The following is a 72,089-nucleotide window of genomic DNA, read 5'->3' as shown; positions in this document are numbered from 1 at the left end:
TATGCCAGGTATTCCGCGTGTTGAGTGGAGTGGTACCTTAGATCATACTCCCAGTAGAGTTATCTCTTTTCTTAAAGCTCAGCGCATGGTTGAGAAGGGGTGTGCCGCGTATTTAGCTTATGTGAGAGATGTTAGTGTTGATACCCCTTCTGTTGATTCAGTCCCAGTGGTACGGGATTATCCCGATATGTTTCCAGCTGATCTCCCGGGCATGCCGCCCGATAGAGACATTGATTTTGGCATTGATCTGTTGCCGGGCACGCAACCCATCTCCATCCCTCCGTATCGCATGGCTCCTCCTGAGTTGAAGGAGTTGAAGGATCAATTACAGGAATTGCTTGGTAAGGGTTTCATCCGACCCAGTGTTTTACCGTGGGGTGCTCCTGTTTTGTTCGTAAAGAAGAAGGATGGCTCCATGCGCATGTGTATTGATTACCGCCAGCTGAACATGGCTACGGTGAAGAACCGTTATCCTTTGCCTCGTATTGAGGATCTGTTTGACCAACTTCAGGGCGCACATGTGTTTTCTAAGATTGACTTGCTCTCAGGTTACCATCAGTTGAAGATTCGGGAGCCAGATATCCCGAAGACTGCCTTCAGAACTCGGTATGGTCATTACGAGTTCCTTGTCATGTCATTTGGGCTGACCAATGCCCCAACAGCTTCTATGCATTTGATGCGCAGTGTTTTCGGACCATATCTCGACTCGTTTGTTATTGTTTTTATTGATGATATTCTGGTGTATTCCCGGAGTCAGGAAGATCATGAGCAGCACCTGAGGACCGTGCTTCATACCCTGAGAGAGAAGAAGTTATATGCAAAGTTCTCAAAATGCGAGTTTTGGTTGAGTTCCGTGGCATTCCTAGGCCACGTGGTATCGAGTGAGGGCATTCGGGTGGATCCGAAGAAGGTAGAGGCAGTACAGAGTTGGCCTAGACCCTCCTCAGCTACAAAGATTCGCAGTTTCTTTGGCTTGGCGGGCTACTACCATCGATTTGTGGAGGGATTTTCATCGATTGCGGCCCCTATGACTAGATTGACCCAGAAGGGTGCCCCATTTCAGTGGTCAGAGGAGTGTGAGGCGAGCTTTCAGAAGCTCAAGACAGCTTTGACTACAGCCCCAATTTTGATGTTGCCTACCGGTTCGGGGTCTTATACTGTCTATTGTGATGCCTCGAGAGTTGGCCTTGGAGCGGTGTTGATGCAGGACAGTAGGGTGATTGCCTACGCGTCCAGACAGTTGAAGATACATGAGAAGAACTGCCTTGTCCACGACCTTGAGTTAGCTGCTATTGTTCATGCCTTGAAGATCCGGCGTCATTATTTGTACGGTGTGCCTTGTGAGATCTATACTGACCATCGGAGTTTGCAACACTTGTTCAAGCAAAAGGATCTAAATATGCATCAGAGAAGGTGGTTAGAGTTGCTGAAGGATTATGATATTACTATTCTGTACCACCCAGGCAAGGCCAATATGGTGGCGGACGCCTTGAGTCGCCGGGCGGAGAGTTTGGGTAGTTTGGCATATTTACCAGCTTCAGAGAGGCCTATGGCGATGGATGTTCAGGCCTTAGCCAGCCAGTTTATGAGACTGGATCTTTCGGAGCCCAGTCGGGTTCTAGACTGTGTGGTTTTCCGGTCTTCCCTATTTGATCGTATCAGGGAGCGGCAATATGATGACCCTCATTTGCTTGTCCTTAAGGACAAGGTCCAGCATGGTGATGACAGAGATGTGACCATCGGAGATGACGGGGTATTGAGGATGCAGGGTCGGATTTGTGTGCCCAATGTTGATGAGTTCGAGAGTTGATTTTAGCAGAGGCCCATAGTTCGCGGTATTCCATCCATCCGGGTGCCGCGAAGATGTATCAGGACTTGAGGCAGCACTATTGGTAGAGGCGGATAGAGAAGGATATAGTTGGATATGTAGCTAGATGCCTCAACTGTCAACAGCTGAAGTATGAGCACCAGAAACCGGGTGGGTTGCTTCAGTAGATCGAGATTCCGGAGTGGAAGTGGGAGCGCATCACCATGGACTTTGTATCTGGACTCCCACAGACCTTGAAAAAGTTTGATGCCATTTGGGTCATTGTGGATCAGCTGACCAAGTCCGCTCATTTCATTCCTGTGTGTACCACTTATTCATCGGAGCGGTTGGCGGAGATTTATATCCGGGAGATCGTCCGTCTACATGGTATTCCAGTTTCTATTATTTCGGACAGAGGTACTCAGTTTACATCGCGTTTCTGGAGAGCCGTGCAGCAGGAGTTAGGTACTCGGGTGGAGTTGAGCACAACATTTCACCCCCAGACGGACAGACAGTCCGAGCGCACTATTCAGATTCTTGAGGATATGCTCGGTGCGTGTGTGATTGAGTTTGGAGGGTCTTGGGATCAGTTCTTGCCTTTAGCGGAGTTTGCCTACAACAACAGCTACCAGTCAAGCATCCAGATGGCTCCTTATGAGGCTTTATATGGTAGGCGGTGTCGATCCCCGGTTGGATGGTTTGAGCCGGGGGAGGCTCGGTTGTTAGGTACGGATTTGGTTCAGGAGGCCTTGGACAAGGTCAAGATCATTCAGGATAGGCTTCGTTCAGCTCACTCCAGACAGAAGAGTTATGCAGATCGCAAGGTTCGAGATGTAGCATTTATGGTTGGTGAGCGGGTATTGCTCCGAGTATCGCCTATGAAGGGCGTGATGAGATTTGGGAAGAAGGGCAAGCTTAGCCCTAGGTACATTGGTCCGTTTGAGATTCTTGATCGAGTGGGAGAGGTGGCTTATAGACTCGCAATGCCGCCTAGCTTATCAGCCGTGCATCCAGTTTTTCATGTATCCATGCTTCGGAGGTATCACGACGATCCAGCCCACGTGCTAGATTTCAGCACTGTCCAGTTGGACAAGGACTTGTCCTATAAGGAGGAGCCGATAGCTATTCTAGACCGGCAGGTTCGTCTGTTGAGATCCAAGAGTTTTCCTTCTGTTTGTGTCCAATGGAGAGGTCAGCCTCCTGAGGCATCAGCCTGAGAGTTCGAGCCTGATATGCGGAGTCGTTATTCTCACCTTTTTCCCGACTCAGGTACTTTTTTCTTTTGTCCTTTCGAGGACGAACGATTGTTTTAGTGGTGGAGGATGTGACGACCCAAAGGGGTCATCACTTGTTTTCTTACCATCCTGTACTTCCCAGGCCTTGAAAACCTCACCTAGGGTTGCCTCAATTTGCGTGCACAGTCCGGGCGCGTAGCCGGAAAGCATAAATATGAATTCTGTGAGAAAAATGCTAATTTTTTATATTAAATTGGATAAATTTGACTTCGGTTAACATTTTGGGTAAACGGATCCCGGACCCGTAATTTGACGGTCCCGGAGGGTCCGTAGGAAAATATGGGACTTGGGCGTATGCCCGGAATCGAATTCCGAGGTCCCAAGTCCGAGAAATGAATTTTTGTGTGAAATTATTTTCTGGAAATAACTAAGGAAATTGGAAATGAAATGTGATTAGAAGACTATGGTATCGGGCCCGTATTTTGGTTCCGGCGCCCGGTGCTAGTCTTATATATGATTTAAGCACTTTCTTTAAAGTTTGGTTGAAAACGGACGTCGTTTGACGTGTTTCGGACTTAAAATGGGAATTTGATGTTTTATGAAAATTTTGAAGAAATCATGAGTTTTGAGGCTTGATTCAATGTATATGATGTTATTTTGGCAATTTGATCGCACGGATAAGTCCGTATGATGTTTTTGAGGTTGTGTGCATATTTGGTTTGGAGCCCCGAGGGCTCGGGTGAGTTTTGGATAGGTGTCGGATTGCATTTTTGAACTTGAAAAAAATCTGGTATGATGTCTTCTATGATCTTCGCATTTGCGAAGATGAGCCTCGCAATTGCGAGCTCGCAAATGCGAGCTATGCACCGCAATTGCGAAGCCTTGGGCCTGGGCATATGATCGCAAATGCGATCCAAGTTCTCGCAAGTGCGAACGAGGGATTTTTGGGCACTGATCGCAAATGCGATCCTTGTGCTCGCAAATGCGAAATTAGGCTGATCGCAAATGCGATCTTTATGTTCGCAAATCTGGCAAAATAGTAAGGGTTCGCAAATGCGAACCCAGCTTCGCATTTCCCACATTTGGTCGGGGTTCGCAATTGCGAACCCCAGTTCGCAATTGCGATATCTGAGACCCAGCAATTTCATACTTAGTCGAATTTCCACCATTTTTCACCATTCTTTCAAGACCCAAACCCCATAGGCGATTTTTCAAGGACAAAACTTCTTCCAAATCATTTTAAGTCGATTTTTACTTAATTCCTTCAATCATTTACATCATTTAACATGTTTTCCACTTAAAAGCATTGAAATTCATGGGTGAAATTGGGGGTTTGGGGTAGAACCTAGGTTTTTCTAAAATTGGGGATTTGGGCCTCAATTTGAGGTCCGATTTCAAAAAAAATCATATATTTGGGTTCGTGGGGGAACGGGTAACCGGATTTTGGTTCGAACCTCAGGTTTGACCACGTTGGCCTGAGGGGCGTTTTGGTCATTTTACCTAAATTTGCGTCTTAGCTGTAAATTAAATAGTAGAATTAGTTGCTTGAGATATTATTTACGAGATGTAATTGAAATGAATAGATTTGGGCCATTTGGAGTCGGATACTCGTGGCAAAAGAGTGATTTCAAGTTGATTTTTGGAGCCGGTTGAGGTAAGTGGCTTGTCTAACCTTGTGTGGGGGACTTCTTCCCCTTAGGACATGATATTTGATATTTGAATGCCTCGTACGTGAGGTGACGAGCGCGTACTTGAGCTAATTGTTGGAAATTAATTTTTACTTGAAGTATTTAAATTGAGTTTTCTTGCTTACCTGTTTATTTTGAATTGCAAGTTTATCCTATGCTAGTTTAGAGAAGCATGTTTATTTGACTTATTTGTCTAAGTGCTTAACTGTCTTGTTTGTACTCATGTGCAGTACGTTAGGCTAGGATTTTCTATTACTTGTTCTGAGTTTAGCATTATCCTTATGTTTTGGGCTGTTATTGTGTGTTTTTTTAAATTGGGACTACGGGAAGGCATCCCGGGAGATCCCCCTGCACTTGATATGTTCTGGACTGAAGGTGTGGGTTACCAAGAGATCCCTGGCACATGTTATTACAAGTTTTTTTGAGGATACCAAGAGATCCTCGGGATACCAAGAGATCCCTCGTGTATATGATGAGGATACTAAGAGATCCTCGGGATACCAAGAGATCCCCGGTTGTTGTTCCTGTTGTGAATAGTATTTACTGGTATTGTGTTTCTTCTTTCTATTACGGTTTTTCTTATTTTTCCTATTTAGATTCTTGTTGTAGACTTTATTTATTCTGTTTTTCCTCATCTTATTATATATTATGTTATATCTTAGTAGGGCCCTGACCTTTCCTCATCACTACCCACCGAGGTTAGGCTTGGCACTTACTGAGTACCGCTGTGGTGTACTCATGCCCTTCCTGTGCATGTTTTTCATGTGCAGATTCAGGTACCCTCACTCAGGCGCACTATCCTTGAGGCAGGGAGAGCTACGGAGACTTTGAGGTACATCTGCAACGTCCGCAGACCGAAGAGTCTCCTTCTTATTCTATCTTGTAGCGTTTAGACTTCTTTCGTACTTTGATGTAGACTTTTCTGGAGTTTAGAGCTGTGTATTACATTTCTATTAGCCTGTGTTTCCCGTGAGTTTCCAGGTTTTAGGGTGATATTGTAGACTTCCGCATTTGAGTTGTATATGCCAAGTGGCACCTATATACAGTTTTCCTTCTATTTTTGCTTTGCTTAATTAATTGTTCCGCAAGTTATATTTTTCCGCATTTTAGGCTTACCTAGTCGTAGGGACTAGGTGCCATCACGACATGTTCCCGGAGGGCGAACTGGGGTCGTGACAGTTTCCTCACAACATAGGCCCTCGTCCTTACTCAGTCAAAAATCTTCACAAGCCCCTCGGGCAATAGTATTATAGTATTTCTCAGCCCAAACATCATTTTTAAATATCATTTCAAGTCTTAAAACTGAGTAAACATGGCTGAGTATGAAAATAGTGGATAATAACAGGACTGAGTTTAAGTATAAAGTCAAAACAATGAGGAAATATCGATGAAAAGCCCCGAAGGGTTCAAATAGTTGGCACTAGGTCCAAATATGGCATTCAGTCCAAATAATGATGATAGCAAATAGTTTTCAGTCAAATACGCGGTAAAATCATCAATCGGGACGGACCAAGTCACAATCCCCAATAGTGTACGACCCCACGCTCGTCATCAAGCGTGTGCCTCACCTCAACATAGCACTACGATATGCAATTCGGGGTTTCAAACCCTCAGAACATCGTTTACAATCATTACTCACCTCGAACCGGCTAAATCTCTAGCTCGCGACGCCTTTGCCCCTCGAATCGGCCTCCACGCGTGTCGAATCTAACCAAAATCAGAACGAGGACGTCAAAATATGCCAAGGGAACAAAGCCCAAGTGAAAACAATCAATAAAGGGCACAAATCCCGAAATTACCAAAACCCGACCCCCAGGTCCACGCCTCAAAATTCAGAAATTCTTTACACTAACGGATTCCTTACCTCCCCACGAGTTCATACATATCAAAAGTTCTCAAATCCGACCCCAAATGGTCCTTCAAATCCCCAATCGAAAGTCTAAATTTCCAAGCCCTAGTTCTTCAATTTTTAGCTTAAGTTCCATGATTTTCTATGTGGAATTCTCATAATAACCGAGTTTTGGGTCCAAGAATCTTACCTCAACGTGATTCCCCTTGAATCCCTCTTCAAACCCCTTCAGAAATCTCTAAAAATGACCAGCTATGGAGGAAATAAGCCTCAAAATCGCGGACAAGACGAGTTAAAAACATTCTGCCCAGGCCTTAATTTCCTTCTTCGCGAACGCGGCCAAACCCTCGCGTTCGCGAAGCACAATTATACTTTGACCAATTTTCCTTCTACGCGATCGCGACCAAGCCCCCGCGAACGTGATGCTTTACCCAGGCGAACCTTCGCGAACGCGCTTCGTCCCTCGCAAACGCAATGAGCAACCTTGACCTCAGACCAGCTGACCAAAAAACCCTATGCGAACGTGATTGCCATCTCGCGAACGCGATTCACCAATTCCTTAGCCCTTCGCGAACGCGAAGCTCCACTTGCGAACGCGAAGGGTAAAATCCCTGCAACAGCTGAACAGATTTTTCTGCAATTTTCTTAACTCTAAAATGGTCCGATTGACCACCGGAAACCATCCCGAGGCCTCCGGGACCTCAACCAAAAGCACAAACATAACCTAATACCTTATTCAAACTTGTTCCAATCATCAGAACACTTCAAACAACATCAAATCAACCAAAACACCTCGGATTCAAGCCTAAGTTTCTAAAAACTTCCGAATTCTGCTTTTGATCAAAAACCCAACCAAACCACGTCCGAATAACCTGAAATTTTGCACACACATCCCAAAAGACACAACGAAGCTACTGCAACTCTCGGAATTCCATTCCGACCACTATATCAAAATCTCGCCTACCAACCGGAAATCGCCAAAATATCAACTTCGCCAATTCAAGCCTAAATCTTCTCCAAACCTCCAAAACCCATTCCGATCACACTCCTAAGTCCCAAATCACCTCCCGAAGCTAACCGAACCATCGGAACTCACATCCGATCCCTCTAACACATAAGTCAACATCCGGTTGACTTTTCCAACATAAGCCCTCTTCAAAGAGACTAAGTGTCTCAAACTTCACTAAAACCAATCCAAATTCAATCCGACCAACCCGATACCTCAAAACACGGAGAGACAAAACATAAAGAAATAGAAATAGGGGAAACAGAGCGGTAACTCATGAGACGACTGGTCGGGTCGTCACACGAATAGTCTGCGAATACTACAAGTAGTGGTTTGAAGGAAAAATACATTTGTTTCGGAGAAAAGTAAAACAAAAATGAAGTAAAGATAGAAAGGGACGCCAAGGCCTGCAGACGCCTACAAAACTACCTCGGGTCTCCTGAGTGCAGTAACAGCAACCAACTTCTCGATCATCCACTAGTTGCGAAATTTGTACAGGAAGTGCAGAGTGCAGTATCAGTACAACCGACCACATGTACTGGTAAGTGCCGAGCCTAACCTCGACGTAGTAGTGACGAGGCTACGGCGGGGCATAACAATATATATAACCTGCAATAGTTTATACTAAAGCAGAAAGGAAGTACAGAATGAAATATAACCGGAACTTGCATTAAATAAATACGGAACCCAGGTGTTCTACCAATACTCAGCTATAACCAACTCTTAAGGGAGTTTCAACATCACAGTAATGAACCTCAGTAGAAATGAATGCATAAAAAACAACTTATGCGGCGCGCATCCCGATCCCACCATATCATCATTAACAGTAAAAATATTCACCCTTATTACTGCTTGTTCCAGTGTGCAACCTGATCCCACCAGTCCACCTTTATTACTCCTCAATATATCACCCTTATTCCTCATGTTGCGGCGCTCAACCCGATCCCACCTGTCCACCCTTATTACTCCTTGTTGTGGCGTGCAACCCTATCCCACCAGACAATGACATTCACCCTTGTTCTTCCTGTTACGGTGTGCAACCCGATCCCATATATATATATATATATATATATATATATATATATATATATATATATATATATATATATAAGCACCAATCACAAGATAAAGACAAGTGTATCACAAATCATCTCAAATCCCCCACAACACTTATTCCTCAAACCAACACAATGGAATATGACTACAACTATAAACTTCACCAGTTCAAAACTACACAGCGAGAACAACTTAAGTTTACCCTAAAGCTCCAATAACCAACATAATTCAACAAGGCAATAGAATGAAACTACGATACAAATAATACCTCAATAGAGAAAACAACAGTTAATATGAAGCAATTAGACATGGAAGAAACGATAAGCAAGTAGCAGTTAAGGCAAGAAAGCAATATATGGGAAACGGGGAAAGGAAACAGGCTAAACAAGTAATTCGGCGCCGCATAGGTGCTCGTCACCACACCTATACACCACACACATGGTATTTCACATAGCAAGCAAGTCGGGGATCCCTAATCCCTCAAGTCAAGGTTAGACCAAACACTTACCTCAAGCCAATGGGTATTTCAAAGCTCAATCACCGCTTTACCTCTTAATTCCACCACCAATTCACTCGTATCTAGCCATAATTAACTTAGTAACATCAATAAACGCTAAAAAAACTAATTCCAATGCATAATCATAGATTTCCCAACATTTTTCCAAAAAAGTCAAAAATCGACCCCAGGCCCGCTTGGTCAAAACTCAATGTTTGGACCAAAACCCGATTACCCATTCACCCCCCAGCCCGGATATACAATTAGTTTTGGAATCCGACCTCAAATTGAGTTCCAAATCCCCAAATTTCGAAATTCCTGATTTGGGGAAATGAGCTAGAAATCGTTTACCTATGATTTGGGGAAGAACTTCCCTTTAGAAAATGGCCTCTTGAAGCTTAGGGTTTGAAAATTTGAGAAATGAGTTGAAAATCCCGTCTAAGTTATGTTTTGCACAGTTACAGGTATCGCATTTGCAATCACAGGTTCGCAAATGCGACCAATGCTTCGCAAATACGAAGCTTGGCCTGGCCTGCTGTCTTCGCAAATAAGAACAATAGTTCGCAAATACGGCCACCGTTCAAGTTGATTTTGCGACAATGAATTTCTCAAATGCGAAGGTCCCCTTCCCATCCCTCCGATCGCAAATGCGATGCTCGCATTTGCGAGCCAGAATTCGCAAGTGCAAAGTCTGCAGATCTGCAGCAAATCAGAAAATTTTTGTAAGGCTCATAACACTCCGTAACCTATCCAAAACTCACCCGGATCCTCGGGGCTCCAAACCAAACATGCACACAAGTCTTATAACATCATATGAACTTGCTCGCACGATCAAATCGCCAAAATAACACCTAGAACGATGAATTCAACTCAAAAACACATGAAATTTTCAAGATAGTTCAAACTTTCTATTTTCTCAACCAAAGGTCCGAATCACGTCTAATTACTTCCGTTTTCACCAAATTTCACAGATAATGTTTAAATATTATAACGGACCTCTACCGGGATCCAGAACCAAAATACGGGCTTGATACCAATGATATCAACCATTATTCAATTTCTAAAAACCATTATATTTTCAGTTAACAATTTTCTTCAAAAATTCATTTCTCGGGCTAGGGACCTTTGAATTCAATTCCGAGCATACGCCCAAGTCCCATATTTTACTACGGACCCTCCGGGACCGCCGGAATACAGGTCCAGATCTGTTTACCTAAAACGTTGACCAAAGTCAACAAAAATCATCTTTTAAAGCCAAAAATCACCTTTTCTTAAATTTTTCACATAAAAGCTTTCCGGATACGCGCCCGGACTGTGCACACAAATCGAGGAGAAAGAAAATTAGGTTTTCAAGGCCTCGGAACACGGATTCGAGTTCTAAAACAAAAGATGACCCTTTGGGTCATCACATTCTCCACCTCTAAAACAACGGTTCGTCCTCGAATGGACATAGAAAAGTACCTGAGTTGGTGAAAAGATGGGGATATCTGCTCCGCATATCGGACTCGGACTCCCAGGTAGCTGCCTCAACAGGCTGACCTATACACTACACACGAACTGAAGGGTAACTCTTCGATCTCAACTGACAAACCTGCCGGTCTAGAATAGCTACCGCCTCCTCCTCATAGGTCAAATCCTTGTCCAACTGGACAGTGCTGAAGTCTAACACGTGGGATGGATCGCCGTGATACTTCCGAAGCATGGACATATGAAACACTGGATGCACAGCTGATACACCTGGCGGTAACGCAAGTCTGTAAGCCACCTCTCCCACTCGATCAAGGATCTCAAAAGGCCCGATGAACCTAGGGCTTAGCTTGCCCTTCTTCCCAAATCTCATCATGCCCTTCATGGGCGACACTCGAAGCAACACTCGCTCTCCGACCATGAATGATACATCACGAACCTTATGGTTGGCATAACTCTTTTACCTGGACTGAGCTATACGAAATCTACCCTGAATGATCTTAACCTTATCCAAGGCATCCTGCACTAGATCCGTACCCAACAACCGAGCCTCCCCCGGCTCAAACCACCCAACTGGTGATCGACACCGTCTACTATATAATGCTTCATAAGGAGCCATCTAGATGCTCGACTGATAGCTGTTGTTGTAGGAAAACTCCTCTAACGGCAAGAACTGATCCCAAGAACCTCCAAAGTCAATAACACAGGCGCGAAGCACATCCTCCAAAATCTGAATAGTACGCTCGGACTGTCCCTCCATTTGAGGATGAAATGCGGTGCTCAGCTCGACCCCCGTACCCAACTCACGCTGTATGCCCTCCAAAAACACGAGGTATACTGTGTACCTCGGTCACAAATGTAGACACGGGCACACCATGAAGACGAACAATCTCCCGGATATAGTTCGAAAATACCTTGGAACCCTGAAGCTGATCAAACAAATCATCAATCCTTGGCAATGGATACTTGTTCTTGATGGTGACTTTGTTCAACTGCCGATAATCTATACACATCCTCTTCGATCCATCCTTCTTCTTAACAAACAACACCGGCGCACCCCAGGGCGAGATACTAGGTCTAGTAAAGCCCTTATCAAGCAAATCTTGCAACTGCTCCTTCAATTCTTTCAACTCTGGTGGGGCCATGTGATATGGAGGAATTGAAATGGGCTGAGTGCCCGGATCCAAATCAATGCAAAAGTCAATTTCCCTGTCAGGTAGCTTCCCCAGCAGGTCTGCAGGAAATACCTCTGGAAACTCCCGAACAACTGGTACAAAATCCATAGAAGGAACCTTGGCACTAGAATCACGAACATAAGCCAAATAAGCCAAACACCCCTTTTCAACCATACGCCGAGCCTTCATATAAGAAGTAACCCTACTGATAGAATGACCAAGAGTCCGTCTCCACTCCAATCGAGGTAACCCCGGCAAAGCTAAGGTCACGATCTTGGCGTGATAATCCAATATAGCATGATAAGGTGACAGCCAATCCATCCCAAAAATGACATCGAAATCCACCATATTGAGAAGTAGGAGATCTACACTAGTCTCAAGACCCCCAATAACAACCACACACGAACGATAGACACGATCTACAACAGTAGAATCCCCTACTGGCATGGACACATACACAGGAGCACTCAAGGCATCACAAGGCATAACCAAATATGGAGCAAAATAAAATGACACATAGGAGTATGTAGACCCTGGATCAAATAGAACTGAAGCATCTCTACTAAAAATTGAAATCGTACCTGTGATAACTTCATGGGAGGACTCAGCCTCAAGCCTAGCTGGAATAGCATAACATCGGGGCTGGGCCCCACCACCCTGAACCATATCCCTGGATGACCTCTTGCTGGCTGGCCTCCACCTCTAGCGGCCTGGCCTCCACCTCTAATGACCTGACATCCACCTCTAGCGAGCTGGCCCCTACCTCTGGCTCCCTGACCCCTATATCTAGCTGGCTGGGCAGGCGGCGCTGGAATCATGGCACGAGAACTCTGCTGCTGCGACTGAACACCCACTAATCTCGGACAAGTCCTCCAGATATGCCCATACTCACCACACTCAAAACATCCATCTGAATACTGCAGCTGAGGAAACTGAGACTGACGCTGACGGGCCTGCTGACCGCGATAATAACTCTGGAGAGGAGCTGCTCTGATGGGAGATGGCGGGGCACTATAAGCTGGCTGCCCTTAAGGAGGTACATAATGACCACGACCCCCTGAAGCTCCATGGGTTGCCTGAAGCGCTGAATGAAACGGCCTGGGATGATGGCCTCTACCAAAAGTACCTCGACCTCCAGATGAGGTCCCACTGAATCCACGTGAGTGACGAGGCCTCTTGTCAGATCCCTGACCACTCCCTTGAGCTAAAACCATCTCAACTCGTCTGGCCACATTGGCTGCATCCTGGAAAGAAATCTCACTCCCTGTCTCCTTAGCCATCTACATCTGATAGGCTGAGCAAGTCCCTCAATAAACCTCCTCACCCTCTCTCTCTCTCTGTGGGGAGTATAAGAACAGCATGACGGGCCAAGTCCACAAATCTGGTCTCGTACTGAGTGACGGTCATAGAACCCTGCTGAAGGCGCTCAAACTGCCTCTGATAGTCCTCTCTCTGAGTGATAGGAAGATACTTCTCCAAGAATAGCTGCGATAACTGGTCCCAAGTGAGAGGTGGTGACCCAACTGGTCTGGCAAAACAATAGTCTCTCCACCATTTCTTGGCGGAACCTGATAGACGGAAAGCAGCAAAGTCGACCCCAGTGGTCTCCACTATCCCCATGTTCCGTAGAACCTCATGGCAACTATCCAAATAGTCTTGGGGATCCTCTGAAGATGTACCACTATAGGTAGTAGTGAAGAGCTTGGTGAACCTGTCCAACCTCCACAAAGCATCTGAAGACATAGCTGATCCATCACCGGTTTGTGCTACAACACCCCGGCGGAACTACCCCAACTGGCTGAGCTGCTGGAGTCTGAAACTGGGGAGCCATCTGCTCTGGAGTATGAGTAGCGGGAGTTTGTGCTCCTCCCCCAGCCCGAGAGACTGCTGGTGCTACAGTAAGTATGCCTGCCTGGTAACACTCTCCGTAAGGCCCACTAGACGGACCAAAGCATCCTGAAGTACCGAGGTAGCTATGAACCCCTCCGGAACCTGAGGTGGGCCCCTGGAGCGGTCTGGGCCGGATCCTCATCGTTTAACTCTACTTGAGGCTCCGCCGCTGGTGCTGCTGCTCGAGCTCTAGGCTGAGCCCTGCCCCTGCCTCGGCCTCTAGCACGGCCTCAGCCTCATCCTCTGCCCCTCGTAGGAGCTGCCACTGGGGGCTTGGGATGCTGATCAGCTAATGAAGCGGTACATGTTCTCGCCATCTACGAAAGAATAGAGTAGAGAATTCAATTAGCATTGAGAGATCAAACCGCACGGTAGAGATGAATAGAAGTGAAATTGTTCCTAACTCTGTAGCCTTTGGGGGATAAGCACAGACGTCTCTGTACCGATCCATCAGACTCTACCAAGCTTGTTCGTGAATTGTGAGACCTAGGCAACCTAGTGCTCTGATACTAACTTGTCACGACCCGAATTTTCCACCGTCAGGATCGTGATGGCGCCTAACATTGTACTTGCTAGGCATGCCAACGTTATAGAATATTTCACCTTTTTCCCTTATCATTTAACAATTAAAGACTGGACAAATTAAATCAGTGGAAATAAAAACAAAAGTACACAGTCTAAAAGATTATCTTTATACTAATAATGAAAGCCGAAATAGATACCACCCAGAAACTGGTGTCACAACTCACGAACAGTCTACAAATACTGCAAGTAGTGGTTTGAAGGAAAAATACATCTAATTCGGAGAAAAGTAAAACAGAAATGAAGTAAAGATAGAAGGGGACGCCAGGGCCTGCGGACGCCTACAGGACTACCTCGGGTCTCTTGAGTGCAGTAACACCAACCAACCTCTCGATCAGCCACTAGCTCCGAAATCTTCTCAAGAAGTACAGAGTGCAGTTCAGTACAACCGACCCCATGTACTGGTAAGTGCCGAGCCTAACCTCGATGAAGTAGTGACAAGGCTACGGCAGGGCATAACAACATATATAACCTGCAACAGTTTATACTAAAGCATAAAGGAAGTACAAAATGAAATATATCCAGAACTTGCGTTAAATAAATACGGAACCCAGTCGTTCTACCAATACTCAGCAATAACCAATCCTTAAGGGAGTTTCAACATCACAGTAATGAACCTCAACAGAAATGAATGCATAAACAAAAACTGATGCGGCGCATCCCGATCCTACTATATCATCAATAACAGTATAAATATTCACACTTATTACTCCTTGTTGCGGCGTGCAACTCGATCCCACGAGTCCACCCTTATTATTCCTCAATATGTCACCCTTATTCCTCCTGTTGCAGCGCACAACCCGATCTCACCTGTCCACCCTTGTTACTCCTTGTTGACAGCACCAATCACAAGATAAAGACAAGTGTATCACAAATCATCTCAAATCCTCCACAACACTTATTCCTCAAACCAACACAATGGAACATGACTACAACTATAAACTGCACCAGTTCAAAACTACATAGCGAGACCAACCTAAGTGTACCCTGAAGCTCCAATAACCAACATAATTCAACAAGGTAATTCAATGAAACTACGATACAAATAATGCCTCAATAGAGAAAACAACAGTTAACATGAAGCAATTAGACATGGAAGCAACGATAAGCAAGTAGCAATTAAGGCAAGAAAGCAATATATGGGAAACGGGGAAAGGAAACAAGCTAAACAGGTAATTCGACGACGCATAAGTGCTCGTCACCACACCTATACGCCACACACATGGTATTTCACATAGCAAGCACGTCGGGGATCTCTAATCCCTCAAGTCAAGGTTAGACCAAACACTTACCTCAAGCCAACGGGTATTTCAAAGCTCAATCGCCGCTTTACCTCTCTATTCCACCACCAATTCACTCGTATCTAGAGATAATTAACTTAATAACATCAATAAACGCTAAAGAAACCAATTCCAATGCATAATCATAGATTTCGCAACATTTTTCCCAAAAGTCAAAAATTGACCCCGGGCCCGCTTGGTCAAAACTCGAAGTTCGGACCAAAACCCGATTACCCATTCACCCCCGAGCTCGGATATACAATTGATTTTGGAATCTGACCTCAAATTGAGGTCCAAGTCCCCTAATTTTGAAATTTCTAAATCCTACCCAAAACACCTAATTTTCCCATCAAAATCCCTAGATTTTGTGATGAAATCTTGCAAAAAGATGAAATAGATTTAAAGAAATGAGTTAGAAATCGTTTACCTATGATTTGGGGAAGAACTTCTCTATAGAAAATCGCCTCTTGAAGCTTAGAGTTTGAAAATTTGAGAAATGAGTTGAAAATCCCGTCTAAATTATGTTTTGAACAGTTGCAGGTATCACATTTGCGATCACAGGTTCGCAAATGCAAACTCGCAAATGCGACTAGTGCTTCGCAAATGCGAAGCTTGGCCTGGCCTGCTGTCTTCGCAAATGCGAACAATTGCTCGCAAATGCGGCCACTGTTCAAGTCGCAATTACGACAATGAACATCGCAAATGCGAAGGTCCCCTTCCAAGCCCTATGATCGCAAATGCAAAGAAACTTCGCAAATGCGATGCTCGTATTTGCGAGCCAGACTTCGCAAATGCGAAGTCTGTAGATTTGCAACATACCAGAAAATTTCCTTAAGGCTCAAAACACTCCGTAGCCTATCCAAAACTCACCCGAGCCCTCGGGGCTCCAAACCAAACATGCACACAATTCTTAAAACATCGTACGAACTTGCTCGCGCGATCAAATCGCCAAAATAACACCTAGAACGATGAATTCAACTCCAAAATACATGAAATTTTAAAGATAGTTCAAACTTTCTATTTTCTCAACCAAAGGTCCGAATCATGTCTAATTACTTTCGTTTTTCACCAAATTTCATAGATAATGTTTAAATATTATAACGGACCTGTACCGGGCTCCGAGCCCAATACCAACGATATCAACCATTATACAATTTCTAAAACCATTATATTTTCAGTTAACAATTTTCTTCAAATATTTATTTCTCGGGCTAGGGACCTCGGAATTCAATTCCGGGCATACGCCCAAGTCTCATATTTCACTGCGGACCCTTCGGAACCGTCGGAACACAGGTCCGGGTCCGTTTACCAAAACGTTCACCAAAGTCAACAAAAATCATCTTTTAAAGCCAAAAATCACCTTTTCTTAAATTTTTCACATAAAAGCTTTCCGGATACGCGCCGGACTGCGCACGCAAATCGAGGAGAAAGAAAATGAGGTTTTCAAGGCTTGAGAACACTGATTCGGGTACTAATCATCACAGATAGTATCATCAAAGAGGCACAAGAACTCATACAAACTCACAATAGTGTTATTAGGCATTGCGACAGAGAATCTAATAATGTGGCAGACATACTCGCTAAATGGAGCCATGACATACATGAGATTATGATCTTCAATGACATTAATCTCCCTAAGCAGGCTTTCGGATATTATAAACTTGACAGGATACAATTACCTAATCTATGATATAAAGTTGTCAAGAACCATTTTGTTGCGAGATGATAGTCTGCTTTTTTATGTAAGGTAGCTAACTTTATTTTATGCCTTTCAAGTACTTTTATGTCCACAATGAGGCGAAAAGAGTTTTATTTTCTTTTTGGACATATAAGCACATATAACTGATCTTTGATCATATGGCTCCATTGCTGGATCTGCTATATGTATTAGATATGTCTTATTTGTAGATTTCCAACTATGTAATTTATCGGGAGGTTTTGGTATTACGTCTCTCGCCTATTGTATCTTTTCTTGGTTTTATAATAAACAAGGTAGGGGTCAATGCCAAACAAAGCCTGGGTTGTTGGAATTAATTTAAAAAAAAAAAACATTTCCCAGTTGCCTTGCTTGACTTTATACAAGCTATTCCTCACTCACCAGGCAGCAGCCCTTTTTGTCCATAAATTATTTGACTGCAGTAGCCTTTTGATTCATTGTTGGCGTCTATATATGAGGGGTCTGCTCATCCAGTTACGATAAGCTGGTAAACATGAAAAACAAATATATATTCGTATTATGTATTTGCACCAAATAAAAAATGAATGCAAGATATGTTTTGTATATAAATTTTTAGCACATAATCAATGATTATGAGGGTGTTTGGCTAAAGAACCTTTTAGCTTATCTACGTGATTATGAGGGTATTTGGCTAAAGTACCTTTTAGTTTATCTACGTGTTTGGTAAACTTCCAAAGTGCTTATAAGCTAAAACCAGACGTACGTCATAAGTTAGTCACCCTCTACTTGTGACTTTTTAGCTTATAAAGGCTTTTACTAGTTTATCTTTAATAATATTTGTTTCATTTAAAAAATACTTTTCTTAAAACAAAAATCCTATCTTTCTCTTTATTCCATATTCGTTGTTCATCATTTTCTTTATGAAGACACTTTTTAATTTATAATTTTTTATAAAAAAAGAATTAAAGGTATTTTAGATATTTTAACAAAAGAGCGGCTTATTATCATCTTCTATATGTAAACACATAAATGCTTATTTAACATATCAGTTTTAGTTTAAAAATGCTTTTTAGCACTGCAATATTATCAGTTCTTTACAATCAGCTATTGCAAACGGGCTCTATGTGTTATTTATTTCTCGCTTTAATATGAGAGTTTCAAGATTAAATTGCTCGATTTTGAGTAAACACTAAGGGTGTGTTTGGTATGAAGGAAAATATTTTCCGGAAAATATTTTCCAATTTTTCCATGTTTGGTTGGCTTAAATATTTTGAAAAATATTTTCCTTAACAACTCATTTTCTTCCAACTGGAGGAAATGTTTTCCTTATCAAGAGAAGGGAAAACATTTTCCAAAACTCCTTCTCAACATTCTCCACCCTCACCAACCCACCCCCACTCTCCAAAAAAGGTTTTTTTTTTTTAGAAATTTCAGTTTTTTTGTTACCACCCACCCTACTACCCCTCCACTCCACCCCCACCCTACGCCCACCCCCAACCCCGCTCCCCCTCCCGGAAAAAAAAATTTTACCTTATTTTTTTCTTTTGCAATTTCAAATTTCTGTTTTTTCGTTTTTCTGCACCACCCACCCCACCCCCCCCCCGGGACAAAAAAATAATTTTTTTTTACCTTTTTTTTTGTAATTTCAAGTTTCTGCTTTTTTCATTTTTCTGCCCCATCCCCCCCCACCCCCCAAAATTTTTTTTAATATATTTTTCAGTTTTAGTTTTTTGTAATTGGTTTAAAGGTTCAAAATTTTACAAGTACCAAAATTATGAGTTCGGAGGTTTATGTGTTTGGAAGTTTACGAGTTTAGAAATTATAAAGTTTACGGGTTCGAATTCCGCAGTATCGAAAGGTTAGCGGTTCGAAAGTTTATGGAATTTGTCTATTCGGAAGGTTGTTGGTTTGAAAGTTTGTGGCTTCATGTTTATTATATCTAACTTATTTATTAATACTCTTGAGAAGTCATTTTCCTTAATTTGCGTACCAAACACCGGAAAATGAATAAGATTACTACTTGTTTTCCAAGAAAACATTTTCTTGGAAAATATTTTCCACGGAAAACATTTTCCGTTATACCAAACACACCCTAAGTACCAATGAGTATTTTTTGTTATTCATTGTCATATAAGTCTGTCTAGGATGCGGGCTGTGACGACCCTAAAGGGTCATCACCGAATTTCTCGCTTTTTCCGCGCTTCCGAGGCCTTGAAAACCGCACCTTTAGTTGCCTCGATTTGCGTGCGCAGTCCGGGCGCGTAGCCGGAAAGATTATATGTTAAATTCTGTGGAAAAAAAATTCAAAATGTGGCTTTAAAATGATTAAAGTTGACTTCGGTCAACATTTTTGGTAAACAGACCCGGACCCGTGATTTGACGGTCCCGGAGGGTCCGTAGAAAAATATGGGACTCGGGCATGTGCCCGGAGTCGAAATCCGAGGTCTAGAACCCGAGGAAAAGAGTTTTTCGGTGAATTTTTTTTCTGGAATAATTAAGGAAAATGGAAATAAAAAATGATTAAAAGACTATGGTATCGGGCTCGTATTTTGGTTCCGACGCCCGGAACAAGTCTTAAATATGTGTTAAGAATTTTCTGTAAAGTTTGGTCGAAATCGGGCGTCATTTGACGTGTTCTGAACTAAAAACTCTAAACTTGATGTTTTATGGAAATTTAGGAGAAAATCATGGGTCTTGAGGCCTAATTTGATGATTAATGATGTTGTTTGGGCGATTTGATCACACGAATGAGTCCGTAGTATGTTTTTGAGTTTATATGTATGTTCGGTTTGGAGCCCCGAGGGCTCGGGTGAGTTTTGAGTAGGTCCCGGGAGGTCTTAGGCTTAGAAATAGCAGATGGTTGCAGGTTCAGGGGTTGCAGGCCCCAGCGCACCCACGGTCGACTCCACGCGGTCCGCGCTGGAAGCCACGCGGCCGCAGTGCATTTCTGCGCGGTCCGCGTGGCTAGGTTCAGAGGGTCAGTAGTCCTAGGTCACCCAGCGCGGCCGCGTGCCATATCAGCACGGTCCGCGCTGGGAGATTCAGAGAGTGGGAATTTTGGTCCATTCCTCCAGCGTGGCCGCGCACCAAATCAGTGCGGTCCGCGCTGGGTGGGTTCAGAGAGGGTCATTTCCAGTCCCTCAGCGCGGTCGCGGTGCACTTTTGCGCGGTCCGCGTTGAGTCTCCAGTAGGGTATAAAAGGTCGGGATTTTTTTAGTTATCTTTCACTTTTTCAAAACCCAAAACATAAGAGGCGATTTTCCAAACGATTCTTCTTCTTCAAAACGATTGGTAAGTGATTTCTAACTTATTTTCTTTACTCCTTAACATCTTTAAACATAATTTCAAACTTCAAAACAAAGATTTTAATGGAGAAATTGGGAATTTAGGGTAGAACCTAGGTTTTCTAAAATTGGGGGTTTTGGACCTCAATTCGATGTCCGATTCCAAAATAACTTACATATTTGAGTTCATGGGGGAATGGGTAATCGGGTTTTGGTTCGAATCTCAGGTTTTGACCATGTGGGCCCGGGGGCATTTTTGACCTTTTGGGGTAAACTGATGAAAAGGCTATAATTAGATATTGGGTTTGATTTATTTAGCATATATTGATATTATGAAGTCAGTATTGTATAGATTTGATTGAGTTGGGGCCGAATTCGAGAGGGAAAGCAGTTGTTGTGGATTGATTTGGCCGTGGAAGTCGAGGTAAGTGTTTGGTCTAACTTTGGCTTGAGGGAATAGGAGTAGAGTCTTATTTGCTACTTGCTAATTGTCGAGTACGATGTATAGGCATGGTGACGAGTATCTATACATTGGTGTCTAGCATGACCGTGGATCCTACATTGTGATTTCCATGACTTCCTTGTATTATTCATGCCTTGGTGATTATTTCTATTTGTTGTGCAATGATGTGGAAAGAATCGTGACTTATGGATATTGAGGAGCGTTGGCTCCAATTGTATAGCGAATTGCGAAAGTATATGTGATAATTGAACCTCTAGAGCATTGGCTTGAGTTGTGAAGTGAATTGTGAAGTAAAAGTGAGGAGAGAAAAGATCATTATGTTGTCCCTTGGTGGGCCATTGTCGAATTGTGGTTCCCTTGTACTGTGTTCTTAATTGATATTACGGACGCTTAGGTTAATGCTTCCTTGTGTTGAGTGATGACTATAGTTATAGCTGAGGTAGTTAAGTGTTGTCATAGGCTGGTTATAGCTGAGGTAGTTAAGTGTTGTGATAGGTTGGTTATAGCTGACGTAGTTAGGTGTAGCAACAAGTTTGATTATAGTTGTGGTAGTTAGATGTTGTAATAGGATTGATCATAGTTGTGGTAGATAGGTGTCGTAACTGGATTGATTATAGTTGTGGCAGTTAGATGTTGCAACAGGATCGGTTGTAGCTGCGGTAGTTAGATGTTGGGACCAGTGCGGTTATAGATGTTTCTCCCTTGCCAGGACATTTGATTTGACATTTTGTTCCCTTGCCGGGAAGTTATTATGTTGTTGTTCCCTTGCCGGGAAGTTATACATTGTTGTCCCCCAGCCGGGATTATTTTGTTATATTGTGATTGATGAAATGGGATCGTGTGGTACGCCTACCACGTGATATTTGAGGATCGGGTTGCACGCCGCAAAGGTGATATTTGAGGATCGGGTTGCATGCCGCAACAATGATATTTATGGATCGGGTTGCACGCCGCAACAATGATATTTGAGGATCGGGTTGCATGCCGCAACAATGATATTTGAGGATCGGGTTGCACGCCGCAACGATGATATTTGAGGATCGGGTTGTACGCCGCAACAATGATATACGTGGGTCGGGTTGTACGCCGCAACAGTGTCGTTATATATTAGGATCGGGTTGCGCGCCGCAACAGTTGTTGATTCAAGCCTAACCAATCAGGTTACGTCCAAACTTTGCACACAAGTCNCGTTTCTTGGTTCGCTGTAAATTCTTGGGCTGCTTCTATCTTTATATTGAGGTTTCTATTTGTAACTGTTGCCTCCCCACAGCATGTCCCTCCCTTCCTTGTTGACTGTTTATTTCCTGTATTTCTTTCCGTTGTATATATATATATATATATATATATATATAGTTGAACTGCACAGGTTTATCTGGTAGTCTGTTCCTAGCCTCATCACTACTTCGCCGAGGTTAGGCTAGGCACTTACCAGCACATGGGGTCGGTTGTGCTGATACTACACTCTGTGCTCTTTTGCACAGATCCAGGTATTGGACAGCATCAGTAATTGGAGGGCTTCCTTCAGTCCACCCGGAGACCCAAGGTAGACCTGTAGGCGTTCGCGGGCCCTGGCGTCTTCCCCTATCTTCTTTCATTGTTTCATTGTCTTTTGTTCAGAGACAGTTTATTGTATTTTTCTTCAGACCTTGTATGTAGTAGATCTTAGATAGTCTGTGACACTGTGACACCAGTTCTTGGATAGAGACTTATGTTGTACTTTTGAATTTTTATTCAGTTTCTTTAATTTAAGACTTCGCTTAGTTATTAAATTCTATCGTTTGCATGTGACTGCTGATATTTGTTAAAAAGGGTAATTAAGGTTTGGCTTGTCTAGCTCCCACTAGTAGGCGCCATCACGACTCCCGAGGGTGGGAATTCTGGGTCGTGACAAGTTGGTATCAGAGCTCTAGGTTACATGGGTCTCACAGTTCACAGACAAGCTCGGTGGAGTCACAGACAAGCTCGGTGGAGTCTGAGGGATCGGTACGGAGACGTTTGTATTTATCCCCCAGAGGCTATAGAGTTAGGAAAAGTTTCACATTTGTTCCTTCATGTCGTGCGGTTTTGTTTCTCAAATTCTAAACTGAAACCTCTACTCTTGTCCCTTCGCGAATGGCGAGGTCATGTACCTCTTCTTCAGCTGAGCAATAGCATAGACCAGTTAGGTCACCAGCTTTGACTCGAGATCAGATTCATCGACTTGGCTCGTCATGCTCTTATCATAGTTCTCCCCCCGTGAGGGAGAGTGAGGAGGTTCATTGAGGGACTCGTCCAGCCCGCTCAGAGATGCTAGAGGTGGAGGTAGAGGCATTAGAGGTGGAGGTAGAGATGCTAGAGGTGGAGGTGCAGGTATTATTCTGGTTTGTGGTAGAGAAGCTTCGGTTTTATTTTGCGCCGTATCTGGTCATGCCTAGTGGTTCTTTGAGTGCCCCTGTTTATGTGCCTACGCTGGTGGGTGATTCTATTGTGGTGGATCGCATCCGTTGTTCATGTATAGTGGTTATTGGAGGTTTTGAGACTCGTGTAGATTTGCTTCTTCTGGACATGGATGATTTCGGTGTTATATTACTGATGGACGGGTTATTACCTTACCATGCTATCTTGGGCTGTCATGCCAAGACTGTGACCTTAGCTTTACCGGGCATGCCTCGTTTAGAGTAGAGAGGGACTCCAGGTCATTCTACCCGCAGTGTCATGTCGTATGTGAATCGGCGTATGGTTGAGAAGGGGTGTCTGGCTTATTTAGTTTATGTTCCGGATTCCAGTGCTGAGGTTCCCTCTCTCGATTCTGTGCCCGTTGTTCATGATTTCCCTGATGTTGTTCCTTCAGACCTGCCGGGTATGCCACCGACAGGGATATAGATTTTTGCATTGATCTGGCACCAGGCACGCAGCCCATTTCTATTCCGCCGTATCGCATGGCCCCGCCAGGGTTGAAGGAGTTAAAGGACCAGTTGCAAGGTTTGCTAGAGAAGGGTTTTATCAGGCCTAGTGTTTTTCCTTGGGGTGCGCCAGTGTTATTTGTGAAGAAAAAGGATGGATCGATGAGGATGTGCATTGATTACCGACAATTGAACAAGGTGACGATAAAGAACAAGTATCCACTGCCGAGGATTGATGATTTGTTTGACCAGCTTCAGGGTGCAAGGGTGTTTTCAAAGATAGACTTGAGATCTGGTTACCATCAGCTGAGGATTAGGGCATCCGATGTCCTTAAGACAGCTTTCCGTACTCGGTACGGGCATTACGAGTTCTTGGTCATGTCGTTTGGGTTGACCAATGCCCCAGCAGCATTCATGGAGTTGATGAACCGAGTGTTCAGGCCATATTTGGACATGTTCGTGATAGTCTTTATTGATGATATTTTGGTGTACTCCCGCAGCCAGGAGGAGCACGAGCAGCACCTTAGAGTGGTTCTTCAGACTCTGAGGGATAGTCAGTTATATGCCAAGTTCTCCAAGTGTGAGTTCTGGCCGCGTTCAGTAGCAATTCTGGGTCACGTTTTATCAGCTGAGGGTATTCAGGTGGACCCGAAGAAGATAGAGGCAGTCAAGAACTGGCCTAGACCAGCATCAGCGACGGAGATTCGGAGTTTCTTGGGGTTAGCAGGCTACTACCGTCGGTTTGTGGAGGGGTTTTCATCTATTGCAGCCCCGATGACCAGGTTGACCCAGAAGGGTGCCCAGTTCAGATGGTCGGAGGAGTGTGAGGCGAGCTTTCAGAAGCTCAAGACGGCCCTGACCAAGGCACCGGTGTTAGTCTTGCCCACGGGATCTGAGCCTTATACCGTCTATTGTGATGCTTCCCGAATTGGACTTGGTGCAGTATTGATGCAGTATGGCAAGGTTATAGCCTATGCTTTGAGGCAGTTGAGGATTCATGAGAAAAACTATCCAGTGCATGATTTAGAGTTGGCAGCTATTGTCCACGCCTTGAAGATTTGGAGGCACTATCTGTATAGCGTGGCATGTGAGGTGTTCACTGACCACAAGAGCCTTCAGTACTTGTTCAAGCAGAAGGAGTTGAATTTGAGGCAGAGGAGGTGGTTGGAGTTGTTGAAGGATTATGATGTCACTATTTTATATCATCCGGGGAAGGCCAATGTGGTGGCCGACGCCTTGAGTAGAAAGTCAGCCAGTATGGGCAGTCTTGCTTATATTCCAGTCAGTCAGAGGCTGCTTGCTTTGGATGTTCAGGCTTTAGCCAATCAGTTCGTGAGACTGGATATTTCTGAGCCCAGTCGTGTGTTAGCTTGCATGGTTGCTCGTTCTTCGTTATCGGAGCATATCCGTGATCGGCAGTTTAATGATTCCCATTTATGTGTCCTTAGAGACACGGTGCAGCGAGGAGGTGCCAAGCAGGTTACCTTAGATGCGGATGGAGTTTTGAGATTGCAGGGGCGAGTTTGTGTGCCCAATGTGGATGGGCTTCGAGAGTTGATTTTAGAGGAGGCCCATAGCTCCAGGTACTCTATTCACCCAGGCGCCGCGAAGATGTATCAGGACTTGCGGCAGCATTATTGGTGGCGTAGGATGAAGAAGGATATCGTAGCATATGTGGCTCGTTGTTTGAATTGTCAGCAGGTTAAGTACGAGCATTAGAGGCCTGATGGTTTACATCAGAGGATTGAGCTTCCCGAGTGGAAATGGGTGCGGATTACTATGGACTTTGTTACTGGACTTCTGTTGACCTGGAAGAAGTTTGATGCGATATGGGTTATTGTTGATAGGCTGACCAAGTCAGCGCATTTCATTCCTGTGGCAATCTCCTATTCTTCTGAGAGGTTCGTTGAGATCTATATTCGGGAGATTGTTCGCCTTCATGGTGTGCCCGTGTCTATCATTTCGGATCGGGGTACGCAGTTTACCTCACGCTTCTGGAGAGCAGTTCAGCGAGAGTTGGGCACACGGGTAGATTTGAGCACCGCATTTCATCCCCAGACGGACGGTCAGTCCGAGCAGACTATTCAGATTTTGGAGGATATGCTCCGAGCTTGTGTTATTGATTTTGGAGGTTCATGGGATCAGTCCTTGCCTTTGGCGGAGTTTGCTTACAACAACAGTTACCAGTCCAGCATTCAGATGGCTCCATGTGAGGCGTTGTATGGTAGGCGATGTCGGTCTCCAGTGGGATGGTTTGAGCTGGGAGAGGCTCGGTTATTGGGTACCGATCTAGTTCAGGAGGCCTTGGATAAGGTCAAGATCATTCAGGACAAGCTTCGTTCGGCTCAGTCGCGGCAAAAGAGTTATGCAGATCGTAAAGTTCAGGATGTAGCTTTCATGGTTGGTGAGCGGGTCTTGCTCGGAATGTCGCCTATGAAGGGCGTGATGAGATTTGGGAAGAAGGGCAAGCTTAGCCCTAGGTTCATCGGTCCATTTGAGATTCTTGATCGTGTGGGAGATGTGGCTTATAGACTTGCATTGCCGCCTAGCTTATCAGCCGTGCATCCAGTTTTTCATGTATCCATGCTTCGGAGGTATATCAGCGATCCAGCCCACGTGTTAGATTTCAGCTCTGTCTAGTTGGACAAGTATCTGTCTTATGAGGAGGAGCCGGTGGCTATTCTAGATCGGCAGGTTCGACCGTTGAGGTCGAAGAGTTTTCCTTCAGTGCGTATCCAGTGAAGAGGTCAGCCTCCTGAGGCATCGACCTGGGAGTCCGAGTCTGATATGCGGAGCCGCTATCCTCATCTATTTCCCGACTTAGGTACTTCTTTCGTTTGTCCGTTCGAGGACGAATGGTTGTTTTAGAGGTGGAGAATGTGACGACCCTAAAGGGTCATCACCGGATTTCTCTCTTTTTCCTCGCTTCTGAGGCCTTGAAAACCTCACCTTTAGTTGCCTCGATTTGCGTGCGCAGTCCGGGCGCGTAGCCGGAAAGATTATATGTTAAATTCTGTGAAAAAAAAAATTCAAAATGTGGCTTTAAAATGATTAAAGTTGACTTCGGTCAACATTTTTGGTAAACGGACCAGGACCCGTGATTTGACGGTCCCGGAGGGTCCGTAGAAAAATATGGGACTTGGGCATGTGCCCGGAGTCGAAATCCGAGGTCTAGAACCCGAGGAAAAGAGTTTTCCTGTGAAATTTTTTTTGTGGAATTATTAAGGAAAATGGAAATGAAAATTGATAAATAGACTATGGTATCAGGCTCGTATTTTGGTTCCGACGCCCGGAACAAGTCTTAAATATGTGTTAAGCGTTTTCTGTAAAGTTTGGTCGAAATCGGGCGTCATTGACATGTTCTGAACTAAAAACACTAAACTTGATGTTTTATGGAAATTTGGAAGAAAATCATGGGTCTTGAGGCCTAATTTGATGATTTATGATGTTGTTTGGGCGATTTGATCGCACGGATGAGTCCGTAGTATGTTTTTGAGTTCATATGTATGTTCGGTTTGGAGCCCCGAGGGCTCGGGTGAGTTTTGAGTAGGTCCCGGGAGGTCTTAGGCTTAGAAATAGCAGATGATTGCAGGTTCAGGGGTTGCAGGCCCCAGCGCGCCCGCGGTCGACTCCGCGCGGTCCGCGCTGGAAGCCGCGCGGCCGCGGTGCATTTCTGCGCGGTCCGCGTGGCTAGGTTCAGAGGGCCAGTAGTCCTAGGTCGCCCAGCGCGGCCGCGTGCCATATCAGCGCGGTCCGCGCTGGGAGATTCAGAGAGTGGTAATTTTTGTCCATTCCTCCAGCGCGGCCGCGCACTAAATCAGTGCGGTCCGCGCTGGGTGGGTTCAGAGAGGGTCATTTCAAGTCCCTCAGCGTGGTCGCGATGCACTTTTGCACGGTCTGCGCTGAGTCTCCAGTAGGGTATAAAAGGTCGGGATTTTTTTAGTTATCTTTCACTTTTTCAAAACCCAAAATATAAGAGGCGATTTTCCAAACGATTCTTCTTCTTCAAAATGATTGGTAAGTGATTTCTAACTTATTTTCTTTACTCCTTAACATCTTTAAACATAATTTCAAACTTCAAAACAAAGATTTTAATGGGGAAATTGGGAATTTAGGGTAGAACCTAGGTTTTCTAAAATTGGGGGTTTTGGACCTCAATTCGAGGTCCGATTCCAAAATAACTTACATATTTGAGTTCATGGGGGAATGGGTAATCGGGTTTTGGTTCGAACCTCGGGTTTTGACCATGTGGGCCCGGGGGCATTTTTGACCTTTTGGGGTAAACTGATGAAAAGGCTATAATTAGACATTGGGTTTGATTTGTTTAGCATATATTGATATTATGAAGTCATTATTGTATTGATTTGATTGAGTTGGGGCCGAATTCGAGAGGGAAAGCAGTTGTTGTGGATTGATTTGGCCGTGGAAGTCGAGGTAAGTGTTTGGTCTAACTTTGGCTTGAGGGAATAGGAGTAGAGTCTTATTTGCTACTTGCTAATTGTCGAGTACGATGTATAGGCATGGTGACGAGTATCTATACATTGGTGTCTAGCATGACCGTGGGTCCTATATTGTGATTTCCATGACTTCCTTGTATTATTCATGCCTTGGTGATTATTTCTATTTGTTGTGCAATGATGTGGAAAGAATCGTGACTTATGGATATTGAGGAGCGTTGGCTCCAGTTGTATAGCGAATTGCGAAAGTATAAGTGACAATTGAACCTCTAGAGCATTGGCTTGAGTTGTGAAGTGAATTGTGAAGTAAAAGTGAGGAGAGAAAAGATCATTATGTTGTCCCTTGGTGGGCCATTGTCGAATTGTGGTTCCCTTGTACTGTGTTCTTAATTGATATTACGGACGCTTAGCTTAATGCTTCCTTGTGTTAAGTGATGACTATAGTTATAGCTGAGGTAGTTAAGTGTTGTCATAGGTTGGTTATAGCTGAGGTAGTTAAGTGTTGTGATAGGTTGGTTATAGCCGAGGTAGTTAGGTGTAGCAACAAGTTTGATTATAGTTGTGATGGTTAGATGTTGTAATAGGATTGATCATAGTTGTGGTAGATAGGTGTCGTAACTGGATTGATTATAGTTGTGGCAGTTAGACGTTGCAACAGGATCGGTTGTAGCTGTGGTAGTTAGATGTTGGGACCAGTGCGGTTATTGATGTTTCTCCCTTGCCGGGACATTTGATTTGACATTTCGTTCCCTTGCCGGGAAGTTATTATGTTGTTGTTCCCTTGCCGGGAAGTTATACATTGTTGTCCCCCAGCCGGGATTATTTTGTTATATTGTGATTGATGAAATGGGATCGTGTGGTACGCCTACCACGTGATATTTGAGGATCGGGTTGCACGCCGCAACGGTGATATTTGAGGATCGGGTTGCATGCCGTAACGATGATATTTGAGGATCGGGTTGCACGCCGCAACAATGATATTTATGGATCGGGTTGCACGCCGCAACAATGATATTTGAGGATCAGGTTGCACGCCGCAACAATGATATTTGAGGATCGGGTTACACGCTACAACAATGATATTTGAGGATCGGGTTGCACGCCGCAACAATGATATACGTGGGTCGGCTTGTACGCCGCAACAGTGTCGTTATATATTAGGATCGGGTTGCGCGCCGCAACAGTTGTTGATTCAAGTGTGTTTATTTTGGATATTCGTTTCTTGGTTCGCTGTAAATTCTTGGGCCGTTTCTATTTTTATATTGAGGTTTCCTATTTGTAACTGTTGCCTCCCCACAGCATGTCCCTCCCTTCCTTATTGACTGTTTATTTCCTGTATTTCTTTCCGTTGTGTATATATATATATATATATATATATATATATATATATATATATATATATATATATATATATATATATATATATATATAGAGTTGAACTGCACAGGTTTATCTGGTAGTCTGGTCCTAGCCTCGTCACTACTTCGCCGAGGTTAGGCTAGGCACTTACCAGCACATGGGGTCGGTTGTGCTGATACTACACTCTGTGCTTTTTTGCACAGATCTAGGTATTGGACAGCATCAGTAATTGGAGGGCTTCCTTCAGTCCACCCGGAGACCCAAGGTAGACCTACAGGCGTTCGCAGGCCCTGGCGTCTTCCCCTATCTTCATTCACTATTTCATTATCATTTGTTCAGAGACAGTTTATTGTATTTTTCTTCAGACCTCGTATGTAGTAGATCTTAGATAGTCTGTGACACTGTGACACCAGTTCTTTGGTAGAGACTTATGTTGTACTTCTGATTTTTTATTCAGTTTCTTTAATTTAAGACTTCCGCTTAGTTATTAAATTCTATCGTTTGCATGTGACTGCTGATATTTGTTAGAAAGGGTAATTAAGGTTTGGCTTTTCTAGCTCCCACTAGTAGGCGCCATCACGACTCCCGAGGGTGGGAATTCTGGGTCGTGACACGGGCATTATTGAATGAAGCTTTTAGTTGCCGCATAAATTTCAGCTGTTAGTCAGCATGAAAAAGTTTAACTCTAAATCAGTTATGAATTTAATAGAGTACTACTCTATATATTCAAATTAAATGTCTTGTTTCGCTTTTTAAGAATCATTTTTAAAACACTTATTTGAGAACAATATTAGAAAATTGTGATACTTTTGGTTAGAGTTCTGTAACTACCGGACTTGTCGTTTTGAACATTTACATCCCGTTCAACAATTTGAAGTCTTGAGCAGCTTCGTAATGTGTATTATGACTTGTGTGAATTGTCGGCTTTGGTTTTCGGATGATTCGGGATTAAGTTGAAAGAACAATCCTTGTTTAGAAGTTTAAATAAAAAGAGTTGACCGAAGTTTGACTTATGTGCAAATGACTCCGGAATGAAGTTTTGATTGTTCCAATAGCTCTGTATGGTGGTTTTTGAATTAGGAGTATCTCCGTATATTTATTTGGAAGTCCGTAGTTGATTTTCGCTTGAAATGTCGAAAGTTGAAAATGAAAGGTTTGGAAGTTTGACCGGGAGTTGACTTTATTGATATCGGGGTCGGAATCCAGTTCTGGAAATTTTGATAGGTCTGTTATGTCATTTACGACTTGTGTGCCAAATTTGAGGTCAATCGGACTTGATTTGATAGATTTCGACATCGAATGTAGAATTTGAAATTTGTTAGTTTTTAATAAGCTTGAATAGAGGTGCGATTCATATTTTAGTGTTGTTTAATGTAATCTGAGGCATCGACTAAGTTCGTGTCATATTATGGACTTGTTAGTATACTTCGTTGAGGTCCCATGGGGCTCGGATGAGTTTTGGGAGAGTTTTTGAAAGAGTTTGGTGTCTTGAGCATAAGCATGTAATGATCCAAAGGTCCATTTTTTGTTATAGAGATCGAATTAGATTTCGAGACTTCCGGGAGTTTGATAATGAATTATAGGATTGATCTGGAATGTTTGGTCTAATTTCATCAAGTCTCTATTGGGTTTATAGCGCAAAACATGAGTTAATTGTTTAACGAGCGAAATTGGTATCACATTAAGCAAATAAGCTCCGAGTTGAGTTTCGATTGAACAACTTGGTTTGTATTATTATTTTTGACTCATAGGAACAAGAATCGTCGAATACCGAGTTCATATGATGGAGTTAGAGCCTTTTTAGTGAAAAATAAATTGTTGGTGCAAGCAGGTTCTGGTGCGGACCTTTAGTGACGGGAAACGTGTTTTTATTGAGCAGTTTTATTTTTTAGCTCATTTCAACTTTTTTGGGCGAAAGAATACAACCTGGGCGATTTTTCAGAGAATTTTCACGGGAAATCTTGCGGTAAGTCACTTGTGATCATTGTTAGTCAATAATATTGAATTATCATCGTATATTCCGACTAGATTACGTGCTTTTGAGGTATAATTCGAGAATTTAGGCCTAGGAATCTGAAAATAAGATTTGAGGATTTGAAGGTTGAGTTGGTGTCGGAATTTTGTAATTTTGGTATGGTTCGACTCGTGGTTGAATGAGCGTTCATATTTTGTAACTTTTGTCGCGTTTCGAGACGTGGGCCCACTATGGCTTTTTGTTGACTTTTTCGAATTTATTGTGAAATTATCCCGACCCGAAATTCCAACCGTAGGGACCGTGATGGCGCCTAACATCACACATGCAAGGAAAGCCAATGTTAGAGTACTACTAACCAATTTCCTTTAGGATTCAGCGAATAAAAGTAAACAAGGTAAAACAAGTAATCATAATTGCGGAAGTAAGTAAACGACTTCTTTTTTTATAAACTATTGCCAGAACTATTATTACTACCACACAGAATCTGGTGTCACAATCCACGAACTTACTATGATTATCTACAAACATCAGTCAGAAAGAAATTACAACTATTTTGGAAATAAAGAAAATAGTAATGTAGGGAGGTAGAAGGGGACATCAGGGCCTGCGGACGCCAGCAAGACTACATTGGGTCTCCACACCGTGCAATCTGAAGCCACTGCCTGCTCCGAAATCTGCACAGAAAGTGCAGAGTGCAGTAATATTATAACCAACCCCCTGTACTGGTAAGTGCCGAGCCTAACCTCGACGAGGTATTGACGAGGCTACGGCGGGGCATTTACAATATATCCTGCATACAGTGAATAATAAAGCAGGAAGAAGAACGGAACAAAATAAAATATTAACTTGCAAGGAAGGAGTACAGAACTCAAGTATCTCATCAGTACCCAACTATAACCAATCCTTAAGTGAAACGCAAAACTACAGAATAATTGGCATGGTAGAAGAAAGATACATAAACACATAAACCGATGAGGCGCGCATCCCGATCCTACCATATAATCAATATCGATATGAACATTCACCCTTATTACTCCATATCAATCCACCCTTGTTCCTCATGTAGCGGCGTGCGACCCGACTCACCATACAATAGCAATTCTCCCTTATTCCTCCTCAATATATCACCCGTATTCCTCCTGTTGCGGCATGCAACCCGATCCCACCATATCAGTACCAAGCACACAATGAGAACATGAATTTCACAATTTAGCTCAAACTCTCCACAATATGTAAACCTCAAGCCAAAGCAAACGGAAAGTTGTACAATTATGAAACTTCACTCAAATAATACTACTCAGCGAAACCAATCCAAAATATACCATAAAACAGCGATAAACCAACTTAAGCCAATAATATGAGACAATGAAACTATGGGATAGCTAATACCTTCAACAATGAAAAACAGTGATTGACAAGTAGCAATGAAGCATGGAAATACCGGTTAAACATATAGCGGTTAAGGCAGGAAACAATATATTAAGAACGGGAAGAAAACAGGCAAATCAAATAAATTGGCGGCGCATAGGTACTCGTCACCTCACCTATACGCCACACAAATGGATTTTCACATAGCAATTAAGTCGGGATCCCTAATCCCTCGAGTCAAAGTTAGACACAACATTTACCGCGCTCTAACGGCCAACTCAAAGCTCCACCACCGCTTTTCTCTTGACACAAGCCTCCGGACCAATAGAATCTATCAATTCACCAACCAAACAATTCAATTTAAGCCTTAGGAACTATCCACGATTGCAAGACATTCAATTTAGGCCATTTGTGAAAAAAGTCAATAAAAGTCAACACCCGGGCCCGCTTGGTCCAAACCCGAAATTCGGACCAAAACCTGATTACCCATTCACCCCCGAGCCCAGATATATAATTGATTTTGGAATCCGACCTCAATTTTAGGTCTAAATCCTCAAATTTCAAAATCCCTAATTTCTACCCAAAACTTCCCAATTCCACCATGAAAACTTTAGATTCTAGGTTAAAATCTTGTAAAATGAACACTTACCGATGACTTGGGGAGGAAGGAGTCTTTGGAAAATTTTTGTATTTTAGGTTTTGAAAAATTGAATAATGAAAAATTCCGTCCAAAATCATTTTGACCAATTACAGGTATCGCATTTGCGATCAGGGGTTCGCAAATTCGAACTTCCTTTCGCAAATGCGAAGACTGTCCTGGTCCTGCTAACATCGCAAATGCGAACAACTGTTCGCAAATACGGCCATTGCTGATCGCAATTGCGATCATGAGCTTCGCAATTGCGAAGGTCCCCTCCCAGCCCCAATGCTCGCAAATGCAAACTTTCTTCGCAAATGCGAGGCTCGCATTTGAGAGACATGCCTTGCAATTGCGAAGTCTGCGGACCTGAAGCAGACCAGCAAAATTTCTTAAGTTCAAATCACTCTGTAGCCTATCCGAAACTCAGTCGAGCCCTCGAGGCTCCAAACCAAACATGCACGCAAGTCTTAAAACATCAAACGAACTTGCTCATGCGATCAAATCGCCAAAATAACACCTAGAACTACGATTTAGCAACAAAACACATGAAATTCTTAAGAACACTTTGAAATTCCTATATTCACAATTGGACGTCTGAATCACGTCAAATCAGTTATGTACCGGGCTCCGGAATCAAAATACGGGCCCGATTCCAACAAGATCAATCATTAATCGAATTCTTAAAACCATTAGATTTTCGGTCTTTCAATTTTCATCGAAAATCCATTTGTCGAGCTAGGGACCTTGGAATTTGATTCCGGACAAATGCCCAGGTCCTATATTTTGATACGGACCCACCGAAACTGTCAAAATATGAGTTCGGGTCCGTTTACTTAAAACGTTGACCGAAGTCAACTAAATCAACTCCTAAAAGCAAAAATTATTATTTTTATCAACTTTCAACATAAAAGCTTTCCGGAAACACGCTCAGACTGCGCACACAAATTGAGGAGGAATAAAATGAGGTTTTGAAGGCCTCGATTTATGTATTCGAGTTCTAAAACATAAGATGACCTTTTGGTCATCACATTCTCCACCTCTAAAACAACCGTTCATCCTCGAACAGACATAGAAAAGTACCTGAGCTGGTGAAAAGGTGGGGTATCTGCTCCGCATATCGGACTCAGACTCCCAGGTAGCTGCCTCAACAGGCTGACCTCTCCACTGCACTTAAACCGAAGGATAACTCTTTCACTGACGAACCAGCCAGTCTGGAATAGCTACCGGCTCCTCCTCGTAGGTCAAATCCTTGTCCAACTGGACAGTGCTGAAATCTAACACGTGGGATGGATCGTCGTGATACTTCCGAAGCATGGACACATGGAATACAGGATGTACCGCAGATAAGCCTGGTGGCAACGCAAGTCTGTAGGCCACCTCTCCCACTCGCTCAAGGATCTCAAAAGGCCCGATATACTTAGGGCTTAGCTTGCCCTTCTTTCCAAACCTCATTACACACTTCATGGGCGACACCGGAAGCAACACTCTCTCTCCGATCATGAATGCCATATCACGAACCTTACGGTCGGCATAACACTTCTGCCCGGACTGAGCTGTACGAAGTCTATCCTAAATGATCTTAACCTTATCCAAGGCATCCTGTACCAAACGAGCTGAGCATTTTATCATTGAGTTATTACCTGTGCTGCTTTACTTATATTGTTATGGATTGTTGCTAGCTACTGGAATGGACTCTGACCTTTGTACAAGCTCGTCACTACTTTCAACCTAAGGTTAGGTTTGTTACTTATTGTGTACATGGGGTCGGTTGTACTCATACTACACTTCTACACCTTGCTTGCAACTTTTGGATGTTGATGTTGATGTTGTTGTGTATGGCGGGAGCTGGCATTGGAGATGTACCTGCATTCCGGTCATAGTTGCCTCTTGATCTTGGTAACTTTAGATTTAAAAATCTGTTCATTTTTTCATACAGATGATGTATTTATTTCACACCAGCTTTGTAAATTTTGAATATTAGAAGCTCATGATTAGTACTATCAGTCATTGGGGGTGTATTAGAGTTAGTTGAATATTAATTGAATCGGATTGTTGTTATTTGGCTTACCTAGCGAGTGAAATTAGGTGTCATCGCGGCTAATTGGGTTTTGGGTCGTGACAAGTTCTAAGCTAATGGTTCCCCACTCTAACTAGTAAAACTTAATTAATTAGATGTTATTACACCGGTCTGATTCTCCAGTTCTGAATTTGGTTGAATAGCACTTTAAATATAGAATTGGATAATCTGGACATGGAACCAGTAAATTGACTTAGTAACCGGTGGTTGAAGTGTAAATGAGTGAAAGGTAATAAAATATTACTTATAAAACACTGAACGGCACACAAAGTTTACAAATGAATGATATCTTGAAAAATAATGAGTTTGCTACATAGAAAAAAATGCGATTACAAAATGCAAGTGCCACAGATGACATAAAAAGAGCAAGTGAAAAGAATGTTTTTCGGTCGGGATAATGCATAAAATCCTCCCCGACCTATGACCATATTACCAACTACACACCTTTTTTTTCCGGGGGTCCTATTACCCCCCTGAACTATTTTAAAATGTAATAAACACCACCTTAAGTGTTGACGTGGCATAGAGAGTGTGCACACTCTCTTAAGGGCAAGTGAAGTTACAAAAGTAATTTTAACATTGATTAACATGTATAAGTGTCATCTTTTGATTGGACATTACATTATTAATTATATCTAATTAATTAGTCTCGTTCTTCTGAACTTCTTCTCGCACGAACAAGGGGGACATCGTTTCAACGGCGAAACGTCGGGGCGAAAAATCCAATACAACGCAAAATCAAGCCCGAAATCAAAAGTAGATATGTTAAATAAAAGAAACAGAGCTACAACTAGAGGGAGCAACGGGCATGATTCAGTAACCTACGAATAGTTAAAACGGTCAATAACATTGGAGTTTCGCCGGAGCAAGGGTCTTCGTCGGAGTTTTGTTCTCCGGCCAGATTTGACAATATCAAACAAGTATTATATAAAACCCATCAAATGAGGCTTTTGCCTTTTGGCCGAATATGGTAATGAAGGTCTGCAAATAGGAAAATAAGGAAGGATAAAACGATGAAAAAAAGTTTTAAAGTAAGAAAATACACATTTTAGGCGCGTGTATTTCACCACTTTCCACGCATCTGGTTGTATTTTTTTAAGGGGTAAATAATTTTACTTTAAAATAGTTCAGGGGGGTAATAGGACCCTCGAAAAGAAAAGGCGTGTAATTGATAATATAATCATAGGTCGGAGAAGATTTTATGCATTATCCCTTTTTCAATCATTTCCTAATCTTTTCAGAAAACCATATATGTTCAAACAAAAATTCCAAAATTGCACTGCCTCTTACAAACAGCATTAATACAAGAGTACTTTTGCAAGCTGAGACCAATTAATGGAGAAAACTGACATTGCAAATACGCAAATTGATTCTCATGCTCAGACAAATATAAATTACAATGTTCTACTTTGCACATAGGAAGGTATTCGGTTCAAAAAAAGATAGGGCAATCAGAACAACTTCAGCCCGCTAATTCTTTTTTGTTTTGACGTTGTCAACATACTGAAAGAAAATTTCTTTTTTAATTAGTGATTCGGCTTTCTATCTTAAAAAAGATAACAAAATATCGAAGAAGCTCCTTTAAGAATATTTCTCCCACTGCTTCAGAAAATTTTTCTACTTTATTATGCCGGTCTATTTTATGTTACAAGGAAGACAAAAGATTTGACCAAGGACAGAAAAAAGCTACATGCCTTGATTAGAAACCACTTTTTTGCGGTCCTCAAGTAAAAGAAGCGAAAAAAAAATAAGATACTAAGTTGTTGCATTAATTCACTTGTGCACTATGGCTTTTCGACCTCCTACAGGTTCCCTCCAGTATACACAGAATTAAACGAGTATTTAAGACGGACTAGTGGTTTATTTTCAAGAGGAAAATCAGTGATGGCATTCACGGGATAACATAAATACAATAATAGCTATTGTATGCCAACACATAGCGCATAATGTAGCACAATTATGTCAACGCTATATATTCCAGATTCACCTATACATGCGCTACAATGGAAAACAAAAGTGCCAAAAACCAATCTTTGTGAGACCAAGTACGATTAAAAAGATACTAAAGCAAGGACGTGGAAAAGGCTCAGATTACTTCATACACAGAAAAATAGGTTACAAGAGACTCTATTTATAAGGTAAGTAAGACTCCCATAACAAGCTTCATAACTTTAACTTATTGTTACATAAAAGGATTTAGATTATTTCTTACAAGGATCTTAAGGAGGTCCTAGTTAGGAAGTGCACTGCACAACCGCAAAAGCAGCTCCCCAACAACTTAATTATACAATAAAACGAAAAAATTAAACTTATATAACTACTTTCTCAACAAAGAAGAATGTAGTTTCCTTAAGATGAGCAACAATTGGCAGCTCAAATTTCGATGGAGTCCACAAGTAGGCCAATAATGTGAGGTTTTAAGACTTTCTCCGGATGAGTATATCCATCTAGATTGTGTATATATGTAACCTCAACAATACGAGCAAGATTGAGAATAGGAGTTAAAAGCTCTGCAGATACTGGAGTTGGCCTAAGAAGTCCTTCATTAAGATCCTTCCATGCTGTCTCAGCCATTTGTTGGAATTTATCCATTGCCTCTTTTGTTGATACACCATAATCTCTCATGCAACACTCAATCCCTGTTGCAATTTGTCCTCTGCTTTTCTCAACCTGTAAAGGAAGATAGATTAAGGGTTAGCTTTTATAAGCCTCAATTGACACCGCAAAACTTATAGTTTGTCCAAATCTCATATAATGATAAAAAAATGTGAGACACAACTCATACCTCGTACGTTGCTGTATCATCAATAACTCGGCATATAATCACACTAGCTTCAAGAATTTTAGGGTTCTTTGACAACCACTCAAAATCCTGCTCTGTCGCAGACTTCATACCCAAATATGATGTTGTCGCAAGGTAGTAATATGTAGTAGTAGCCAATGCATTGCTTAGGTATTCAGAAACAGGTGGCATATATCCTTCAATAAACCATGTTGACTCGACATTATAGTTTCTAACTACTTCTTTCATCTGTGAATACAAAACATATATGTTCAAGTGTTAGAAATTTTTGATTGAATTATATCAAGTTTCTGATCACTAAAAGACTTACACAAGGTAAAACAAAGTGAGAAATGGATTAAGGAGAAAATGTATATTGATAGTTAAGTTGCTCAAACATACTCTTTCTATTGCATGACACACAATATGAGATCTTCCAGCACTAGACAATTCCTTTTCATAATCCTTGTAAAGATCAAGAATAGCTTTATAACTGATTTTCATGTAATCAGGAAGCCGATCAATTTCATTGATATCCCATCTGCAAGATGACAAAATTAATGTATGAACTCATGCATTTTGAAAGAGCACAACTATAATGAGTAGAAGTTCGTCTTTATATTTTCACAATGACATTCACTATTAAGGAGTATTTGAATAAGTGAATTTATGAAGTTCATACCTTTGTATGGCATCTGTGTATGTCTCAAGTTCTTTAACTGTACCATAAGCATCAAAGGTGTCATCGACAATCGAAATCATTGATATGGTCTTAACGAGCATGACACGAGCTTGAGAGTATTGAGGCTCAAAATAAACTCCTAATGCCCAAAAGTAGCATTCAACTACTCGATCTCTAGCATATGGAAGTGTTGTTACGAAATCCAAATCTTTCCACCACCTGCAGCATAACAAATTAACATCAGTACTTGAGATATAATCAATCAAAAAGGGTTCATTGTTCTTATTTATCGCACCTTGATACTTCAGCAAGTTCTTGTTTGTGCAACATCTGGAGCAAGTTGAAATCCAAAATAGCAAATCGAAGTAACACATTATTTTTCGATTGTTCCTTCTCATATATTGATGAGATGAAGAATCGGGTCTCAACTCTAGGAACGCCCTTGTGCAAACATTGCTCAAGAGCATGTGCCACTTGCTCCCTAAGTGGAGATTTCAAATGTGGAGCTGCAGATTCAAGATGGATAGTGGAGAAAGCAAGTGCGGCTTCTAAGATATCGTCAGCATGAGTCCTTACATGTGAAGCTTCATACAAGTTCAATAATCCTACCACATCACTAGCAAGTGATTCCTTGAATTTGCCATTTTCGTCTTGGAATTTGCTGAAAATTTCTGGTATTTCAAGAAAGAAAGCTCAAGATTAATTAACCTTCTTTCAATAAATGGATAATAATTTTAACAACAATATTAAAGGTGTGCTTCATGATGAACTTACCAGGAGAGATGTTGAAACCATGTTGCCTGAGCAACCGAAAAAGAAGTGCAGAAGTGAACAAATCATTGCTGTTTGAGTTTTGGTTGTAAATTTGATCCAAAATCTCATCAATTTCTTTCTCAAAGTGATAAGATATGCCAAGGCGTTCAATGGTGTCTATCAAATTCAATGTGTCAACCAATTTTCTTCCGGTTGCTAACAACATACTTCTTGTCTGTTCCTTCAATGGTTCAATCTCTTGAGCATACTTTTGCGCAACCTATATGTAATGGACATTAAAGTTGAAAGAATGTAAACTGAAATTAGCAAAATTAATGTTGTTCAATAAACATAAAGAAGAAACTAACCATGCTTGCAAGAAGAAACTATATAGAAAGAAGTTAATTATTTACCTGATTGTCAATGGAGAATGAAAGGAAGTGATCACCCCAGAGACTAGGGGAGAAGTCGGCGACGGGACGAACGATTTCTTCTTCGTAGTTGCCAACTGCTGCTGAGGCCATTGCTAATATAAGGTAAGAGTATTTGTTTGTTCTATTAAGGAACAAGGAAAGGAACTCTGAATTGTTGAAAGGCGCTGATGATCTAAATTGAAGAGAAGGGAGAAGTAAATATAGTGGTGAGAAAGCGCAGCCAATTCTCTAATTAATATTTCAATGTAAATATAATTTAAACAACTAACCATTTCCTAGTTGCCTTACTTGACTTTATACTGGCTAGCTAGTCAACCAACCAGTAGCCTTTTGATTCATTGTTGGCGTCTGGGGTCTGTTGATCCAGATTTCCCAATTATTTTAAAGCCTATTATTTTATTTTTTTATTTTTGGGTTAACTGGATAATATTATTTAAAGAAGTTCAATAGCCATATATATTACAAAATAAATCCTATTACTTTAATTTATTTATAAAAGCTTGTGTCATTATTGCGACAAAAATTTCAACTTGATGGACTTAAGTTTAGTTTGCTATTTCTTTAGGTCAGTTTAAAGTTTCATATGTTTGAGATCAGAAAGTGTTGAATTGAATTGTAGACTTCCGAAAATGCTACGAGGCTTCGCAATTTTTCACAACTTACTCATTTTAAATAGACAGTTTTACCCTGCTATAGTTCTAATTGAAATATGGAACTTTCTTTTTAGATTAGTTTGGTAATACATAAGTGATTCTTGAGCAATTTTAGAAAATAAATGCTGTAGAAGGAATGATGAAAGATAGGATGAGAGTTTACTGAGTTTGGGGCTGTCAATCCAAACTTAGGAATGTTTGTACTTGTAAATATTTTACGTGGTAATAGGAAGTTTAATTACCAAAAAAAATATGTTCAACCTAGAGTTTATTTTGGTTTCACAATTTTTATCACTTTAATTTCACAGGCCATTATGCTTCTTTTTCAGTTTCAACAAGAATACACTCCCTGGAGATTTATGATAGAAAAAATTTAAGTATGTTTTGAAGTATTAGCTTAGAAGAAGCTTGCTTGAGAATCTGACATTACCAGAAAAAATTATTATTAGTCTAAAATAAATATTTACTATCCAAGAAACTTATTTACCATCACCATTTAATATTCTTCTTTTTTTTTTTTTGTAAAATAAAATAACTCTCTATCGTAGCTTCAAAAAGATAACTATTGTCACCTAATAAGAAAAACAAGAGCTTATTTAAAGAAGGAAAAAAACAAGAAGGGCTGAAAGAGATGTTCAAAGTTAAATAAAACAAATATGGTGATTTTTCTATCTTAATAATTTCTTTATAGATCAATTCATAGTAAGTTTGATTGAATAAAATTTAAGGAGAATACTTTATTATATATTTTATTAAAAAATGATACTATCAACATACTTCACTGTGTCCTTTATATTACTACCATATTGTGTATAAGTTATACGCATTGTGTAGAAACATAGTAATTATATTAAAAATATTACCTAATAACTATTACAGGCTACAATTTACTGATATTATAAAACGAATACGAATAATATACAACTTAAATCCATATTACGATCACCAATGTATTAAATCCTTATAGACGTACTTTTCTATCTTAAGTATAATTATTAATTTCTGCATGATTAGGAATAGGATACCCAAATTTAACTACATAAATGACATAAAACTAACGAATAATTGGTATGTGTGTATACGGATAAAATTGGGGATAACACACTACCCCATTTTCCGTGAATAAAATGGAATGAGGGCATGAACACACGAGATCGGAATCGAATCTGGGAACCCTTTGTATCGAGGCCCCTGAAAAGTGAACGACATGCTCGCCATCTGTCACGACCCAAGTTCTCCCTCCGTGAACTGTCGTGACGGCACCAAGTCTCTACGACTAGGTGAGCCTATGTTTTGCGGAGAAAGGAAATAAAATACAAAACTAGCAAATTTACGGGTAAACATAATAAAGAAGTTTAAGATGCCGCTCGGCATATACAATATCACTCTCTCAAACTGAGCAAAACACTCCCAAAACTGGAATCTCATGAATCACAAGCTAAAGAATTACATAATGTTCTAATTCCAGAAGTCTAAACAAAAGTAATTACAAGAAGTCTATGACTAAAGGGAGAATAGAGAAGGACTTCTAGGTCTGCGGACGTGGCAGATATACCTCGAAGTCTCTGAAATCGCCTCGCCTCACTGATAGTATGGCTGAGTAGATTGCACACGAAAAATATGTGTAGGAAAGGGCATGAGTACACCACAGCGGTACCCAGTAAGTGTCAAGCCTAACCTCGGTCGAGTAGTAACGAGGAAGGTCAGGGCCCTACTGGTTATATAAATATATAATAACGTAAAACAGTATAGAACGTGACAATATAATTAAAGATGCTAACAGTCAAATAAAGATGAGATCTTAGAAAGGAAATAACTCAGTAAGTAGTGATAACAACAGAGGATCTCCCAGGATAATGTCCCGTAGTCCAAACATAAATGTGCCGAGGATCTCCCGAGATACCTTCTCGTAGTCCAAAAGTAAATAACCAGTACAGGGGATCTTCCGGCATATCGTCCCATAGTCCCAAATATAAATGTGCAGGGGGATCTCCCGGGATACCGTCCGGTAGTCCCAAAGTAAACACACAACAATCTCAAGAGAGAAAATCTAGAGTTCTATTCAAGTTCGTACCAAGAGAACAAGAAATTCTACTCTAAACATGCTACACCGAATCCAAATAAGCAGTTAAGCAGATAAGATAGTTAAGTCATGTAATCATGCTTTCCTAAGCTAAACAAGAAACTTAAAGTACAAGTATTGCTCAATTAAAAGAAAAGGCTGATATTTACTTAATGAAAACGGGGGTTTTCAAAAATTAGCACGTGTACGTACTTGTCACCTCACGTACACGACATTCATATAACAACAGTATCAAAATCCTAAGGGGAGTTCCCCCACACAAGGTTAGGCAAGCCATTTACCTCGAACCAAGCTCAATCAATCCGAAATCACGCTCTTGCCACGAATATCCAACTCCGAGTGGCCCAAATCTAATCAAATCAATTTCATAATGTAAATATAACTACAAACAACGAGTTTAGCTAAAGGAATCGAAGCTAAGGCAAGAAAATAAAAAAATGCCCAAAAATCCTCCAGGGGTCCACGTCTCGGAATCGGGTAAAAGTCACAAATTATGAACACACATTCCTCACGAGTCTAACCATACCAAAATCACTCAAATCTGATACCAAAATCTCGATCAAAATACCAAAATTCGGCCTAAGAACTTTTCTCAAATTTTCCCAATTTTTCACCCCAAATCCGAAATTAAATGATGAAATTAAGCTTAGATTAATGGAATATAATCAAAAAGGAGTTAGGAATCATTACCCACTAATTTTCTCTTCAAAAATCTCACAAAATAGCCTTCTCTCGAGCTCAAAATCGAATTTGATGTTATGAACTTCAAACCCTCGAATTTTCATATTTCTGCCCAGCGATTACCGCATCTGCGGTCATGGTGCCGCATCTGCGGTCCCGCACCTGCGGGAAAAGCGTTACAGGTGCGAAATCCACCTAACCGGGCTGGGGCCGCATCTACGATTTCCCAACTGCAGTTGCGGTCCCTGAAGCACAAGGCCAAAACTCGCTTCTACGGTTACCAACCCATTTCTGCGGCTCCGCAGGTGCGAGACCAAGAGGTCCAGCATGTTCAGCAATTTCCTAAGTCCAATTCAACTTTCGTTAAGCATCCGAAGCTCACCTGAGGCCCCAGGACCTCAACCAAACATGCCGACCAATCCTAAAACATCATACGAACTTAGTCCGACCCTCAAATCACATCAAACAACGCTAAAATCACGATTCACCCACCAATCCAAGCCTAATGAACTTGAAATCTCAAGAATTCTACAACCGATGTCAAAACCAACCAAACCAAGTCCGATTGACCCCTAATTTTGCACACGAGTCTCATTCAACACTACGGAGCTATACCAACTTTCGAAATAGGATTTCGACTCTGATATCAAAATTTCACTATCGATCTGGAAACTTCAAAAATTCAACTTTCGGCATTTCAAGCCTAAATAAGCTACGGACCTCCAAAACACAATCGGGACACGCCCCTAAGCCCGAAATCACTCAACGGAGCTAATGGAATAGACGGAATTCCATTTCGAGGCCGTCTTTATACTATTCCGACTACAGTCCAAATTCTAAAGCTTAAACTCTCATTAAGGGACTAAGTGTCCCAAAACACTCTGAGACTCAATACGAATCATCCCGGCAAATCACAATGGCAGAAATAAACACGGGGAAAGCAGTTAATAGGGGATCGGGGCGTTAATTCTCAAAATAAACGACCTGGGTCGTTACACCATCGAGCTTGACAAAACGATGCACCCCAGACTCGGGACGAGTTCTAAGACCTTGGAAAGCACAATAAACGGCTATACACGACGGATAGAGGGCCGTGATATTCGCTAACAACTGTATATCACAGCGCGGATCTCGCTCGATATCGGTTACGAATCAGTAACTAATAGGAAAGGAAGATTTTTACCTTTTTTAGATTTGTACTATATGAATCTCTCCTACTATATAAGGGGAAAGATTTTCTTTGACAAGACACATTGTAATAAACAAATCAAGGCAATACAAATTTATTTTCTACTTTCGAGCTATTGAAAAAGTTCTTACTTAACTGTTTGTTCTTCATTCGCAATTAGGTTCGAACCAAGTGTCCGATCGAGGGCAAACTACTGTTCAACCTAGGCTCGGGCTGGGCTGTAACATAACGACTGGTTTGATCATTCATTATGTCTTTAACTCGTTTGTTTAGTATTCCTGATTATTTGTGTTGAATCAATCCACATATCCTTAAAACCGCATATAAATTTAATTGCTATCCGATTTTAGGGTAAACAGTTTGGCACCCACCGTGGGGCTAAGGATAATAGTGGTGATTTGATATAAATCTCCATAACACACTCTATTTTATGCTTGTTCTTTAAAGTCTTAATTTCAGGTCAGCTTATAAATGTTGAATTCCCAGTCTACCCATTTGAATGTTGACGACGAGTCTGGCCATCATGGTGAAAATAACAATTTGGTGCATAGCAACGAGGTGCCTCCTGCTAATCCCAACGGTGTTCCAGTTATCGATCCGGTTGATGCTAACTTCCAGGTGGCCATCGACGTCAATCTACCAACTAATCTCAAAAATGGTATTCGCGGTGGACCCTAACTAATAACTCGAGAAGTGCGTGAAGAGGAAGGTAATGGGGGTAACCCTACAGCTAATCTTCGAAATGTTGTAGGCTCAACAGGTAGCAATAGAGCAGCTACAAAATCAAGGCCACGCCCCCAGTAGGGTCGAGCCCGAATAATCCTAGGAAAGCACCTGAGGAAACAAACGAGTCATCAAGAGACCAGGTGAAGCTGAGCCCAGGGTCAACCCTGAAATAATGAAAATGCTTGAAGCATTAACGAAGCAGGTTGAGTCAGGTGAGAAGAAAATTGAGGCTATTAACAAAAAGGTGAAAACATATAATTCTAGGGTCGATCAAATCCCGGGAGCACCCCCGATACTTAAGGGGCCGATTTCCAAGAAGTTTATCCAGAAGCCTTTTACTTCGAGCGTGGCACCGAAACCGATCCCCAAGAGGTTTTGTATGCCTGATATCCCCAAGTATAACGGAACCACGGATCTAAATGAGCATGTGACCTCTTATACGTGCGCGGTCAAGGGGAACGACTTGGAAGATAATGAAATCGAGTCGGTGTTACTAAAGAAGTTTGGGGAGACTTTATCCGAAGGAGCGATGATATGGTTCCACAACTTACCCCCAAATTCGAGTGACTCGTTTGATATGCTTGTAGATGCTTTCGTGAAGGCCCATGCCGAGGCATCAAGGTCGAGACTAGAAAGTCTGGTATTTTCAAGGTTAAGCAAAAAGACAACGAGATGCTCAGGGAGTTCGTGTCGAGGTTCCACATTGAACAGATGGATCTGCCTCCGATTGCAGATGATTTGGCCGTTTAGGCATTCACTCAAGGCCTTAACCCTCGAAGTTCCTTGGCCTCTCAACAGCTAAAACAAAATTTGGTAGAGTACCCGGTGGTGACCTGGGCCGACGTCCACAACAGTAACCAGTAAAAGATCAAGGTCGAGGACGACTAACTCGGAGCTCCTTCTAGGTCTGTGTACCCCATCAGGACCGATGATATGTCTAAGATAGCCGTTGATCATGAGCCAGGACTGGTCCCAGATCGGTACCGACCATACAGTGGGACCAAAGGGGAAATGGGTTTGGGCATCACCCCACGAGGAACAAGAAGAGAAGCAATCAAGGACCCAGTAATTGAGGTTAATAAGTAAAAACGGATTCGACAGGCCGTTCGAGGGTAGAGCATCAAGGTTATCGCAGTATAACATCAACATTGATGCTGCTAGTATCGTGTTAGCTATCAGGCGTATCAAGGAGACCAGCCGACTGCAAAGGAGATGTTCGCAGTCGATGACGTAATCTCGATACCCGCAATTTTGACATCAAAGAACACGCAACTAACCAGGAAGGAAGAAACTAAATAGCAATCACTGTTGCCGGTCTCAAGCGAGGAGTAGACGAGGAGGATGATTACGAAGTTCCGAGATTGTTCGTAGCTCCTGATGACACCGACGCCACCAAGTCGACGGTCGAAGAGTTGGAGTAAGTCGTATTAATCGAATACCTACGGGATCGAAAGGTATACCTGGGCACGGGGTTAACCCCCGAGCTCAGGAAAAAACCTCATTGATTTTCTTAAATCTAACATAGATTATTTTGCTTGGTTCTTGGCATGTACGGGATCCTACCGGAGATAACCACAGTCCGAGGTCAAGCATGTGTTCATCAAGGAATCGAGGGTTCAGTGATTCTAAGCAACAAAAAGAGTTTGTTTGTTCTGCTGCCTTTTTAAAGGTCATCACCTCTCTCACCTTTTGTTCATCTCTCTGAATGAACTAAATATGTCGAGTTAGGTTCTGTAGATTGTAATTAATCAATGTGTTTAATATGTTGATATTTATGATTTGTTAATTTAATGACTTTTTGTGATTAGCTTGTTTGTCATGAGTCATTAAACGATAAGTTGATTAAATCATAAATGATACACATTGATCTTTGTTCTGATTTTTCCAACAGTCATCATGCTTAAGTGATTACATGTTTATATTCAACACAAACTTCATAGTTTTTACTGACCTACATCAAGCTTATCTCTGTCATGTTGTATCTCTAATGTTTTGTGAGCCTTTGAAGTTGAGTTTAATACCTGATCATTATAACTAAGATGTCTTATATCCCCCTGCCTTTTAACCTTGAGCCTGAACTTAAAATGTCTAAATATTTTCCTCTCTGCATGTGTTTGTTAAATTGTTTTTGAGTTACTACTATAGTATTTTACTTTGTTTAGTTATTATCATTGTTAAACCAATAATGTTTATCTCAACTTCATGTTTTCCCTTCACTTCTACATATTATTCCATGCATCCTATTTGTTTTATGATCGAGTTCATTATTTGGCAATCTTAACTGAGATATACCTGAAAGTTCAATAAGTCCATATCACTTAACTAAGTTGAAAGAATCTAAGTGTTTAGGTGCTCTTCTTCTCTGTATCTGTATCTACTAATTCCGAGGGTAATTTCTGGGCTATCACCATAACCTTCTCATGATCATACTCAACTGTTGTATACATTTGTAGGAAACTATCTTGGTTGAGTTAAACTGTCTTTTTTTCATTAAACTTTGTTGTGTGTGTGTGTGTGTGTGTGTGTGTGTGTGTATATATTCCCATGATCAGTTGAGATCCTCATATACCTGTGTAATTCAAAACTTGTGCAGTACATCCCTGTCCTTAATCTCTTTGAGGCACTATTGATTCTGTAAAGCCTGCATGCATCTATCATTAACTTATCTTCCATGAAAATAGGACTTAGACACAATGTTATAATCAAGTGACACTTTTAGAAGCTGAAGCATGATCACTTCATACTTACATACTAAACTAGACTTATGTTTGAGTTTGAACTTGTTTTGATGCAACATTTCTATCTCCTTTCTTTACCAACATGTTGATTTGGTTCTGTAATTGGTTTTGTAGTGTGTAAAGTTCCCTGCTTATATGAGGTCACCACCTCACTTACCCTGTCTATGTGTAGTTGACTAAATAGTACAAGTATCTTGTTTGACTCTATAATACCATATTTTATTTTAAATTATGCCCAGTTCTTCTCTTTATTATTAATCTAAAATTGAACCTGACACTCAAGCCTTATGAAGTCCTTTATTGATTTTACCTGAATATGATGACCTGCTAATACTGTTAGAAGCATGACCCTGTTGAGACCTTAGGAATCCCATGTTTGAACTTGTGTTTTGATAGTCATGTTGAGAGTTTAATCTTATTTCTGACGCCCATGGTAATGATGGTTGACCATGATTGTTTTTCTGAATCTGTTTTAATGATCTTTGAGATGTTAAGTAGTTTTATTAATCCTTGCATGTGTTAATAACAAACTGAGTAGTTTACAGTCAGTCTGCTAACGCAGGGGTATCTGCATATCTTGTGTTGCAGTCTACATGAGTTATGCATGCCCATTTTCTCTTTAAATATGTTGTTCCTTAACGACTTACTCCTACAAACAGTTGATATGAAACTTCTGTTCTTCCTCTATCCGTGTTCTAAAGTCTCCCCTTTAGGTTTGCTTGATATGTATTCTTTATTTAGTATTAAAGGCAAATTGTGTTCTCTTGTGTTATTAAGGGGAAAGTATATATATTTTTTGTGGTAAGTAATACTTTAATATTTAGTCCACATTGGAAGGGCCTCATTGGCACTTAAACCCGTAAGAAAAACATGTCGTTAGTGTTTAAGAGTATTTGGGAGTGGAGTTCGACTCTTGGTTGGGCTGCCCTCCCTGGCACAAGCATTGCCCTGGGCCTTGAGTTCCTTGGGAACTTTGATATTTCGGGGACCACAGGGAGCATCGACCTCGAGTAGGGTTCCCTCCTTAGCCCTAAATTCATTGACATATTTAGTATAAGGGTTTAATTTTTAATGACAACAAAAGATTTCCAATGTGAATTATTTGCTATGTAAAACCACCACATTGATATATGATTTCCCACAATATTAATTCTATTCTTGTTTCAATTATCTTTTTACTGGGTCGTCGTTGTTGTTGGTGGTTTACCTGTCATTTACATCATAGTATGATCTGTTGTTAGAATATGCTGAATATATTGAGTATGTGTCTAATGACTTTCTTATTTTTTTTACATGCGCATCTGTTTGGGCCTCTGAGTTCCTGATGAACTCGGGCCCAATTCTAGCCTTATTGCATTTTGTTGGGAGTCCAGAATCAGCTATATTGGAATCTCTTTACCGCTGGGCCTGCTGCCTTGAGGCCCAATCACTAGAGCCCGGTCCTCTTTCTATCAACTCCTTTATCATTATTTACTGTCTCGTTTACTATTTCTGCTAGTTTAAATTAATGTTGATTGTATTTGTTATGTCTTTACTATTGTTTTATCTCTCATGTATATAACACATATATTAGATCACATGCTTTCTCTTATGCTTTAATATAAACTTAGGCAAGCCTCAAACTATATAGGATTTAAAAAGGGAAATTAGCTAGTAGTGGATCCTTAATTCGCTAATTATAATCTGCTCGCAAATTATTATGTTTTCGCTAACCTTTCTTTTCCTTTAAAGATTTTAAAATCAGAACTTAGCAGAGCAGCAGCTCTATTTCAAAAGGAAATCAGATCTCAGATCCATTCTTCAAAAAGAAAAAATCAGAACTTCAAGAACCATCGCCTTAAGGGATTTTCACCAAAATAAGCTCTTCTTTAAAAATCTTCAGAATCTAAGGTAATTTTAGGTTCACTTTCTTACAAAACATCCCCTAGAATTATATAAATAACCATCCCCTAAATTAAAGTATTTTCATAAATCAATCTCCTTTACAAGCTTAAAATCTGGACCACTTATATATCAATTTCAAAACACTTTCAATATATCTTATGAACTTCTTCATAAGCTTGAATCCCTTTAGGATCTCACACTCCTTTCATTAATATCATAATCTCCCTCAGGAATACACTAGGCAGCATTCCTTATCATTAATCAAATCTATAAATAATTGATCCCAAACTTAGTCTAAGTCCTATGGAGCTACCTAAGGTAGATTTTGAGGGGTGCCTAACAACTTCCCCTTAGAAGAACAAGGACCCTTACCCATAATCTCACCAGTTAGCATACTAATAAATAATATGACTTAGTAATTAAATAGGTACCTTAGTATGGTGGCTACTCTCTTTTATCAACAACATAGGAACCACGAGTTGAATCATGTCTTAACTAGTGCAAAATAGGGTGCAACAAGGGTGAACCAAGGATTGTCAGTGTTGTTCACAAAATGACGTAGGAGGAACACGATCCTCCAAAATGATGAGTGGTTTTGCCCAAGGCACACCTTGTACCTTTTGCAGAAAGCAATGGACTACAGGATCTACCGGGAGGCAGCGTGAAGGGGTAAGTGTAAATACTTGAATACCCCTTCACTAGGGGTGTGAATTCGAATCGGTTTATCGATAAATCGAATCGATTATTTGTTATCGAAATCGAAATCGAAAAAAATTGAAACCTTATTGAAACGATAACGATAAGCATATGTATAAATCGATAATCGATAAGTAATTATCGATAAGGGTCAAAATCGAATCGATAAATCGAATGCACACCCCTACAACACACTGTAGACACTTGTTAAATGAGTAATTACCTATTTGTGTAGATTAATATAACATACAGAATGTATATATATTCTACTACTATTTTGATAGCGGCTATACAATATTATTTTCCCTAATCTATACCCTTTGCTTTACCCTAAGTCCCTTACCCTATTATTTCCTCTACCACATTTAAGGAATGATCATATTTAAAGATCAAGGGAATGAAGTTCAAATTAATGGAAAATAGAATTAGCCGTGATGATGTATTTTGTTTTGTTTTGTTTTCTTATACCGTTGGAGTGTTGGTGGCATACATTTGATCCCTTACTTTAGTTTTGTTGCATGTGCGTGTTGACACAATTTTTATATAATAAATGGTGTTCGTCTTATTTTAGCTTCTTTTTGTCCATATTAGTTAGGCGCGTTTATAGCGATATACTTTCCGTGGAATCCCGCAAATTTTCTTATTGGTGTAATCGATAACCGAATCGATAAGCCCCCAAAATCGATAAATCGAAATCGAAAAAATCAAAACCTTATTGAAACTATAACGATAAGCATATGTACAAATCGATAATCGATAAGTAATTATCGATAAGGGTCAAAATCGAATCGATAAATCGAATGCACACCCCTACCCTTCACGTGGGTAGTGATATCATCATTAAGCCTGGGGATGATCACGTCCTTACCTACTCATTTACAGTCCTCTCGGGCTATGGGTAGGGTATCGTTAGTGACGAAGTATATGTATCTCCATGCTCCCTCTCCTCGGCCTTGTTGACTAGAGGCCTTCTCGACCTTACAATCATCCCCGATAGAGCAACCCCCGGGTATGAAGCTCTTCGTGGGCGGCTCGTGAGCCACCTCAGGGGCGGCCACCTAGACACCCATGGCCAGATTGGAAGACGAGGGAGCCTCTTATTTTGGTACGGGCTTGAAAGTTTTAGCCATCGCGATCTGGGAAAATCTGAAGATTTGAAGGGAAATATGAAGATTTGAAGGACAATATGTGTAACGACCCGGCCGGTCGTTTTTGAAATTTTCGCCCCGATCCCCTATTAACTGCTTACCCTAAGTCCATTTCTGCTATTTTGGTTTGCCGGGACGTTCGGTGTTGGGTTTTCGGAGAGTTTTGGGACACATGTCCCTAAAGGAGAGCTTAAGTGTTGGAAAATGGTCCATAGTTAGAACAGTGTGAAGACGGCCTCGGAATAGAAATCCGATGGTCCCTTAGCTCCGTTAGGTGATTTCGGGGTTAGGAGCGTGTTCGGAATGTGTTTTGGAGGTCCGTAGCTAATTCAGGCTTGAAATGCCAAAGTTTGAATTTTTGAAGTTTCCATTCCGATAGTGAGATTTTGATCCGAGGGTCGGAATGGAATTCCGGATGATTGTAGTAACTCCGTCATGTCATTTGGATGTGTGTGCAAAATTTTAGGTCATTCGGGCGTGTTTTGGTTAGGTTTTTGATCGAAAGCGTGTTTTGTGAGAATTTGAAGTTCTTAGGCTTGAATCATTGATTAATTCGAGTTTCCGGCGTTGTTTTAGGTGGTTTAAGGATTGGTACAAGTTTGCATAAGGTATTAGGTGTTATTGGTGCTTTTGGTTGAGGTCCCGGGGGCCTCGGGATGATTTCGGATGGTTAACGGAAAGATTTTTGAAGTTGAGGGATTTCAGCTTTTGCTGCTTCTGATATTTTCGCATTTGCAGTTTGGGGACCGCAGATGCGGCGCCGCAGATGCGGCTAGGTGTACCGCAGATGCGGATTTTTGGGTGGCTTCCAGGTTCCGCAGATGCGGAAGTATAACCGCATAAGCGGTTTTGCATCTGCGGAAGAAGGACCGCAGATGTGGCTCCTAGCCCTTTTAATGAAGCCGCAGATGCGGCAAATGTTCCGCAGAAGCGGGACCGCAGGTGCGGTCCCTTGACCGCAGATGCGGAATTCACTGGCCAGAAATAGTGAGTTCGAGGGTTTAGTTTCAAAGTTAGAAAAATCGAATTGGAGCTCGCGAGAGGGCGATTTTGAGAGGGATCTGAAGAAGAGATCATTGGGTAACGATTCTTTAACCCTTTTTAGTTATATTTCAACAATCTTTAGTTAATTTTATCATCTAATTTCAGAATTTGAATGGAAAATGGGTAAAAATTTCATAGACCTAATTATTGAGATTTGACTGGGTTTTGACCTCCGATTTGAGAGATTTTTATATGGTTAGACTCGTGAGAGTATGAGGGTTCTGAAAACGTTAATTTCATCCGTATCCGAGACGTTGTCCTGAGGGGCGTTTTGGTCATTTTATCTAATTTCGCGTCTTAGCTTTGAATTAAATCGTAGAATCAGTTGCTTGAGATGTTATTTACAATATGTAATTGAATTGAATAGATTAGGGCCATTTGGAGTCGGATACTCGTGGCAAAAGTATGGTTTCGAGTTGATTTTGGAGCCGGTTCGAGGTAAGTGGCTTGTCTAACCATGTGTGGGAGACCTTCCCCTTAGGTTTGATATATTTGGTAATTGAAATGCCTTGTACGTGAGGTGACGAGTGAGTACTTGTGCAAATTGTTGGAAATCCATTTTTTTTCTTTAAGTACTTATTAGTATGTTCTTCTCCTGCATTTATTACTTGTACTATTAAGCCTGTTGTTAGCTTAGGAAAGCATGTCTAAGTGATTTAATTGCTTTAATTGTTCAATCTGTTTACCTGAACTCTGCAGCATGCTAGGCTAGAATTATTTGTTGCCTCAATATGAAATTTCCCTTCTCTGATATTCTCTTGCTGTTGTTGTGTATTTACATTTGGACTACGGATGTGGGATTCCGTTAGCTCCCCCTTGTCTGTTTATTTTGGGACTACGGGTTAGATTCCCGGTAGATCCCCATGCACATTTACTTTGGGACTACGGATTAGATTCCCGGTAGATCCCCCTGCACAGTTATATGGAACTACGGGAATGCACCCGGTAGATTCCCCCAGTACTGGGTATTTATATTTGGGGACTATGGATCGGGATTCCGGTAGATCCCCCGCGCATTGATAGTTAGACTACGGGACGGGATCCCGGGAGATCCATCGGACATATATATGATGGACTACGGGACGGTATCCCGGGAGATCCACTGGACAATTGTAATTGGGACTACAGGACGGCAACCTGGAAGGTGCCCCGGTTGTTACCTCTGTGTTGAGCTGTATTTCTTCCCGTGGTTTGTTGTCTCTGTTCTAGTTGTTGTTGTTCTTTCAATTCTATGTTATTTCTTATTGTTGCACTTATTTATACTGTTTCTATTTCACACTGTTAACCCTTATATTTTATTTAACCTCAGTAGGGCCCTGACCTTCCTCGTCACTACCCGACCGAGGTTAGGCTTGGCACCTACTGAGTACCGCTGTGGTGTACTCGTGCCTCTTCTGTGCATGTTTTTCATGTGCAGATCCAGGTACTTCTTATCAGGCCTATCATCCTTGAGGGAGGCGACTATTCAGAGACTTCGAGGTACACCTGCTGTGTCCGCAGGCCGAGGAGTCCCTTTCCATTCCTACTTTTAGTAATTTAGCCCTTCTGTACTTTCTGTTCCTGATAGACAAATTCCGGAATTAGAGCTATGTGGTATTTCTTGACTTAGCTTTTGATTCGTGGGTTTTCGGGTCTTGGGTTAGATATTGTTTTGAGATTTATATATGATGTATGCCGAGCGGCACATTTAACCACTATTTATGCCTTAATTCTGCCTTTAAACTGTTTTACTTCCGCAATTTGGTTTTTATTTTGTAATTTAGGCTTACCTAGTCGTAGAGACTAGGTGCCGTCACGGCAGTTCACGGAGGGCGAACTGGGGTCGTGACAAGTTGGAATCAGAGCTGTAGGTTCATAGGAGTCACAGATCACGAGCCGGTTTATTAGAGTCTTGCTGATCGGTACGGAGACGTTTGTACTTATCTACGAGAGGCTATATAACTGTTAGGAAAATTCCACTTCATTTGATTTCCCTGTCGTGCGAGATTTTTGACATCACAATCCTAAACTTCTGCCTTCTATTCTCTCACAGATGGTGAGGACACGTGCTACTCAAGATGGCCAGGCACCCGCACCCCCTACTGGAGCCGTCAGAGGCCGGGGCCGGGGTAGAGGCCGAGGACGCGCTCGTGGTTCAGCCAGAGCACCCGTGCGAGCTGCCGCCAAGGTACCACAAGCAGTACCAGCCGGAGTCCAGACACCGGATACGTCTGCCACTACTACTCCAGCACTCCAGGATACTTTGGCACAGTTTATGAGCATGTACACCACTTTGGCTCAGGCAGGGTTGCTTCTCCTTGCTGCAGCCACATCCCAGGCCGGGGGAGGAGCGCAGACTCCCGCCGCCCGCACTCCTGAGCAGCGAGCGCATGTTGATCAGGTCCCAGGGGTTATTCCTACACCGCCTGCAGTGCCAGTTCAGCCCGAGGATAGGGCAGCGACTTTAGAGGATGAGCAGCGGAGACTTGAGAGGTTAAAGAAATATGATCCTCCTGTATTCGGTGGGTTTGCATCAGAGGATGCCTTGGGATTTTTGGAGGACTGCTACCATATTCTCCGCACTATGGGCATATCAGGATCGAGCGGGGTTTCCTTCACTACTTTCGAGCTTCGAGGAGCCGCCTATCAGTGGTGGCATGCTTACGAGTTAGACAGTCCGGATGAGGCAGCTTCCCTAACTTGGATGCAGTTTTCAGATATGTTCCTGAGAGAGTATGTTCCTCAGAGCCTCAGGGACGCATGGCGCGCAGAGTTTGAGCATTTGCGCTAGGGTACTATGACTGTCTCAGAGTATGTTGTCCGTTTCACCAGCTTGGCTAGAAATGCACCAGCCTTGGTTTCTACTGTTCGCGAGAGGGTTTGCCGGTTTATTGAGGGGCTTATTCCCAGCATCAGGTCTAGCATGGCTCGCGAGTTGGAGATTGATATTCATTATCGGCAGGTGGTGAGCATTGCTAGGAGGATTGAGGGTATGCATGCTAGGGACAGAGAGGAGAGGGAGGCCAAGAGGTCTTGAGAGTCGGGCCATTATTCTGGTGCCCGTTCCCCAGCTACAGGTCGTCATGGTAGGGGTGATATGGGTTGTCCCGTTCATTCAGTTCTTCCAGTAGCCAATGGTATTCCAGCTCCACCTAGGCCTTAGGGGCCTTATTACGCACCTCCAGTCTCTAGTGCACCTCCTGCACGGGGTGCTTCCAGTGGTCAGTCCAGCAGACCTGGCCCGAGCCAGTCACAACCGCCACGTCCCCCCAGAGCTTGTTTTTAGTATGGTAACACCCGCCATATGGTGAGAGATTGCCCCAGACTCAGGAGGGGTGCACCTTCACAGGCTCCTCAGCCACAGCGTGCCCCGCAGAGTTCTCAGGCCATGGTTACAGCCCCAGTTGCTACCCCACCTACCCGTACCGAGGCTGTTGCCTCTGATTCTGTCATCACAAGTATTGTCATGGTTTGTTATAGAGGTGTACCGATTCTATTCGATCTAGGCTCCGCTTATTCTTATGTATCTTCTTATTTTGCTCCGCATTTGGGTATACCTCGGAATTTCCTTGAGTTTCCCTGTTTATGTTTCTACTCATGTGGGAGAATCTCTTGTTGTGGACCACATTTATCGGTCATGTTTGGTTACTATTCGTGGTTTTGAGACCAGACCGAATTTATTGTTACTCAGCATGGTTGATTTTGATATTATCTTGGGCATGGACTGGCTGTCGTCCCATTTTGCTATTCTTGATTGTCACGCCAAGACCATGACGCTGGCTATGCCGGGTATACCGCGTGTTGAATGGAGTGGTACTTTAGATCACACTCCTAGTAGAGTTATCTCTTTCCTCAAAGCTCAACATATGGTTGAAAAGGGGTGTGCCGCGTATTTAGCTTATGTGAGAGATGTCAGTGTTGATACCCCTTCTGTCGATTCGGTCTCAGTGGTACGAGATTATCCCGATGTGTTTCCAGTTGATCTTCCGGGCATGCCGCCTGATAGGGACATTGATTTTGGCATTGATTTGTTGCCGGGCACTCAGCCCAGTTCTATTCCTCCATATCGTATGGCTCCTCCTGAGTTGAAGGAATTGAAGGATCAGTTACAGGAATTGCTTGATAAGGGTTTAATTCGACCCAGTGTTCCACCGTAGGGTGCTCCTGTCTTGTTTGTGAAGAAAAAGGATGGTTCTATGCGTATGTGTATCGATTATCGCCAGTTGAACAAGGTTACAGTGAAGAATCGCTACCCTTTGCCTCGTATTGATGATCTGTTTGACCAGCTCCAGGGCGCACATGTGTTTTGTAAGATTGATTTGCGCTCTGGTTACCATCAGTTGAATGTTCGGGAGCCAGATATCCCGAAGACTGCCTCCAGGACTCGGTATGGTCATTACGAGTTCCTTGTTATGTCATTTGGGCTGACCAATGCCCCAGCAGCTTTTATGCATTTGATGCACAGTGTGTTCAGGCCATATCTCGACTCGTTTGTTATTATTTTTATAGATGACATTCTTGTATACCCCCGGTGTCGGGAAGATCATGAGCAGCACCTGAGGACAGTGCTTCAGGCTTTGAGAGAGAAGAAGTTACATGCAAGTTCTCAAAATGTGAGTTTTGGTTGGATTCTATGGCATTCTTAGGCCACATAGTACCGAGTGAGGGTATTCGGGTGGATCCGAAAAAAGTAGAGGCCGTGCAGAGTTGGCCCAGGCCGTCCTCAGCTATAGAGATTCGTAGTTTCCTTGGCTTGGCGGGCTACTACCGTCGTTTTGTGGAGGGGTTTTCATCGATTGCGGCCCCTATGACTAGATTGACCCAGAAAGGTGCTCCATCTCAATGGAAAGAGGAGTGCGAGGCGAGCTTTCAGAAGCTCAAGACAGCTTTGACTACAGCCCCAGTTTTGATATTGCCTACTGTTTCGGGGTCTTATACAGTCTATTGTGATGCCTCACGGGTTGGCCTCGGAGCGGTTGGCAGAGATCTATATCCGGGAGATTGTCCGTCTGCATGGTATTCCAGTTTCCATTATTTCAGACAGAGGTACTCAGTTCACATCGCGGTTCTGGAGAGCCGTACAGCAGGAGTTGGGTACTCGGGTGGAGTTGAGCACGGCATTTCACCGCCAGACGGACGGATAGTCCGAGCGCACTATTCAGATTCTTCAGGATATGCTCCGTGCGTGCGTGATTGAGTTTGGAGGTTCTTGGGATCAATTCTTGCCATTGGCGGAGTTTGCCTACAACAACAGCTATCAGTCTAGCATTCAGATGGCACCGTACGAGGCCTTATATGGTAGGCGATGTAGATCTCCGGTGGGTTGGTTTGAGCTGGGTGAGGCTCGATTATTGGGCACAGATTTGGTTCAGGATGCTTTGGAGAGAGTCAAGGTGATTCAGGATAGACTCCGCACAGCCCAGCCCAGATAGAAGAGTTACGCGGATTGGAAGGTTCGTGATGTTTCCTACACGGTCGGAGAGCGGGTTCTGCTTTGGGTCTCGCCTGTGAAAGGCGTTATGAGATTTGGGAAGAAAGGGAAGTGGAGTCCGAGGTTTATTGGCCCTTTTGAGATATTGAGGCGAGTTGGGGAGGTTGCCTATGAGCTTGCCTTACCTCCCAGCCTGGCAGGGGTTCATCCGGTATTTCATGTTTCGATGCTCCGGAGGTATCACGGTGAGCCGCCGCACGTGTTGGATTTCAGTTCAGTTCAGTTGGAGAAAGATCTACCCTATGTTGAAGAGCTAGTGGCAATATTGGACAGGCAGGTCAGGAAGCTGAGGTCAAAGAACATTGCGTCCGTGAAGGTTCAGTGGCGGGGTCAGCCGGTCGAGGAGGCGACCTGGGAGACCGAGCGGGATATGCGCAGCCAGTACCCTCCTCTTTTCACTACTTCAGGTATGTTCTCTATGCTCGTTCGAGGACGAATAAATGTTTAAATGTGGGAGGATATAACGATCCGACCGGTTATTTTTGGAATTTTCACCCCGATCCACTATTAACTGCTTCCTCTAAGTCCATTTCTGCTATTTTGGTTTGCCAGGACGTTCGGTGTTGGGTTTTCAGAGTGTTTTGGGACACATAGTCCCTAAAGGAGAGCTTAAGTGTTGAAAAATGGTCCATAGTCAGAACAGTGTGAAGATGACCTCGGAATGGAAATCTGATGGTCCCGTTAGCTCCGTTAGGTGATTTCGGGGTTAGGAGCGTGTTCGGAATGTGTTTTGGAGGTCCGTAGCTAATTTAAGCTTGAAATGCCGAAGTTTGAATTTTTGAAGTTTCTGGTCCGATAGTGTGATTTTGATCCGAGGGTCAGAATGGAATTCCGGAAGATTGCAGTAACTCTGTCATGTCATTTGGGATGTGTGTGCAAAATTTCAGGTCATTCCGGCGTGTTTTGGTTAGGTTTTTGATCGAAAGCGTGTTTCGTGAGAATTTGAAGTTCTTAGGCTTGAATCATTGATTAATTCGAGTTTCCGGCGTTGTTTTAGGTGGTTTAAGGATTGCTACAAGTTTGCATAAGGTATTAGGTGTTATTGGTGCTTTTGGTTGAGGTCCCGGGGGTCTCGGGATGATTTCGGATGGTTAACGGAAAGATTTTTGAAGTTGAGGAATTTCAGCTTTTGCTGCTTCTGATATTTCCGCATCTGCGGTTTGGGGACCGATTTGTGGCGCCGCAGATGCGGCTAGGTGTATCGCAGATGCAGATTTTTAGGTGGCTTCCAGGTTCCGCAGAAGCGGTTTCGCATCTGCAGAAGAAGGACCGCAGATGCGGCTCCTGGCCCTTTTAATGAAGCCGCAGATGCGGCAAATGTTCCGCAGAAGCGGGACCGCAGGTGCGGTTCCTTGACCGCTGACGCGGAATTCACTGGCCAGAAATAGTGAGTTCGAGGGTTTAGTTTCAAAGTTAGAAAAATCGAATTGGAGCTCGGGAAAGGGCGATTTTGAGAGGGATTTGAAGAGGAGATCATTGGGTAGCGATTCTTTAACCCTTTCTAGTTATATTTCAACAATCTTTAGTTAATTTCATCATCTAATTTCGGAATTTGAATGGAAAATGGGTAAAAATTTCATAGACCTAATTATTGATATTTGAGTGGGGTTTTGACCTCCGATTTGAGAGACTTTTATATGGTTAGACTAGTGAGAGTACGAGCGTACTGAAAATGTTAATTTCATCCGTATCCGAGACGTTGGCCTAAGGGGCATTTTGGTCATTTTACCTAATTTCGCGTTTTAGCTTTGAATTAAATCGTAGAATCAGTTGCTTGAGATGTTATTTACGATATGTAATTGAATTGAATAGATTTGGGCCATTTAGAGTCGGATACTCGTGGCAAAAGTGTGGTTTCGAGTTGATTTTGGAGCCGGTTCGAGTTAAGTGGCTTGTCTAACCTTGTGTGGGGGATCTTCCCCTTAGGTTTGACATATTTGGTAATTGAAATGCCTTGTACGTGAGGTGACGAGTGCGTACTTGTGCAAATTGTTGGAAATCCATTTTTTTTCTTTAAGTACTTATTAGTATGTTCTTCTCCTGCATTTATTACTTGTACTATTAAGCCTGTTGTTAGCTTAGGAAAGCATGTCTAAGTGATTTAATTGCTTTAATTGTTCAATCTGTTTACCTGAACTCTGTGCAGCATGCTAGGCTAGAATTATTTGTTGCCTCAATATGAAATTTCCCTTCTCTGATATTCTCTTGCTGCTGTTGTGTATTTACATTTGGACTACGGATGTGGGATTCCGTTAGCTCCCCCTTGTCTGTTTATTTTGGGACTACGGGTTAGATTCCCGGTAGATCCCCATGCACATTTACTTTGGGACTACGGATTAGATTCCCGGTAGATCCCCCTGCACAGTTATATGGAACTACAGGAATGCACCCGGTAGATTCTCCCAGTACTGGGTATTTATATTTGGGGACTATGGATCGGGATTCCGGTAGATCCCCCGCGCATTGATAGTTAGACCACGGGACGGGATCCCGGGAGATCCATCGGACATATATATGATGGACAAGGGACGGTATCCCGGGAGATCCACTGGACAATTGTAATTGGGACTACAGGACGGCATCCTGGAAGGTGCCCCGGTTGTTACCTCTGTATTGAGCTGTATTTCTTCCCGTGGTTTGTTGTCTCTGTTCTAGTTGTTGTTGTTCTTTCAATTCTATGTTATTTCTTATTGTTGCACTTATTTATACTGTTTCTATTTCACACTGTTAACCCTTATATTTTATTTAACCTCAGTAGGGCCCTGACCTTCCTCGTCACTACCCGACCGAGGTTAGGCTTGGCACCTACTGAGTACCGCTGTGGTGTACTCGTGCCTCTTCTGCGCATGTTTTTCATGTGCAGATCCAGGTACTTCTTATCAGGCCTATCATCCTTGAGGGAGGCGACTATTCAGAGACTTCGAGGTACACCTGCTGTATCCGCAGGCCGAGGAGTCCCTTTCCATTCCTACTTTTAGTAATTTAGCCCTTCTGTACTTTCTGTTCCTGATAGACAAATTCCGGAATTAGAGCTATGTGGTATTTCTTGACTTAGCTTGTGATTAGTGGGTTTTCGGGTCTTGGGTTAGATATTGTTTTGAGATTTATATATGATGTATGCCGAGCGGCACATTTAACCACTATTTATGCCTTAATTCTGCCTTTAAACTGTTTTACTTCCGCAATTTGGTTTTTATTTTGTAATTTAGGCTTACCTAGTCGTAGAGTTTAGGTGCCGTCACGGCAGTTCACGGAGGGCGAACTGGGGTTGTGACAATATGAAGATTCGAAGGAAAAGTATGAAGATTTGAAGAAAGGATATGAAGGTTTGAAGGTAGGATCAAAGGAAATATGTGAAGGTTAGAGATAAGACATGAAGGTTCAAGAAGCAGGGTATGAAGATTTGAAAAAGTTAAAAGCCATTAGAAAGTTCGAAGGTAAAAACTAGGATTGGAAAGTGAAAGACGTGGAAAAATTCGAAGCTTTTATAGGGCAAAAACATTCAATGTGCGACATTTCACATTTGAACGCAGCTAGCCGGTGACTGACACATGTCCAAAGTCAGATCGACGCGACTGACGAGACGTTTTGGCTTATCCGTCACCTCAGTTGTAACGTATGAAGGAAACAACCAAGGTTCATCTACCATTTCCCATCGTTTCGGCAAACCTACTCTCCAGAAAACGAGGGAACTATCTGTATACGGGTAGAATCGAGGATAACGCACACCCCGATTTCCTGGTGAATAGAACGAAATGAGCGCATGAACACACAAGATCGAAATCGAAGCTGGGAACCCTTTGTATTGAGGCTCGTGAAAAGTGAACGACGTGCTCGCTATCGGGCCTAATAAAATGACACATCTCGGACTCGGGACGAGTTCTAAGACCTCCGAAAGTATAATGAATGGTTATACATGACGGATAGAAGGTCGTGCTATTCATAACCAACCGAATATCAGGGCGCGGATCTCGCTCGATGTCAGTCACGGATCAATAATTAATGAGATAGGAAGATTTTTACTTTTTTTAGATTTGTACTAGGGATGAAACTCTCCTACTATATAAGGGAGAAGCTTTCCTTTGACAAGACACTTTGTAACACGCAAATCAAGGCAATACAAACTAATTTTCTACTTTCTAGCTATTGAAAAAGTTCCTAACTGTTTGTTCTTCATTCGCAATTGGGTTCGAACCAAGGGTCCGATCGAGGACAAAACTAGCTTTCAACCTAGGCTCGGACTGGACTGTAACATTACGACTGGTTTGATTATTCATTTTGTCTTTAACTCGTTTGTCTAGTATTCCTGATTATTTGTGTTGAATCAATCCATATATTCTTAAACTCGCGTATAAATTTAATTGTTATATGATTTTAGGGTAAACAATGTGGTATATTTTATATATTTATTGGTACAATGATATTAAGTTTTAACTAATAAATTTATTGATAATTATGTTGGTTTAAGTTAGTTATTTATTGGTAATGATTAAATTAACTATAACAAAATAAGAAAAGGAAAAAGAATAAACTCACTACAATACGTTTAACAAATTAAATCTCTTCCATATCGAAATTTTAAATATTAGGACCTTCTACCTAATTCAAATAAAGAATGAGTAAAAAATTTATTGTTTTCAAAGTCCTCATATATTAGGAGAATAATTAAATGACAATGTAGTCCAATGTGAACTATATTTTTAAGGGTAAAAAAATCAAACGATATTTTGCTAAAGGCCTTCGTGCTTTTAATATAGTGTAGATAAATGCTGAGACCGCATTTAAAGTCATGTGATTCCACATTGTAGGAGCATTTGTTTGTATTGTAAACCATCAATAGGAGGACCAAATGGACTAACAAACTTAGTCCAGATTGCATGTGTAAACTGGCCTGAGCAAAATAAATGCTCAATATTCTGAATACATGTATCATGAGGAGAACAACAATAACACCTCGCTTGCAAATTGTACCCAAGCATGGAAATCTTCTCATCTGTGGGAAGCTTGTCAAGAACTGCCCTCCAAGTTGTAAAAGCCATTTTAAAAGGAACAACTTTGTGCCAAAATTTTTGTGTCACATGGTGAATGCTCGTTCTTCTGTTATTATTGTCACTTAAAAAGTCATTCAGGATCAAATCCTACAGAATTCCTGTAAAAGATCTACATGGCATAAAATTTAACTAAAAGATCTAAAAAAATACATTCACGTCAACTTAAATGGGACCATACCCAATTTAAATCTATTTCCTTATAAATTTGATTTGACCCATAGCTCAAATAGAGAGCCTAATAATTTAGTTTGGTAAATGGGTTCACATTAGCTTATTGTTCGGTACATTTATTAAAGAAAAACTTTCAGAACCCACTATATTTTAGTGGTTATTAGCTAGTTGTAGTTACCATTTACTATATTACTTCCTATAGCTACGTTTTAAGGTTTTTTAGAGTGTATTCGATGTATTTAAGCTACTGTATTCATGAATACAGTAGCATTTCTAGCCGTAAAACAGGGGATTACAGCTAGACAGATTTTTGTATTCGACTGTACTCACGGCGTGAAACATGGGATTACAGCTAGACAGATTATTGTATTCGATTGTATTTACGATATATATTTGTGAATACAGTAACGTAAATAGTGCAATTCATGGTCTATTCAGCTGTTTTTAAACGGAAAGTGAATCAATTAACATAATAGACTCCTAATATAACTCAACAAATTCAATTATAACACACAAAATTTGTATTTCCAATTATAAAAATGATTCTCAACCGAAAAACACCCCAAAAATATAGCAATCTTTAGACAAAATATGCTGAAAATTTTTCCAGCCGATAAATACAACAAAAATAGAGCAATTTCAATACTTATATACATCTGAATACATAAATTATATTAATTAAAAAAATATGTGAATACATTCATGGAATACAACGAGACAGTGAATACAGTGAAATACATAGAATACAGCGAGATACATTGAAATACAATGAAAAAAAAGACAATGAATACAATGAAATACATGAAAATACAGCGAGATACATTGAAATACATTGAAATATATTAACAGAAAATTCAAGTTGCTCAGCCCCAAACTCCGTCGTCGTTCATCAAGAACAACCCTAATATCGTCTCCCCGTCACCGTTGCCTCAGGTTGCCGTTCTTACGCCGGAGAAAATTTCTATATCGGATGATTGCTTGGCAGCCCAAAAGTCTTTGCCGGAAAACTCTAATTCTGATGCTTTGCCGGAGAGTTCTGGTAGTAAGATGAAGGCGAAAGATCAGAGAGAGAGAGGGAGAATAGATATGGGGTAGGGGGTGGATTTGAACGTATCCCTTCCTTCAACTGGATGGAGAATTGAGGGAAAATACATTAAATGTATCCCTTCCTTCAATTGGATGGATTTGATGCTTTGCCGGAGAGTTCTTCTATTAAGATGAAGGTGGAAGATGAGAGAGAGAGGGGGAGAATAGATATGGCATAGGGGATAGGAGAAATTTGAGGGGATAGGAGAAATTTGAGTGGAGAGAGAAAAATAATACAAAGCTTATTTTATGGCTTAAGGGTAGGAGGTGACCATAAATATATATTTGGCTATAATAAATCAAAAGGCAGCTATGGAATATAATTTTTTAAAAGGGTATTTATTTAAAATAAATAAGGCATGAACCTTTGCCATAGGAGGTAACTAATCCTTTATTAAAAATAAAAAGGCCCACCAGGTCGGTCTGAGATAGCCCGGCATAATCGAGTATAAAAGCTATACCAGACAAAGTTTTCACCCAAAAAAAATTGGAAATTTTACCTCCTATAGCAAAGCTTTGCACCGTATTTATTATAAATTAAAACTCTTTTAAAATATAATTTTCTATAGCTACCTTTTAGTTTTTATAGCAAAATATGTATTTATGGTTATTTCCTACTGTTAAGCCATTAAATACGCTGTCTAATATTTTGCTCTCTCATTCTTTCAGTTTATTCTCTCCCAAAATCACCGCATAGTATTTTATTTCTCTCTATACGACCTCTCTCTCATAACGACATTGTCTTCCCCGTTGTTGAACCACGATTCTCCTTTATTTGCAGGTTCTCTCTCTTGATTGTTCTCAAACCCTAGACTAGATTTGCTGAATTTCATCTCTGTTAACATGAGTTTCAAAATGTCTTGATTAAAATTTCTGATATGAGTTGTATCTTTTCCCAAAGTTGAGCGGACATGGTATGTTCATAGCTGAATTGATTTTGAATGTTGACATGGAAGAGGAAAGGACAGATGAGAGGGTGGTAGCGGCTAATCAGATTAGGATTAGGTTTGGGATTTTTAGTTTGTACAGTAGTTTTCTCTTCTTGTATTTAGATGTATTTATATGTATTCGATAAGGCATACATATTTATACAGTGGTTTTATCTTCTTGTATTTAGATGCATTTATATGTATTCGACAAGGCATACACTAATTTTTATTTTGTACGGTGATTTTTTACTGTTGTATTTAGATGTATTTATATGTATTTGAGTTCATACAACTACATTTTTAAATACATCGTTAGTTTCATCATTTTGATGTTATTCATCAATTAGTTATGCATTCAATCTAACCGTATTCATCTGTATTTTCAACCTAATTATATCCATTTGTATTTAAAACAACAATACAATGAAATACAGTAGAATACTCTCAAACAAATAGAAAATCAATGAATACAACCAATGAAATATACTTAATAAAACATTAATACCATGTATTAGGAATAAATAAAATATTGTGAATACAAAAATAAACTTGAATACATCGAACAATGTCGGGAAAAAAAACTCGAACTGTACTAGAAAAAAAGAGGGAGTGAAACTCTGAAGAATGCTCTGTTTTAAGGGTGGCATGTGGGCCGGTTAGGCCCGGGACCGGCCCAGGCCCACGAGCCCAAATGGGTAGTGGGCCTAAATGGGCCTAACCGGATAGGACCGGGACCGGATGGGGGTTGGCTTCCAGGTGGGCCGGTCTCTTTACATAGGCCCGCGAGACTGGGACCGGCTGGTAAGTGGGCAGGTTCAACCGGTCCTAAACTGTTCTAAGTGGGCCTAAACGGGCCCAACGGCTATTTTAAAAAATAAATATTTTCTGCCAAAATGGCCGTTTTTAGCCGTTAGTGCATTTAAAAAACGACCGTTTCTAGCCGTTGGCTATTTTATAAAATAGACATTTAACCCCCCAGACTTTGTTTTAACCCCAAACTTTTTATAATTACACTTTTTCTCTATTTTCAACTATAAATACCCCCTCATTCTTTTATTTTTTTCTCACAAAATCATCAATCTCTCTCTAATTTTCTTCTATAATTGGTTACTTTATTGTTGCAATTTGTGTGAAAAATTGTGAAGTTGGTGAATTGAAGTATTCAAGTATTCAACGATAATTAATTTTCAATACGTTGTTCGTCAATTCTGTAAACTCGTTCCAACTCTTAAGTTTTAATATTATAGTTATGTTTTGTTTATTTACTTTTTTGTGTTGTTTGATTAATTAAGATGGATTTTTCGTTAAAACAAATGTTTTGTAAAAATAAGGGAAAATCCAACAGTGGTGAATCTAGTGGCCAATCTATTCCTCCTCCAATTCCCCGGGCTCCCCTACCCAAACCCCATACCCGCCCTCCACCTGCTCCTATTCTTGATAGTGATAATACTTTATTACAATTTACTGAGATTCAATATTTGCATAATGTTAGAGGTGGTGAACACTTAGACCGTGAATATATGAATTCTCTTTATGGTAATCCAACTATTGATGAAGATAATGAGGAGGAAATAGATTTTGATGAAACGCAACCGGATGACGATACACCCACTAGTCTTGTTGCTGAAGATAACCCAACTAATAATAATCCAAATGATGCCCCGTCTGACCCCCCTATTAGTACCCCTACTTTTTCTAGACAACCTTCTAAACGGGCCGAAACATCTCTTGTTTTGCCATTTTTTTTATTCAAATAAGAGAAAAAAATAGGGCTACGTGTAAAACTGTTGGCAAAGAGTTAGCTTTTAAATATGTTGGAGGTCGGGGAGGGGGGGGGGGGGGTAGTTTGAGGAGGGACATAATGCTACACCCTCAAGATAAAGTTAAATATCTTCACATGAAAGCTTCGGCCGAGGGGACAAGTGTACCTGTCACACCTCCTTTTTATACACCCGAAGGTAGTGCAAGGGAGTTTTTCCAATTAAAGTGACATTATTCGAAATGAGATTATTTATTCAGAGTCGCCACTTGGGATGGCTTGTTTTCTGGTGTCCCAAGTCACCGGTTTATTTTAAATCCCAAATCGAGGAAAATTCGACTTTCCTTTGCCTGCGAACCAGAAATTCTGAATAAGGAATTCTGTTAACCCGAGGGAAGGTGTTAGGCACCCCCAGATTCCGTGGTTTTAGCACGGTCGCTTAAACTATTAAAATTGGCCTATTATCTAATTTATTACATATTTTAAACCTATTGTGCATTTCTTGCTTTGTAACCGCTTTTAATTATTTTATGGAATTATTCTGGAACAAGTTACGATTGCCGTACACTTGTTTGTTTGGTACATATTGCGAATCGTGTAACGGGGACCGTACCCACGATTTATAACATGTTTAAATTATTAACATTATCAGTTGTTGTGGCCGGGTCACATAAATGTACCCCCGGATTTGGGAATTAGGTATCACAACTACGTCACGGGAACCGTACCCGTAGTCACAATGGTTTGTTAATCGCGCCTAAAGCAAGCTACAATGTTCATGAATTATTTCTTAAACTTTTTTTTGAGATTAATAAAAATTCGACTATTATGGAGTAAAGCAGGTGTAGCGTAAAGTTTAATAATGGGGATTGAAGAACAGTCGAATCACTAAGCTATTTAGAAGAAAGATTTGTATTGGGAAAAAACTGAATTTATAATTGAAGGTGACGTGGCATGACACGTGGACTGGTCAAATGGTCAAAACATGATGATCAGTTAAGAGGCACGGGCAATATCAGATACGAGGAGAAGAAAGTTAAATAGGCACGAGATGCTATTCAAATGATACGAGTCTCGTATCTATTTAACTTAATTAAAGCCAGGAGGTCAGAAGGAATTGAAGATATGAATCTGATGGCATAAAGGAGTCTAAATTCAGTATTGTGTCAAATACATTAGCGAATCAGTATTGAATAGGAATAATTGTGTAACGTTTCATTTAATGTCATTTAATGCTCATAATTGCCTCTTTAAGGCTAAGGCATTATACCTTTTCCTAGAAAAATCAACTATAAAAGGAGGAGGTCTCAGCATTTGTAAGGACACGAAATATCATTGAGATTATATTGAAATACAAACTTATTTACTGCTTTATTATCCTCAAAAATTTCTTATTCTTTTCGTCTCCTGATCATCAGTAACCCGATTATTCCTCTTAATTTCTAGTTTTAACCGAAATTCTATTTTTTGATTAAACAAGATTCATGGAAGAAAATCAAATGACTCTTATTTCATAGCCTGCCATGCGAGACTAACCACTAAATTATAACTTTACAATTGTAACTTTCCATCTCAAAAAATTGTAACTTTAACTACTGTTCATTATTCCTAAAATTTTAACAAAGGAATAAGTTTCCTTCAAAGCTCCTGATAACACCTTTTAATGAACAAATCTCGACTAAATAAACATTTTGTAGAAATCTTCAAGGAAAACTCATTTTAGTTAACATTCTGGTGCCACCCTTATTAAAGGCCAAACCAGAAATCTAACACTACTGATTTCAAAGAAAAGAAATAGTGCAAATATAGGCACTCAATAATTATGATATTTGATCAACAAACACACACACACAGGCGTGCACAGTGCAAAAATAAGGAAAAAAAATATTCTGAATTAACAAAATAAAATATTGAAGAAAACAACAGAAGATTCATCATTCTTATTATTTGTACTCAAATCGTTTTCCTGCTTAGGTGAACTTTAAGACAGTAAGATGATACAAAGTATTAAACAGAGATAGAACAACAGAGATTTCGAGCTGAACAAAACTAATTCATTAAATTCAAAATCCACATGCATCTTCCATCATAGACACATTTCCTATCCAACTAACAATTCGGGGTTCAAAGGAAGTACCTGGGCAGTAGTGAAATAAACAAAATCCCCAGCAACATAAGACAGCAGCAAGAACAAGGGATGAAACCCAGAACTCCCAAACCAGCGAAATCCGAACAGAACAAGACCAAAAACAGTAGTAATTCGAGGGAAGAGCAGAAAAATAGAATCCAAATCGGTTTTCAATTCTTTTCTTCTTTTTTTTTTTTTTAATCTGATCTTTGCTTTCTGAATTATTTTTTTGATTTGATCTTCACTATCTCATGTATGTTTGTGAGGACTGCTGAGGGTGAATTGCGTGGTCAAGGAAGGTGAGGGGTGACGGATTTCCGTGTGCAGCGAAAGGAAGAAGAAGGTAACACCATGGGTGTTCTGTTGTTTGCTGAAAAATGAGAGAGGAGGAAGAAGGTCAGGTGCGCCCGTTTTTAAGGGGAAGGGGTCTATTGTATGGAAAAATCTCATCCCTTATGTGTAACCTAATCCTATCGTCTAGGTCTAGCTTTTAATTGGAAGGGTATGGGTTTTGGGCTAATAGGTTCAAGTGTATTTAGGCTAGTTGGGAAAATTTAGGCCTAATATGGTACAAGAACTAACTCAATATCCAGTTAAATCTTTTCTTCAAATTCTTTTTCTTATCTTTTCTTTTTCTTTTTCTTCAATTAAAAATCCTAAAGTTAAAATCGTAAGTTATCTAAAAATGTGAAATTAAACTAATTAACTAATTACAAAAATTATAAAAGCTACTTAATCCTAAATTAAAAGAGAAAAAATCAATAAACGGAAAAAGTGTAAAAATGAAGAATTTTTTCTGATTTTCAATTTTTATAAAACAAGTAACTACCGGTTGATCCTAAGAATGTAAGAATAAAGCCTAAATGCCATGCGTGATATTTTTGGTATTTTTCATGATTTTAATAAACTTAAACATGCACAAAAATGCAAACAATTAATAAAAATCCTACTAAATCTTATAAAATGGCAAATAATTGGAAAAAATCTATTTTTCTTTGATTTTATAGGAGCAATTCATATAGGGCAAAAATCACGTGCTCACAGTACCTACTCGGCCTGACCCTAGTACCGGGTCAAATCAATTTCAACCGGAAATTAACACTGTTACCGGTGGTATTATACATTATGATCAAAGAAAAGATAGGGAAGAATTGGTAAAAAATGGTTACTGTTATGTGCTTACCCTATAGTTTTCCTTCTAACCCTCACTTTGTGCATTATATTAGAATTTTTTTAATCCTACTTATAAAGGATAGCCTCGCACAACCGTAAAGAGCGATATTTATAAATATGAACAATATTCACTACAAGAAATTTGCTTTTTAACGATCATTTTTTAACGAAGGGACGTGAATCCGGTCGTTATAGACGTATTTATAGCGACCAACCTTTTTTCCAATCGTTAAAGATAATTTTTAATTTGACATTAACGAAATAATAACGTTCTATCCATAAAAAGCATAATATCCGGTCGTAAAAATTATAATTAATCAATAAAAAAATAGGCGCTATACTTTCCCTCTTTTTCCCCAAACTCACCCTATGCCCGCCCAATTCCCCCTCCAAAAAGACCCTTAGTCTATTGCTGATCAAAACCTAAAACTGCTATCAAAAATTTGTGTGAGGAGAGAAAATCCTTTTTCACCTCCGCCGACATTTGCTCATCTTAGAGTTTCTTCTCATCAAGGTAAGATTTGAAAATTTATCTTTTTTATATATTACTTTTGGTTCAAATTAATAGGGTTGAGATTTAGTTTTCACTTTGGTGATGTTGGTGTTCAAGAATTGTGGCATGGTCGGTTTAGAATCAAGAATTTGTTGTACGATCGATATCAATTATCTTAATTTGGGCTTAAGAATTTTTTGATTATTTTAATCTGGGCTTAAGAAATATGAATTTGCGGAATGGTCAGTTTTAATGTATAATCACCATATCATCATCTCTATCAATCTATTCTACTGCTTTTCATTTGTGTTTTTCTCTTGCTTTCTCCTTCATGGCATGACTTCTGTTTTTCTTTGTATTGAGTAAAAGATTCAGTGGTTCTCCAGTTGGGTTCTAAAAAATTTAGAGCCTTAGAAGGATAAATCTCAATGCGTGAAAATTAGGCAATGGTTTTGACGACCAAAACTTAACAGTGATTTGCATTGTTTTGGGTGTTACCATATAAAGGTATATCTATTGGGTTTTAGATATCAGCTTGGTGTTTGAGTTTTTGCTTCACTGAATTGTTATGTTTTCAGTTCACAACTTGTAGCAACAAATATTGTGATGGCTTTTTATACTT

The 72,089-nt window shown here is 41.1% G+C and overlaps 1 protein-coding gene across 1 annotated transcript; it reads right to left on the bottom strand.

The window, feature by feature from the left end:
• LOC109225162 (probable 5-epi-aristolochene synthase 4) lies at positions 37,791-40,545 on the bottom strand. The gene is made up of 7 exons (XM_019389745.1): positions 40,345-40,545; positions 39,953-40,211; positions 39,474-39,849; positions 39,179-39,397; positions 38,899-39,037; positions 38,500-38,745; positions 37,791-38,384 (listed from the first exon to the last, which is right to left on the bottom strand). Exons 1-7 carry the CDS (start codon positions 40,453-40,455, stop codon positions 38,088-38,090), a joined length of 1,647 nt encoding a protein of 548 aa, XP_019245290.1. The 5' UTR covers positions 40,456-40,545; the 3' UTR covers positions 37,791-38,087.

This window comes from Nicotiana attenuata, chromosome 5 (assembly GCF_001879085.1).
Source record: "Nicotiana attenuata strain UT chromosome 5, NIATTr2, whole genome shotgun sequence".
Classification (NCBI taxonomy): Eukaryota; Viridiplantae; Streptophyta; class Magnoliopsida; order Solanales; family Solanaceae; genus Nicotiana; species Nicotiana attenuata.
This window is presented reverse-complemented; position numbering and strand designations above follow the sequence as displayed.

Bases quoted from the DNA above. Each gene is read 5' to 3' on its own strand.
- LOC109225162 (XM_019389745.1), bottom strand. From the start codon at position 40,455: ATGGCCTCAGCAGCAGTTGGCAACTACGAAGAAGAAATCGTTCGTCCC. The intron at 39,850-39,952 runs GTAAGTTCATCA...TTGAAATACCAG, and splicing joins TGGTTTCAACATCTCTCCTG to AAATTTTCAGCAAATTCCAA. The intron at 39,038-39,178 runs GTATGAACTTCA...GTCATCTTGCAG, and splicing joins TACACAGATGCCATACAAAG to ATGGGATATCAATGAAATTG.